At 33.3% G+C, this 72,089-nt stretch overlaps 5 protein-coding genes across 6 annotated transcripts; all 5 read left to right on the forward strand.

The window, feature by feature from the left end:
- The first annotated feature begins 6,262 nt into the window (after positions 1–6,262).
- On the forward strand, positions 6,263–8,028 carry LOC134246649 (uncharacterized). The gene is made up of 2 exons (XM_062729022.1): positions 6,263–6,515; positions 7,103–8,028. The coding sequence occupies exons 1-2, from the start codon at positions 6,304–6,306 to the stop codon at positions 7,752–7,754; spliced, it is 864 nt and encodes a 287-aa protein (XP_062585006.1). The 5' UTR covers positions 6,263–6,303; the 3' UTR covers positions 7,755–8,028.
- A 7,383-nt stretch (positions 8,029–15,411) lies between these two features.
- Positions 15,412–18,311, forward strand: LOC134246650 (uncharacterized). 2 transcript variants are annotated; one of them, XM_062729023.1, is made up of 7 exons: positions 15,412–15,706; positions 15,810–15,868; positions 16,079–16,207; positions 16,315–16,458; positions 16,620–16,874; positions 16,996–17,045; positions 17,256–18,311. In XM_062729023.1, exons 1-6 carry the CDS (start codon positions 15,624–15,626, stop codon positions 17,043–17,045), a joined length of 720 nt encoding a protein of 239 aa, XP_062585007.1. In that variant the 5' UTR covers positions 15,412–15,623; the 3' UTR covers positions 17,256–18,311. The 2 variants fall into 2 exon arrangements, 1 of the variants encoding a protein (XP_062585007.1); XR_009987672.1 differs by lacking the exon at positions 15,810–15,868.
- A 3,898-nt stretch (positions 18,312–22,209) lies between these two features.
- On the forward strand, positions 22,210–22,920 carry LOC134246647 (protein FAM133-like). The gene has a single exon (XM_062729021.1). The coding sequence runs from the start codon at positions 22,210–22,212 to the stop codon at positions 22,918–22,920; it is 711 nt and encodes a 236-aa protein (XP_062585005.1).
- Positions 22,921–42,541: 19,621 nt separating this feature from the next.
- LOC134246651 (uncharacterized) lies at positions 42,542–45,665 on the forward strand. The gene is made up of 7 exons (XM_062729025.1): positions 42,542–42,648; positions 42,726–42,784; positions 42,944–43,087; positions 43,256–43,405; positions 43,849–44,128; positions 44,245–44,294; positions 44,640–45,665. Exons 1-7 carry the CDS (start codon positions 42,545–42,547, stop codon positions 45,329–45,331), a joined length of 1,479 nt encoding a protein of 492 aa, XP_062585009.1. The 5' UTR covers positions 42,542–42,544; the 3' UTR covers positions 45,332–45,665.
- A 3,314-nt stretch (positions 45,666–48,979) lies between these two features.
- Positions 48,980–56,650, forward strand: LOC134246652 (uncharacterized). The gene is made up of 4 exons (XM_062729026.1): positions 48,980–49,151; positions 52,292–52,350; positions 52,610–52,735; positions 56,154–56,650. Exons 1-4 carry the CDS (start codon positions 49,027–49,029, stop codon positions 56,345–56,347), a joined length of 504 nt encoding a protein of 167 aa, XP_062585010.1. The 5' UTR covers positions 48,980–49,026; the 3' UTR covers positions 56,348–56,650.
- Positions 56,651–72,089: the final 15,439 nt, after the last annotated feature.

Genomic DNA, 72,089 nt, shown 5'->3' on the forward strand with positions numbered 1-72,089 from the left:
TCTGCATTAAATTCCTAAAAAAAAGACCACATCCATATATGTAAGACGTTGAAGTGCGATGTTGACACCAAAATGCAATGGTGACGACGAAATGCTATATTCATGGTCTGCACCAAACCCCGATGGTTCGCTGTCTTTACGGAATCTAGCGACAGAGGCGGTCACACCTTAGTCCGATGGCTTGTTTCCAATGAGACGCGAAGCGCTACAGATTCATGATTTGACAAGCCGAAGTCTGATGGTTTGTAGGAAGAATGAACGTTGATTACGTCAAAATTTTACAGAAATGAAAAGGTTAGAATAATAATCCATCTCATATATTAAGCATAACAAAACAGAAAAAAGACGATCCTAAGATGCATAGAAATGAACATTTCCTGTTTATTAATTACCTGCCACGCCTGTTGTCACAACATTGCGGTCTATATCAGGTAAGTGAAGTTTTATCTAATGAAAGAAGTTTGCAATCTTTCTTTAAAAAAAATCGATTATCCTCTCAAGACCCACTGGCCAAAAATTACCTAATTCAAAACTTTTAGACACTTATTTTTACACACTCTTGAAAATATATTTTGAAAAATATAATTTAAATGTTGAAAATCTTATGTGAAAAGTATCCTTAATATGACATTTTACATAATTTGAATGATAGTCAGGGAGACATGAAAATTTCTTCGCCCATGAAAAATCCTCGGGAAACGTTTATTATGCATGTACTAAATCAAAGACACTGTGGAAACTAAAAAGAAAGATCTAATGAATAGAGCAAACATTTGATAAGAACAATATGAAAGCTCTAATTTATATCACTAGCCGCGCTTCATAAAAAATCATTCGTGACAAGTCATTGTCGTTTACATACCAGCAGTATTCATAACACAACCATGAGGACACTATTCTGAATATTTATATTTGATACGTTTGAATCGACACAATCAATAAACGATATAAACCATCTGAATCAGTCGAAACCATACCAATACCTGCATTGTGACGTCACAACATCGTAAAACATGACTTTTTGTTGCAGGGCAAACGCAACGGTCACGGCGACTGACTCGACCAATCAGATTCTGTTTTTCTTGTGATTATTACATGGGCCATAATAATAGACTTTGCTGAATCTAAAAAAAATGGACAAAAGAATCCATCAATATTGCAAAATTACAAATTGATCTCATTTTTTGTAGAAAGTGCTCTTGTTTATCTTTACTCGTTCTTTATTCATAAATTTGAAATATTTTTTGTAAGCTGACCATGCTTCGTTGATATGTATTTAAATGCCCAACTGAAGGCCACATCAAGTGTTTAATTTATTTGTGTGTACTAGGTATTGAATAAAATCGACTTCATATGAATACGAAAATAGATCTACTAGTAACTGGGCACAAGCGGTACCCATGGTAGTTGCAATAGGTTGTTGCACATGCGCTGTTCTTAAGAACCGTTTTTAAAACTGAATGCCATTGGCAAAAATAGTACATTGAAAAAACAGAAGTAATATATCTGTTTCCTTATGGAAAAAAACTGTATAATGTTTGAATACAATGAAACATCGAGATAACGAGCAGTGTTCAAGCTCAAAAGTTTATAAAACAATACAAAATCGAAGCGAGCAAACACAAACCTCCAAAACATCAGAGCTGACATTGAAAGTCAGGAAGGAGTGAGTATCCTTTACGACCGTTCACACCTGCCGTGTGCTCCTTGTCATGATCAGATCATAACGTGAAAAGGAAAACATCAGTCAGCATTTGACTCAATGATAAATGATATTTGCTGACAAGGTCATTGTATCAACCATGCAACTTACGATATTATGACTTCAAACGAGACTGTTGATATTCGTGTTTCATCAACTTTGTTTGTCAGCACTTTACCTCGTTTTAGAAATTGTTTATACCTAAAGCATGCTCTTTCATATTGGATAAATTGCGATATTATCTTGTACTTTTAAACTCTGTATGCAGCTTACGAAAGTATATTGCTGCATAATTAAGGGAAGTTGATGATAAAAATATTAATATCACGTTATCATAGAATTTGGTTGTTACATTTATGTCCTTTTCAAGTAAAATATCCAAATATGAAACAGATGTGTCAGACTCTGCGGCATCTTTTATTTCAAGCTCACCAGGATATATCGTATTAACATAAGAATTGAAATTACCATTGTTAATTGACAATACGTCGTCAATATATCTAAATGTCAAATTGAAGGTCACAGCAAATGTATCTTCTTTTCACGCTTAAGATTTTGAACAAATTATGCTCCATATGAAATTGGTTTGCTGATAACGGGGCGCAATTGGTACAGTGCCGATTCCAATGGATTGTTGGAAGATCTGAACTCCAAAATCATAAATCGTAATTTTGCAAATGACCAATGACAAGGTAAGTAAATTTATGAGTTCCATTTTTATTGAAAAAGCAGCTGCCAATGTTATCAAAAAGACTGGGGAATGGTTGTGTATAAACTTGAAAAGTTATAAGTTTTTAAGCATGTTTTACAACGGCAGTGCAGGACCTTTGGCTAGCTAGGATGCCCTATCTTATGTACACGAATTTATATACATCGTTTGATCACACTGAAAATTAAAGAAAGCTATCTACCATGCATGGTACATTTATTTTTTATTTTTGAAATTTGCCTACGGTTTTGTTGTGAAATTCTTTAAAATGCAAAAATGATATATTTTTTGCGGCCGACTTGATGCTCTGCCTCAATTCAAACTTGTAAATTTTGTATCACTCTAAAAGGGGTCATTTTTCAATAGGGGTCAATTTTTATAGGACTCACGCATAAAAAAAATGACTCCTGGGGTCTTTTTTTCAAAAAATGTTTTTTTTTTTCATTTTTTGTCGTTGAAAAAATGACCCCGGTCATTAAACCGAACAATTATTAATAGCATCACCACATACTTCAATTGACACAAATTAAAAGAAAACAGAAGAATCAGCAGTATCTGTGGCAATTACATAGAGAACAGAAATTTCACAAAAAAGTAAGGCTATCAAAATCAATATACATCTCATATTTCTTTCTTATCAATAATGTTTTAAACAATGATTCATTTCATTTAAGAGTAAAATTGAATATGAATGAAAAATATAAGTGAAGGATATGGAGATAACGAATATTATTCAAGTTAAAAAGTCAATTAAAAAAAACAAAATAGGAACAGAGCAAACACGGGCCTCCAAAAAATCAGGTGGGATCAGGTGCCATGAAGTAGTGAGCAATCCCTCTTCAGATTGGTCACACCCGCCGTATGGAGCGCTCCTTGTCATGATCGGAAAATAATGGAAAAATCTGCCGTCCATTCAGTACATGTATGTAAATAATGGACAAACAATTTGTATTATAAACGTCAGTCAACATTTGAATCGATTATAAATTGTATTTGCCGACAAGGTCGTTGTATCGACCATAGATCTTACTAAATGTTGAGTGCTGATATTATTGTTTCATTAACTTGTTTGTAATAATTTACCTTGTTTTATAAATTTTACATACATAGAGCATGTTCTTGCGTATCTAATCAACTGAGAGATATATAATCCGTATGTATGTGAATCAAGTGAGTGGCATGCTAACGGTTTGTAAATGATTTTGTCGAACACTGTTTTTGTAATCTTATTCCTGACCGGTGTAGTCTTCAAATCAATTGAATGCACTTGCGCTGTAGATTTTGGTATAAATACACAGGTTCGATTAGAATAACTTATCCCGCCAGTCAGTTTCAAGGTCACAAAACCTCGTGGTTGTGCTGTCCATATAGTTATCTGCTTTTGTAAGCCTTTTATAAAACTTTTTTTTTTATTTTCAGTCTATTTGACGAAAATTTTTTATTGCATAAATATCTTATGTATATTTTTAGACAATAACTTTATTGCTTTTTTTCTTTTTTTTTTTTTTTTTTGCTGTTCCTTGCCAGGCGATTAGACACACACTGATTTGTCCACGGGGTTTTCCGTTTTTCTCCGAACATGACAAAGGATACACGATGGTTGTGACCGGTCAGCAGGGGAAGCTCACTCCTCCTTGGTACCTGATTCCACCCCTGATGATTTGGAGGTTCATGTTTGCACCTCTCCTATTTTATAATGCTTGATGGGCTTTTGAGCTCGTGATTTCCACATGTTTCAATAAAATACTATTTAGTTTTCTATATTTCAGCAAAAATGACCGCCCATCTCCCTACTGGTACGTACCACCATGTTAAGGCTGCTTAATTGTTCCCGAATGCATTCGGCTTGCAAAAATATTATTACCAAAATAGTTTTGGCATCAAAATATGACACGGGACATTTTACAACAATCCAAATGGAGTACAATAACCCCAATGCCATACTTTGTACAAAATGTGGGTCATTTTCCTATATAAAAGATTAACCAAGGAGTCAAGTTTCTATGTATAAAAATGACCCCTTGTCAATTTCCTACGGGGATTACTTTTCGTCGTTTCACAGGGACGAAAAAAAACCATCATTGGTATGTAACGTGACCCGATCTTGGGTGTTACAAAAATTATGTTAGTCCTCTTATTCCTGTGATTTACCTTAATTAATCAACAAGATTTGTTTATCTATAAAAATGAATTTATTCAAACAATAACAATAATGATTTATGATTAATTAAATACAAACAGAGTATACTTATGGATAATGGGACAGGATATATAATAGTCAGCTGATTGGTTTCCTCAATATCAACAATGGGATAGTACGTTCAGCTGATTCAAGTTGGGTCAGGATGTATAACAATTAGGTAGACTGGGTTACCCAATATTGGTAAATCTACCCAATGTGAGGGCCTCAGTTTTTACCCAATGATGGGGAGTTGGGACTCTGAGTTGGTCAGATGTTAAAGGGGCTGACCAACCTCCCAGACTGAAGAAAAAGTCTAAAGTGCCTTCTTTATATACCTTTTGGTATTCCGGTGCGAATTAGTTCACGCGCGAATAACAAGCTGTAACAAGACCTTTCATTGAATGCCAAGAACTTTGATACTTTGACCTTGAACTTCGAGTAAGACCTACTTTTCAAAAACTTTTACCTTGGCCATAACTATTGAACGGTTAGGGTTACAGTTTTCATCTTTCACATATGTACTACTTGTGACCTTTCTTAAGACTTTAACAACTCAGACCCTTTCACCTTGGAGTTTGACATATCTTTCAAAAATTTATCCTTGACTATAATTTTTGAACAGGTGGTGCTAGGGATTATGTATTTCAGTATCGTATTTTTGTGGAAAAACCCTACCTTGGGTAATAATTTATTTCATTTGCATTTAAGAAAAGTTTAATCTTCGTTATGTTGCCTTAAGGGGTCATCAGTGTTACAAAAACACATCTTGCTCCTTATATTGAGAAGAGATATAGGGCTTTTATTTTTGACATGTGCATTACCCGTGACAAGATATTTCCAAGCATGCTATGATTTCTTACCCCTTGACCTTGACCTTCACGATTGGTCTTATTTTTAGAAAAATCAACTTCAGTGATAATTTCGAAACAAATAACATATGATAGTGTGTTCATATTAAACAAAATATGTCATAAAAAACTGAAATCTCACCAACAAAAACACCGAAAGCGTGGGACCACAATTCTTTGAATTTGCTTGTTGCCATTTAAGCAGAAGTTTTAGAAAAGATTCAAGCATATTTGCAAGATGTTGAGATCTCAATTTCATATTGCTTACAACTTAGAGGTTACCTTTCTCTTACTATATATCATAAAATCACTCAAATTAATTCACGTTGAAATTAAATACTGACTCGCTAAATTTTCGTCTCGCTATAAATTCCATTTTTTTTACGGTATTTCATATCTTAACTAATGTGTTATTTACTGTGAAAAGAACAAATGTGCGACAAAACACTCTCATTTTTCAAAAATGTTTAGAAAGAATATCATACGAACAACAAGGTTTAATTGACCTTCATGAAATTAAAACTATCATTTTGAAAGTTCTTTTTTTTATCTTAATCAATGCTTTAGATGCATGTTTGCACGTATAATTTCTTTAAAAGGTTTGCAAATGAGCAGACGAATGTGTAAAGAATTCGCTACTGCAAAGAGGAAAAAAACACAGAAAATGTCAAAAAAAAAAAAAAAACCACACACACACACACACAAAATCATTTTTTCTTTTATTGATTTTGTAAGGGCTACCTTTTATTCACTTGATGAATACATGTATACACTTACAACGTTAATTTTTTTAATTCATAATTTTTTCTGTTATTTAGAATGTCCCAGAGGAAGCTTCGGAATAAATTGTAAATTACAATGCATGCCAGGTTACTACGGAGATCTTTGCAGGCTTCCCTGTGAATGTTATGCTCACCAGTGTGACCCAGAGTCTGGATGTAAAGGGACTATCTCTCCAACACAGGAAGAACACAATAATACTAGCACATGGACGTTGGTTATCGTTTTCATCATTGGTTCAGTAGCAACACTCCTCATCAGCTGCATATGCCCGTACTTGTGGATCTCAAAACGGTACAAATTAGTTCTTATGCTTATGTAAACTTTGTCTTCATGCTATCTACCTTAGATATTAAGACAGTGAGGTAAGCTGAATTAGACCACAGGACAAATGGATGGTGTACCCAAATTCCAGCTTCTGAGATATCTGAGTTACTAAAACTTACCAGTGTGCATTATTTTCTGATCTGTCATTTTCTATATTATCTTTCGATATCTGATATCATTTTCCGCTTTTGTTGAGATTATGAGATTAGCTCCACACGGTACATGTACCGTCTAATAAAAATTCTCATCCGTCAGCTGCCTGTGATCAGACAAGAAATTAAAGTAAAAGTAAAAATTCTGTTCTAAAGATTTGAAAAAGTTTAAAATCTTAGGGCAAAAATCATCCGCTAGAATCTTTCCCAAAATATAAAGACAAAAGTTCATCATTCACTGAAATAAGTTAATATGAAGAAAGAGTAATTTAAAACTGGTGATTCTTTTCCTCGGTATATATAGTTATATTGATAATGTAGATAAAAGAATAATCATATCCCTGGGAAACTATCATTTCAGTTCAGTTTGAATATTTTTATTATTGCAAAACTCCTTAACAGGTGTACACCACGTTTGCGATATCCCAATACCAACCCAACAGATTTGGATGACACACTTACGGTCCAAGTCGTAAATACATGTAAGCAGTCTCCCGACCATGCCGAAATCTGCGACACTTTAAACAGTTCTCTCAGTCAGTCCAAGGATGGTGAATTCACTACAACCGAAAGTGATGTAATGTGCAAACATGAAATAGAATATGTAGAAAAAGAGGAGAAGTATGGTGGATTACCTGAAGATGGCGAGTATAACAGATTGCAGTTGAAAACGAATATAAGTCTCAAAAGACAATATATACGGAGGAAAGATAAAGACAGTGAAAAATTTTTGGCACTGAAGAGGGTAGAATTCAGTGGGGTTAACACAGAGGATCAATTCTATTCCATACCTCAGATGTCACAAAATGAAAACAAATGGGCAAATCCATCTCAAATTGATTCTCTGTGTACTTCAGAATATGACGTTTTGAGTATTGATAATATTTCTCCAAAAACTTTTCCAAATTTTAAGGAGATGCCGTCTATTTCTGTTGAGAATGAATTAAAAGGCACCCCGGTAATTGTCGGTGAACCGCAATATAGTCTCGTTAAGTTATGTAATATTGAAGATGACAGAAACAAGAGTGCAGAGTCACAAACTACACATTTGTGAGATTATCTAACAGTTTGTTCATTATTTTTATTCAGACATGTAATAAGAATATGATGTGGTTTCAATGCAAATATGGTTCTGTATTTCTTTTATTTATTATTTATGAAATTGGTGTTATTAATTAAAAACTAATCTTCCTCAGCTGTTTAAACTCTGTGTAGTGATCGAAGCCATGCAAATCAGTTTACGTATAAGGCTACAACGTACGTCGTATTTCTACAATGGTCCTCCTTTATGCCAACATATTCACGACTATATCATTCACATTTTCATTTAATATATCTTATTTTAAGGTCATTATAAAGAAAACTCGTCCTTTCTTCCTTTTTCTTGGCTTACGGAGAACGGAAAAGCACTTCATTCGTATTTTTGTTTTAGCTTTCGAATTTGATCAGAGATTTTTGCAACTTTTCTGCAACATTATGTCTGAGAAAGTTTGTCCTTATGAAAGATTCATTGTAGTTTGTTAAGGTTTTTAATCTGGACACTCTTCCATATTGCGCCATATTAAATTGCGTCAACAGAGAAATATAATCTCCATATGTAGTTGATAAGTTATTACTGCATAAGTACAACAATCTTGAAAAATTAAATCTTTGTTGTTAGATTACAATTCATATCCTTCTCCAGTAAAATATCAATATGAAATAAATGCGTAAGCCTCTGTTGTATTTTTTTTTATTTCATGCTCACTGGGATGGGATTCATAAGGATGACATATAAAAGGAATTCAGTATTGTTTAGTGGTAATAAGTCGTCGATATATCTAAATTTCATGTTAAAGGCCATGGCAGGTGTTTTCTATGACTCGCTCGGTTCTCCATTTGAAAGCAGATAGTTTTCTACAAGTCAAGCGGAATAAGGCTAAATTACATTAATCTTGTAAAAGATTTAGATACAGTGATAGGGAATCATTTTAGAGAACATCTTTTTACCTCAGTATGTGATTGTTACATGGAAAATAGATTTTTATTCATACCTAATATAAAATCGATGAAAGATGTAATATTTTGATACTTTATTTCCATATCAATTTTTTGTTTACGTAAAATTGCTTTTGTTCACATACAGTTTTGTATGGGTTTAATTTGAGATATGATTAATACATATTTAATTGTTTCCTTACTCTACACCTAAGAATTAGCCTGATTGTTGACATATTTTCTGCCATTTCCTAATCACACGGGTGGGACCTGTCGGCAGGGGATGCTCACCCCTCCATGGCATATGATCTCACCTCCTATAATATTTAGGCGGTCCCTGTTTGTCTGCTTTTTGTACTTCTGAATGGACTTTTGAGCTTGTATTCCGTTTGTTATCTCCATATATTTTTAAAAATCGGAAAAGAGAAAAAGATATTGTTGCAACCTTTAATGTAATATTCAGATATAACTACATATACGCTGTACGAAGCTAATGAACCATGTATCTGCGTTCATATTTCAACACTATATAAAGTCAGCATTTTATGAAATCTTTGGGCATTACAATTTCCTTGTTAAGGTCTTCCGCTCAGGCGGAAAACCTTCTACTGATTCTGATGGTTAAGATTATTCCTATTATTCTTTTTTTTTCCTAGACGCCAACTTTGAGACCTCGTAACTCGCTCATTTCTTAACGGATTTCGCTCAAATTTTCAGAGTTTTTGGACGCTACAAAACTCAATTTAAATGTTTTCATACATTTCAAAAATTCCCTTCCGCTTTTGAGTTATTTCCCTTTAATTGAAAATTTGGTGCTGTTTGTTTCCAGACAAAGGCTCAGAAACGACAAAAGCTGGAGCAGAATGTCTACTGCATTTAAATACTAGAAGAATTGAAGTTGTGCACATTGGTTTTTCTTTTTCGATTTCTGCTCTCAAAACGGTGCTAGATAGGGGTCAAAAATAAGAATGCCTAAAAGCGCAAAAATTTACATCTATTTCCTTATGTATCTTTTAAACTAAAAATAATTTGTTAAGACATGTTTCACAAATATTGTGCATAATTTTAAGATCTATCATTTGACATCATTAAAAAGGGGCTGGCCCCTCAAATTAGGGGCCAAGGGCGCTCGAAAGTTTTTGCTTTATAACTTAAAAACGGTAAATATTTCGATATGATTATCGATTTGAAATGGGTTCTTTAGCATCTTATTGATCTCATGAAAACGTTATTTTGTTCTAGTCATGTTTTATTAGATGAGCAGAAAACTTTATAGTCCATGTACAGGTAAGTGATTTTATACGGCAAGTGAAGAAGAATTCTATATGCGTACGCGTATAACACGTATAACTGAAATTAACTGGATAAGAATGATATACCTAGCTAAATTGAATGTTAAACTTTGTTGAAATAAGATTTTTAACGTATTCTCTAGCTGGATGTCATACAGATTATTCAGAGACAACTTTCTCCCTGTGTTTAGTGTGAAGAACACGACGGGAGAGAGGAAAAATACTTTTAAGTATTACTATTCAATGTAGCATTATTTATTTTTAAAAAAATTCAAGCTTAAGATAATTCACTGTCATTCAATTCATGCATCGTGAATTTTCCTCGGACCCTGAAAGTTTTGTGTGTACAGTGTGCGTGTTTTGTGTGTACAGTTATCACATGGTTATGAAACCCGTTTATCGATCGCGCATTGAACTGTATACATTCGTGAGGTCAACATTACCGCTCTTTGATTTTTACTAGAGTCCTAGATTTAAGATCAAGAAAACATGTCATTTGCGCTAATCGTAAGAATATTTCTATACACAAATTTTAAGGTTTTCTTGAACATGATTTAAAAGTGTTGAATGTCGGATTCTATTCTTTGACGAATGAATAAAAGGTGCTGCGTTTACGCGCGCTTTTCTCATCTGCTGAGGTATCTATGGACGAGTTCATCGGTTACACTGAAGGGTGACACAGGATGACCTATCGATAACTCTGCCAATTTTGATAGTGATTTTAATTGCACATGTACCATTAACATGATAAATTAATGTTCAATTCTACCCTGTGAAGTCCATTATAGTCTCATTATTTAAAAAAAATGGGGATATTAATACTGCAACTTGTTTTTGATTTGTGCGTATCATGCGCGGATCTAGAGGGGGGGTCGGGGGGGTCAGGACCCCCCTGGAATTTACCAGGTTAAAAAATATATACACTAAAACAAGAAAAAAGTTACCATGGACCCCCCCCCCTGGTAAACGCGAATATGTGTGAAATGGGTATGAAAAGTGAAAATTTGAGGCAATAGAAGTGACCACTAACCCCCCCACCCCCACCCCCACCCCCCACCCCACCCCACCCCACGAAATAGGTTTTTGACGTTTGGGTGAGTTTAGTTTTTTTTTTTTTTTTTTTTTTTTTTTTTGCTTGTCAAGAAATTTCTGGGATTGGATTTTTTTTGACTGGGGTGGACCCCCCCTGGAAAAAATTTCTGGATCCGCGCCTGCGTATGATTCTATTATTGGAAAGGCACACACGTAGTACGACGATTTTTTAGGCCCCGTCTCCCCCTCCTCTTTGAAGTAATTGCAATCGTAACATGTATACGGGCCTATATCAAGTTATTCTAATTGCTTTATATCAGAAAAATTTGCGATGTTGTTTAAATTAGCAAATACCTATAAACATTGCACAGTAAATTGTAAGTGGAAGTGACGTTTCCAATTCTCATGAAAATCGTAAATGAAGCAACTTGGAGATTTGCATGAATTGATACATAACTTATAATTGCATTGTACCGAATGTATTCCTTTTATTTCCTCGAATAAAAAGAATATCACTATGATACGATTCTACGGGTACATGATGGTAACTAAATACATGCCAAGGCCGTAACTAGGCCCAAATTTTTAGTGAGGCAAGGGTGCTGGGCATTCCTAGTTCCGGACGGGGCAAGGGTAGTACCTGATGGCCAGTGATGGGGGTTTCCTTCACGGGGAGGGGATTCTGAAACCTTGGTGTTAGAAAATAAAAGTTTTAATCTTAGAAAGTTTTACGTTTTGAATTGTTGCACGCATGGCACAGTGGTTAGAGCATATACAAACATGCTCTTAAGGATTTCCATCCCTAATGTGACAAAATTCTCTATCCTTAAATGTCTGTCAAGTACATAATACTCTGATATTATATTAAAGCATTTTATAATGGAAAAGGATTGTCCGTGAGAAAGTTTAAAAAATGTCATTAATTAAGCAGTAGTTAATTAACAAAGATTGCATTGAAGTCTATGGGGAAAAGCGTTTTTTTTCAAAATAAAAATTTAGATAATTTGAATATCAATAAATCCTGCGGTGGAAAGATGCATTGAAACATTAAAAATAGAATGACAATTAAAAACAATTTTTTTACCGGCTAATTTTTTTTTAGTTAATTTTTTTTATTAATTAAAAAAGGGGAAATAACTCTTATCAAAGTTCAAGGTCATAAATTAGGACACATCCCACTATACATACTAATGGTAATAAATGGGAAGTATGTCTAAATAAACTGAGTATTCAATGCCTACATATCTGTTATGTATTCAATTTCATTGAATTTCATCCCATTAGGGATTGAATACAGTCGCGAAGTAAGGATTCAATCATTCAGGTCGCGGGTTCGAATCCCACTGCAGGATATAGAGACCGGTCCTTCAGATGAGACGGTAGAAACTGCAGTTTCAAACAATTTGAATTATATTTTACGTGCATTCTTAACGAAAATGTGGCACCTAGTGAGATGAAACATTGACAGAAATTGATACTTGAAATATAAAATATTCATTTAGCATGAAGACACTCATAATTCATAAATTCATCGTAAAACGTTTTCACTTTTCAGAAAACTCTAAAAATTTAGTGAGGCATTTGCCTCACTTGCCTCAATGGTAGTTACGGCCTTGCATGCTGTTTTATACGGAAGAGCCCCCAAAATATATACATTCCGAGCTTTCAGAATACGAGAGAAAAAAATGAATAATAAGAATTTTTTTTAACAAATTCAAGATTGTTTCAGAGAAAGCCATGTAGTTGCATACAAATATTCCAAGCCATTCTTTCGTGTTTATTGGACTAAAAGAGATAATTAAATTTCCTCTCATCGCGATACGTAACCCCCCTTCCCTCAAATGATACGTTTTCATTCAGAGTCGAGAATGTCAGTTGGTTAGTTTGTTCAGGTACGTACAGGTCAGGACTGGTGTTGAAATCCATGATTAATCCATAACCTATTATAATGTTAACCAACAATCATACGCGACTTTTTTTTTATTCACAGGTCGTCAAATAAATGAAAAAAAGATTAGTATGCGTCACTAAACTTTCCTATATATAAACGTTTTAATTTCTAAAATTTGTGCCGATTAGAGTGTTCATTCGAGCATCGAAGTGTATACATGTATTAGTTTCTTTGGGTAAGGGGGGGGGGGTACAGTTTTTACTGCGTTTGATTTCCGGAATTTTGCAATGCTTTTCCGACACTTTTAATAATTTCATTTCTAACATTCATTTTTTTTATTCATTCTGGATTTTTACACTATATTTCAAGCAATTTAAAGTTAACAAAGAAGATGGAATCATTATTTTAATAGAATATATTTGGTTAAATTAACACAAGTGAACTTGTGATGAAAATTTATTAAACGAAAGTCAAGCAATAAAAAGTTAAAGTTTGTTTTTTGAAAAATAAATCAAATCAAGTCACAGAAAACAAAGACAGGTTGTAAAGCTCACACACCGACACACACACAAACGTTTTGGTAACTCGGAATAGTCCAGAGTAAAACTATATTTTCTTGATGACGGAATGTCCTGTACATCTAATGTTCACGTCCGGGATAGTCCACGGCGGATCTAAAAACTCTCTCATACAACATACGGGATTCACTCAAATTTCAATTAACACATTTACGCAATTTATATCATATACATACAAGTCAGACGCTCTTTGATGTAGAGGATTGACACTAATTTTACTATTTACACTCAATTTGATAGGTTAATAACTTAAGCATATGTCAAAAATAAGCATTAAAAATAATTCTTTTCATAAAATTAAATTTTGTTTAAACAATATAAATCACTAGCAGCGCAAAGACAGACTTTTAAAAAAAAAAATCAGAGGTGGAATCAGGCGAATTAAATCCTTTTATGGCACCACCAACCCCGTAACGAGACATCTCATCGAAATGACCGGTCTCCGCGTCTTGAACCTCCAAGAACATGTATTGCATGTTCTTGAATAATATGTATTAATAAGTCTTTAAGGAAATCTCATGTAGGAAACCTGATTTATATTCTAATACCGTAAAATCACAAATTTTCGTGGGGTCAAATTTTCGTGGTTTGAGGAAAAATATTGGTTCGTGGGTATTTGATTTCGTGGATAAAAGACTTTTTAGTAGTTGTGCATATAAAAATTTACATTTCGTGGTGGACATAAATTCGTGGGTCTCTTCATACCACGAAAACAACGAAAATTAAACCACAACGAAAATTAGTGATTTCACAGTATATTCTATTGTGTAATTTTTTTTTATTATTCGTACTTCTCAGTCTATCATGTTCAAATTACATGTATTTATTTTTTAGGGAACATTAAACCTTATTCGTCAGCCAGTCTGTCCATCTGTCACGAGAACTTTAAACTTGATAATAACTATTGAATGAGTTGAAATAGGACTTTGATATTTCACATGAGCATTATTTGTGACATCTGATTTTCAAATATACTGTGATTTTTGACCCTGTGACCTTGATCTTGGAGCTTGACCTACTTAAAAAAATAACATTACTTTAAATTGACCATAACTTTTGAAAGCTTCCATTTTATAAAAATGTATTAATTGTGACAACACCTTTTAAAATTCACTAATTTTTTACCCTTTGACCCTGAAGTTTGACCTGCTTTTCAAAAACATTAACAATACTCATACCTTTTGACTGAGAAGAGATAGGGCTTTTATTTTATCCCTGTGAATTACCTAAGACAACTCTTTTCTAAATACACTGATTTTTGACAACTTGACCTTGAGGCTTGATCATAACTTTTTTAATGAGGAGAGATAGGGCTTTCATATTACACAAACATCACAATGTCATGTACGTAACCTGTGATAAAATCATATCAAATACTAGTATATCATGAACTTTGACCTTGACGTTTATCCGGCTTTTCCAAAATTTAAACATTGCTTAAAATTGACCATAACTCTTTACACATGTATATTAGCTGTGACAAGGCCTGTCTAAAAAAAGGTATGGCTTAAATCATGGAGAGTGTGTTACGGCATTGAATCAAGGTCATTTAGGATAAGATATTTTGACTGGATGCATTGTTTGAAAAAAACATGTGTGAATTTGTCAATACAGTAGCACACAAATGGGGTATGCTCATCACCATCTTGTGTCATGGTGTGACCCAAGGTCATTTTGACAAGGTCAAGGTCGCAAACATTCCTTTACTATCACTTTTTTAATAGTAAAACATAATAAGATGATATCTACCCTTAAAAGATTGCTTTATCATTAGAACGTGACATGACCTTGACTCAAGGTCATTTCTCTCTTTCCGTAGCTCCGACGGAAGACCTACTCGTTGCTTTGCAACGAGCTCGGCTCTAGTTAGTAACTATTATTCATCATTTTTTTGTGTTACTTGTTTCAAAGCGATTGTTGGATCTATAGAACAATCTGTATGACACGCAGCTCAGTCTATATACATTCCCAACATCCCAGTGTTTATTTACATTTCCTCTCCATGTGGTTTAACGGATATATGTGGACACCAACCATATAGGAAATGGTGTCTGTTTTAACAATTCCCTTGATGTAATGAATTGATTTCCTCTTAATAAAGCTGTTTTAAATAAGGTATAAAAAGGATTGCTTCCTTGTGGATAAAATGAACGATGGAAGATACAAGCATTATAAAATGGTGCTTATTTGTTCTGATTTTAAGCAAAAATAGTGATGTATTGGATACATTAGAGAGGTAAGATTGATGTACATTTCACTTTCATTTAATATTGCCTTCATTTTGTATTCCAATCAATTACAAAGTGTAGCTTCAAGAGAAAGCAAACAATTCATTCTAGGAATCATGAGGAGTGTGATTATAATTACTACTTTGATGAGTACAATGCCAGCTGCTTAGGTAAGCATTTGAAATTAATTTTATCTTATTTTGATACTTGGTATGTTATCCTGTGAATAGCACAAAAATAGTTGAATATGTGTTGGAACATTAAAAATAAATATAAATATTAACAATATTTCTAAACAATAGTTCAAATACTGAATCTAGAAATATATTCCTTTTACAATTCCTTATTTTATTTTATGAAATTATTTTAATTTTATATAGAGTGCCCTTTTGGAAGTTTTGGACAAAATTGTATGGAACAATGCATATCAGGTTTCTACGGTCGACTGTGCGGGAATGCATGCAGTTGTGAAGCTCATAAATGTAATCGTGTGGATGGATGCCCAAAAGGTATTACAAGCATTTTTTTAAAGAAGAAAATCTAAAGCTCATATTTTCGTTTTTCATTTATGATGAACTTTGTACATTGGCTTTTGGTGAATATTCATCAAATTCAGTGTTGACAACTAGCGTGCTGGGAAGTGCTGGAATAACCTTAACATCGCCACAAACCTCTGATACAAATCAGGAGATGGTAAAAGAATTCCCACTATCCTGGATATCTACTCAGGGATCAGAAGAATATCTATCATCACAAAACAGTAAACCTTTTAAAATATACACTTCATATTTTTTCTTTTTAACAGCACTTTTAACAACCATGCATCATGCATACATATATTCATGTGAAGAAATTTGCTCTCTCTTCACAATCAATGCAAAACAAAGCAATATTCAACATAGGATTTTTTCTTTCATTTAGAATTTACAAAATCTTATAGTCATTCTGACACCTTTACCGAAAAACATTTCAAGGGGACAACCAAACACAAAAGGAGAGAGGGAAAAACATCAGTCTACTCGAAGAAACCTATGCTTCCTTACCAAGTGACATCCACAACTAAACAACCATCAAATATCTCTAATGAAGAAGATCATTGGATGTTGACTAGCGTACTTCTAATCATTCTTATATCAGGATTGGTGGAACCTCAATTTATCTACGTTCATCAAACCAGTATGTTTTTTTTTATTTCGACAAAATTGAAACTATGTGTTATTATGATATTCTGTCAATATTACATGTAACTTAAGTTCTTTTCGACTTAATCTCTCTTCTACCTAAAATTCTTTTCCAGATGCCCGAATAAAATACTCAATCGATTTCATTCCCGAAATCCAAGATTAGGTAAAGGAACTATGTTTACTTTTAAATGTATATGACAACCAAAACAGAGAGTTACACTATCATAAGTAAAAAATGTAAAGTAATATATGACATAAATATAACAAAATACTCCTTTAATATTTAACTGTATGCATAAACATATCATGAAGGAAAACTTAAATTCTTCTTCTTAAAAGCGTTTTCTTTTTGCAATTTTCTATTCATAAAAAGATGAGACATGTGTCAATATCCAACGAACCAACGACGATATACAGGACACAGACACAGTTGATTCAGAAAGACTCGGAGACTATGATGAAATTCGTCAATCGAAGTTTAATCAAAGTAATACATGTAGCACTAGCATAAGGTCAAGTCCCTCTGTGAATATCAGGAAAACGAATAGTGCTCCTGGTACTGATCATCTGCCTACACACAGCTTGTATGAAAAGATTTCTTTTCATATTGATTATCATGTTTTACAATTCAGAGGGAAACAAGACTTTGCCAGTCCAGATTATCTTTTTGAAGGAAGTAAATCGTCTGGCAATAGAGAGGATGAGTATGTTTTTCTAAGGTCGAGCAGATCTTTAGATTTCCCAACAATGACAGAAGATTTGAAGTTCCATAACGATTCACCTCTTTTGGACAAATGTAAAAGAGAAGAGGAGAAAACAGTAGACCAATCAAACAATCTGCTCCGTTCTTTTTCGGAAGGAAAACTAGAAAGTTTGAAAAATGCACCAACAACAAGGGAGAGCAATCTTACTTTGACTGAAGAAGATTGTCTGCTTGATGAATATCTTGAAGAGACAGAAAGACCCTATAGTGTTGTACATATTAAAAAGTCGAGGCAGGAGAATCTGTTCCGAGAATTTTATCCAGGAGAGCAACGTTAGAAGTTACAAATGTAACAGAAATAACTATATCTAGGCTGTGAATTTATGAGGATGAATAATTCAATTCTGACCAGCTAGAAGGAAACTAAATGATTTTTTTAAAAAAACATTTCAGTATATCTCAGGAATTTCCTTTCAGTGTGAAACATTAACCTGTGAAATACCTGGACATATGACACCTTTGACGATAAGATATAATGGTTATGCATATTTTATTTCCTTATGCTGATACTGTGTACTCTGTAAAAAAATAGGTTTGAAAATACAATGCCCCTACAGAATGTTCTCACTGTTACAGCACTGAAAACTATTTTGTGAATACAATTTCATCTTATCACAGCTTTGCCCGTCTGACAAGAAAAAAGTTATACATTAAACACTCTTACTGAAAAAGTAATGATCATGATGATTGTGACGAAGTTGAGGACCTTCGAAAACTTATTAGTCCCCTACCGGTGAAACCGGGGGGGGGGGGACTATAGGTTTCCTCTGCGTCCGTCCGTCCGTCCGTCCGTCTGTCTGTCTGTCTGTCTGTCCGTCTGTCTGTCCCCGTCAGTCTGTCCCACATGGTTTTCCGCACTTTTTTTTCTAAACGCTTGCAGATATTGAGCTGAATTTTGGTATGTGAGTGTATCTTAATGAGTTACAGATCAAGTTTGAATTTCGCTTCGCTTCATTGATTTTTGACAGAAATATGGCATTTTGAATATATTTCATAATCGCTAAATTAAGATCGGGTTCGAACTGCGCTAACTTCCGATTGTCGACAAAAGGAAAATATGAAGCGAGGAAAAGACGGTGGAGAAATGGGTTGAATTTTCGTCTTAATGTGGATTATTTTATTAGTTTTAAGGCATTTACAACTTGAAAATCTTTCAGTTTTACCTTGGACATGACGTTTGCTTATTATTAAATGACATCCTGAAGAAAAAGGGGAACCCGGTAGGGGACATGTATTGCTTATGCAATACTCTCAGAATGCTTGTTTTAAAATGTTTTGAATAAAGTGAATACCGATCCTTAAAGTAACATCAGGATTTCATCAATATTATGGATTCTGTCGAAGATTACGCCAGATGATGGGCCAGATATGAAGAAAAAAGACGTTAATACTGTCAGAACGGATTAAATGCATCAAATCTATGTTAAAATCGCGTATCAAAAGATTGAGAAGCAATATGAAAATAAACATTTATTCTTTTGTACTCAACAATCCAGCAGTGAAAAACGAATTAGATAGATTACATGATCAGTACCTGCTGACAAGGCAGGTAACAACATTATCTTCGTTTGTGATGCTCATGGTTCGAATCCCATAATGGGACGTTGGGACCGTATAAATCGAGGCACTAACACGAAAAAATCTATTCCTGCTCAATGGCCCGGGGTGCCTAGTATATATCAAAATTTGCAGCTCTCCACCAGCAAGTGGTGGCGTCTGCATATGAGAGAAAAATTCTTGACAGAGATGTTAGACAATATGCATGTACAATCAATCAATCAATCAATCAAAATCATATGTCAGTTTTGAATAATCTTAATATCCCAAAGAACAAAAATTAATTTGAATTTTGCATTCCAAAATGTCATGTAAAATCCTTACAAACAAGGATATATAGCGGGTTCGAGTAAATATTCAACCATGCTCCTTTCTTTATTCCTCATTAAGATTGTAGGAGTAGTAAAGGAGAAAAGTGGTGCATATCATATGTGGATGCACAAAAAATTCCAAGAGACTCAAAATTTTGAAATCACACGATTTTACTAAAGGCAACAGCTTAACAACGGTTTTCAGCTTTATACAAACCTATTCCCCACGGTGCAGACTTATCTTTTATCATCTACAGCTGCTTTTTCAATAAAAATGGAACTCGTAAATTATCTTACCTTGTAATTTGTCATTTGCAGAAATACTCTGTTAAAAACATTCTTATTCCACACACAAGAAATCTGAAGTGGATACCAAAAAGATGCTTGAGTTTTTGATTTTCTGGTTTTTTGGAGACCAGGTCTTCCAGCAATCTTTTGGAATTCAAATGGGTACCAATTGCACCCATTATTAGCAGATCTGCTTCTGTATTCACACGAAATAGAGTTTGTTAAAAAAAATTACTTAATTCCTGATAAAAAAAACATTACATACGAGGGTCATTCAAAAAATACGTAGACAGTATTTCTCATTATTAAATAATTTTTACAAAATATAAGATCAACACAGTTTTATACGTAAAAACATATATTTAATCGATGTGCAAAGTTTCATTTCATTTCATTAAATGGAACTCATGTCAGCCAGTTTTAAGAGCAACATGTTTTATTGCCACGGAGCATGGTTAATAACATTGTAACGTCAAAAACAACATCGAGAAAGTTTTTCAAACTTACGCTGTTTTTATTCCATTTATACACGGCTTGGAGCGTCTTCCCCATTAATTAAAACGTTTCCGTAGCTCTTGACACCTAATTTGCTGTCAATTATTTGAGTAACTTTAGTTAGATTGTCATTGTTTTCAAATTCTTTAACTTTTTTGACAAGATTTTGAACTATAAACTGTTTCTGTGCAGACCGTCCATCGCCCAAGTCAAAGTCTCCATTACTCAACGACTGTATTTTCCATTAAAACCAATGCAGGGCTCATATTATGTATATTTCATGGTTCCTTCAGCATTTTGAGAGTTTGTTTTAAAGGTTTCCCGAAAACAAAACACATTTTTTAATGCTTCTCGCTGCTCCGTGACGTCCTTCGACGTCATGGTTTTTTGCTGTTTTTAATCAAGTCTATCTGTCTTTAGAAATTGATATCTTTTAAACTAAGAAAGGTATTTCATTACCTTTTAGCTTATGACGTAATAAAACAAAATTAAGTTTCAGTATTTAAATTTTGTTTCCATAAAGTGCTATTTATAAGACTAATGGCTATAAACATTTGAAGTGTATTGTCATTAAATAACTCAATTTTGACCCTGCTCCGTGAACCCGTTTTTGCCGTCTTAAATCTTCAATAATTGTGATAAATATCAAAATATATTCTAATTTTTTTGCTCAAAATATTTGAATCTGTTGTTCAAATATGTGTACCAAGTTTGGTTGTAACATGACTTTAATTAAAAAAGTTATTTAAAAAGTCTACGAACTTTTTGAATGACCCTCATAAAACTAAATTCTAAATCATTGGATAATTAAAATTGGAAACGAGACCGTAAATGATTAAATGATTAAAACAATACTTTTTTTTAGAGTTATCGTCGCTAGTTTATAAAACATTTGAGCTAAAATACTAAATTATTCGATAGATATGAACATAGATTAGGAAGAATAGAAAACAAAAATAGACGTCATTTAGATGGAAAGCGTTATAATTTTTTTCAGATATCCAATGACAAAGGTTAATGGCTATCGTCGCATTCTTTATTTGCTTTAACAAACTTGACGTTTTTCGCAAGAATGATCGTATTTTTGATAATTGATGTAATCAATTCATGTTGTTGTATAAATACGTTAATTTACATCGGGTTCGAGGTTAGTCTATATGATTACAGGCCACCTACTTTTAGCGCCTTTCTTCTACCCGACACTGACGAGCATAGACGTACCTCCGTCCCTCTCCGGTGTTCTCGGGTTTGAGGCCAGTCTTACCCTTGGTAAGCTTGATTATATTTAGTATATAGAAATATACAACATTGGCGACGAGGATAATTCGGTTATATATATATTTTTTCTGGCCAGGTGAAATTTACATTGTTTACCGTAGTCACTCAGCCATTGGCGCCAAATTCAAAACAAAACACAATTCGATTTTTCGTTGTTTTCTGATTCTTTTCGTTTTCACAATTTATTTCATATTACAATCACTGGTTGTTTACACAACTAGTATTTTTTTTGTTTGCTTGGTAGTATTTTTTTTCTCACAATGGGTTCAATCAATTTGCAAACAGCTTCTGAATTTGAAATCTCAAAGATCTTAGATCATCGTACCATAACTGATGTTATAGGAATTAGAAAACGTTACGAGTTAAATGCAAATATCCTGGGTAAATGTACAGATGTATCAGAGAAACAATGGAAAAAATGGGAAGACAATGGAGTAGTGTCTTTTGGGCGTGCTACTAGTTTCGAGTCCGATGTATTCTATGGCATGAGAGATCATGATACAAGTATGAAAGAGTTGATTGTTAAATTAGAGAGACAGGAAGAGCAGTTGTAATTAGAGAGAGAGAGAGAGAGAAGAAAGAAAACATAGTTTGCTTTAGAACAAGAAACACAACAGAAAAAATGGTTAAGTGCTATGCCACCAGATAATATTTACACAAGAAAACACTCTGACAATAAACAATCAGACACAAAACAAAACAGAAAAAGCAAAAATCAAGAAACCAAAGACACACATATTCATTCAAGATCATGCATGTTTGACAGCACACATGATGACAACACAAGAGGTAGGAAGCATCTCAGAAAACCAAGATATCAGTCCTCTTCTTCCTCCTCATCTTCACGATCCTCCTCTTCTTCTTCCTCCAGTAGTGACTCTGACTATGACAGACGCCATCACAGACACAGACAAAAAAGCCGCAGTCCAACATCAAAATTACACACATTTAGTGGTGACGGAAAGATCAGCTGGGACACATTCATCACACAATTTGAAAAGGTAGCCGACAGACATGATTGGGGAAAAAAGAAACGTACTGACAAATTGTTTACTAGTTTAGAGGGGGAAGCCTTAGAATATGTATGTAAACTGGATCTAGACAGCTACAAAAAGATTAAAAAGGAAATGAGTAGGAGGTTCAATACTAAAGAAAACCCAATCTCAGCTAGACGCAAGCTGCAGTACATGAAACAACATGAGGAGGAATCACTTCAACAATTTGCACAAAGAGTTCATTTCATTACCATCGATGGCTACAAAGAACGGGCAAAAGAGCAGTCAATCAAATATCAACAGAAAACTTCCTTAGAGGATGCAGGGATAAAGAAGCTGCCAGGACAGTGATGGAAAAGAATCCCAAGGACATCCATGAAGCTCTAGATCTCATGAGGACATCAATCGCAAATCAACAAGCAGTTTATGGATCAAGCAAGCCCTATTATCACAGACAAGTTTCATTTGAACCATCACCAATACAACAAACAAAAAAGTTGGAACAAATGGAAGACAAAATTTTAAAGCTTACAGACATGGTCTTCAGTATTAAAGAAACACTGCATGGCAAATTATCCAATACTGGGTTTTCAAGAAATTCACCAAGGTTTGAATCTAGGTCAAGGTCAACCAGTCCTATAAATTATGGTCATCCCTTCAGATCTAACAGTCCCTTCAAAAGCACTCAAAATTCAATTAGATATAGAACACCAAGTCCATTTAGGTCTACTCCAACAAAACCACTGTCCTCAATCAATTTCCCTAATTCTTCAGAAAATTTAAACTCCAGAACAACTGACAATAGCCTGGTTAATGATGAACAATAAGGTCAGAATTTTCGAGTAAACATAAATCAAATTTCAAATGGTTTGACTCTGGAGATTCCTTTTGTTGTCCATGGCTTCAAACTACAGCAGTTATTGACACAACAGCTATGGTGACTCTGGTCAATTAAGGTATTTTCCCGGGTGAAAGCAATTCCACTCTTACTTCTAAAAACATGACACTCAAAGGTTTAGGTGGAAATGAAATAACAGGGCAACTGTACAAAAATGTCTTGTGTCAGATAGGATCTCAATCATATTCTATCGATATGTGTGCAGTTGACATGAAAGATACAGTAATTTTGGGGTTAGACTTTTTAGAGGCCAACCAATGTGTTATTGATCTCAGGAAAAAAAATATCTTAGAAATTGGCAATCAAGCAATCACAACAAATATAAGAAACATACAAGGTGAACAAATCTTGGTTGCAAGGGTAACTGTTAAAAGTAGAACTATCATACAAGCAAATTCAGTGGGGTTTGTCAGTTGTGCTCTACATAGGCCCTTAGACTCCAATTTCATAGATTCTTCAGAATTTCGGTGTTCTTCAGTTCTGGGTGAAGGTGAGACTCTGAAAGTGAAGGTTGTCAATGACTCAAACAAAACTGTAAAATTTAAAGTAGGTCAACACATTGGAAATGCAGAGCCAGTTGAAGACGTGACAAATAAAATAGATCCTCAACTTTTCATTAACAGAACTTCCATTGACAATAGCACACCCACAAATCTAGCCCAACCTATCCATAATCAAGATCTTTTTGATAAGTCAGGTGAAGGGGTAGATAAAGAGCAGCTTGAAATGCTAGGATCTTTGTTACAAGAAAATTCAGACATATTTTCCTGGGGGGAATTAGATCAAGGGTATTGGAATGGTTAAAAACACAGTGTGGATACAGGAAACACCCCTCCTGATTCCAAGATTCCACTAAGTAATAGATCAGACAATTTCTCTTCACCAAATATACGTTGTAAAGATGAACATGAGCAGGGTGATGTCACTAGTAATTCCACTGAGACTCAGGTAACTGATTTGTCTGGTGAAGAAACTGGTGGCATCACTCCATCAGAGGTTTCACCAGCTTTTGAACCTCCGCAAGATGTTGCTTCATCCTCTAAGTCCTACAAAACACAAAATACTAGCACTACAAGGACAAGAGGGGGGAGAATAGTCACGACTTCCAAATACCTGAAAGATTATTGTAAATAACTGATGACAACTATTTTTATGCTTGATAAATGTACATTTTCAGATAGATCTTTTAAAACTTTTCAATTTCTTGTAAAAAGTTGACTGTTGAAAGAAGTTCACACTTTATCAGCAAATTATTTTTACACAAGCATCACGATACCTCAACATTCTCGCACTTATTCTTGTTCTTATCTGCAATTAAAATGCCAAAAAATTCTGTTAAATTGTACTGTGTATATATTATTTCTTTTACGCCGCCATTTCGTTTACATGGATGCACTCATTTAGATGTTTACACATCTCGAGTGTAACATGTATCAGATTTCATTTTTATCTTTAAAAAAAAAAATAATGAACTATTTTGGATGTTTACACATCTTTTCTGGTTGATTGAAAAAAAAAATGTGTCTACAAATTTGTAATTTAAATGTATAAAATACTTTACCTTGCCGTTTTGTGTAAACGTTGTATTTTTCTGTCCTTTAGCTTTGTAGAAGAGTTGTACCATTTTAAATTTAAACCAGATGTACTAAATTTACGCATGTAATTTGATATGTAAATACTTTTCCTATATGAACGGGGGGAATGTAGTATAAATACGTTAATTTACATCGGGTTCGAGGTAAGTCTATATGATTACAGGCCACCTACTTTTAGCGCCTTTCTTCTACCCGACACTGACGAGCAGAGACACACCTCCGTCCCTCTCCGGTGTTTTCGGGTTTGAGGCCAGTCTTACCCTTGTTAAGCTTGATTATATTTAGTATATAGAAATATACAACAATGTGTAATTAAAATTCAATTAGAGGTAAGTGACATCTTAGAGGTGTGACAGACAATGTTTCATGCTTAAATGGATTGCTTTGTATTTTTTAAAAACACAATACATCTTGTTCCAATATTTTTAAGATCATTATATACCAGCTTTCTTCCTGGATAAAATATCCTTACACACTATTTGTGTGAATTGTAATTGATGACAATGAGTACATAAATGTTTTCTTTTTGCAGTAAATTTAATACTTTTAATTAAATTTTTAATGATTCTTTAGGATTGGTTAGTCGCGTTGCATCAATCAATATATTAACCCTAAAGATAATACTGCACTGGTGTGTATAATTAGAATAAGGAAGTTTTTGCTATTTTTTTTTATTTTGCTAAGCCATAAATTTTTTTTAAAAAATGATTTGATGGTGCTTCCGTCGTCTGAATGCTCTTCTCCATACTTCAAATTTATTACAAAGTACAATCAGAGCAGAATATTTCCTGGTATTTGTTAAATATGAAATTATCTATGTTGAAAAGGTTCAAGTATCGAACTATTAATTATAGAGCTATGAGAATTCCCCTCTAATGACAGAACAAGTTAAAGGACAATTAAAAGTGGAAGCCTCTTGACTGCTATTAAAAACACGAATGATCTACAATAATTATCAATATTGTCCAAAGTTCTTAATTTATTTTAGGTTATCTCTTGTTCTTTTTCACGTTCATTGAAACTGCCAATTAATTGAAAGGCAAAGAGCAGTTAATTATAACTTTTTAAGATGATTTCATTAAGACTTTTAAATAAGAAAAAGAAATTAAATGTCTGAAGAGACCCACACTAGAATCTCCATTGAAGAAAAGCAAAATACATCTTCATTCAATGATAGAACAACTTAATTTTTAGTAACATACTACATTTATTTTATCCTGCAACTACCCCTTGCATTGAACTAATAAAGGTAATTCTTAAACAAAAGCTTTATTCGTTCTAAAAAAGCTTTGTGCACACATTTCCAAAATCTAAAAGGATTTTTACGTCGTTTGTATTGCAAAGTTTACGCAATGGTGTTTTATTGTAGAGATATAAGTAAATCAGTTGAAAATACCCGGTTGCTCGTTTAGAAAATCTCATGTAAAATTATAATATTGCATTAAAAAAAAACAAAATGCATGGATAGTGTCTTGAAATATTAACAATTTAGTCTCAAGTCGAAAACATCATAAAGGCTTGACAAATCTCGCCCTTAATCACTTTTCTTATCCTCGCCAAAATATTTAAAGACAGCAACACTGTCTTTTATTTTATATATTGTATTTTATATGATGTGTTTATTTTAGCTTAAGCACACAATGATAAAGTGTTTTGTGATACCTTTTAATTTTTTGACACATTTTCCATTGGCTTTCTTATAATCAATAATTTATGAGAATAGCTCGTTCCGCCAACAAGGTGACGTAAAAACACCAAAGGCGCCCAATATCTCTGAGACAAGCGAAAGTGATTAAATTGAGGTGGTTACCGCCATGACATGGCTGCTCCCGCTCAGACGATTTTGACTATTTTCTAAGTGTTTGGGGCCCCCAATTGTACTGAAAATTTCAGAAGACTCTATTCTTGTCACCAGGAATATACTCCTTGGACCAAGTCTTTGGAAAATTTGTGTATTTGTGCGTTCAAATTCATCTATTTCTAGGACATGGTAACTAATCAACCATGAAATTCCTTAACAGTGTACTGCGCTGTTCATTCAAGCAGATAGTGAACACTTACTCTAATCGTAACGGTATTGTCTTGGGTAGACAGAAATTGAGGCGCGGATCTAAGGCTGGTAGATGTTTCAGGAGGAAAATAACTGTCATAACTGGGGTATGTGACAATTTCTATCACCAACGACAATCATTTGCTAACTTGAATAATTTAGCAGCATGTCATGACAATTCTATAATGACATTAATTCAATAGTTTCGGCATGTCGTCCTGTTAAGGCTGAATCATATAGATCGGTGAACTATTCCAATCTTATTTCAATTCAGCTGGAAAGGCCTATAACATCTGTGAAAAAGTTCAATCTATATACTTTGAACGCTCGATCAGTGAAAAACAAATCATTGATACTATGCGATCACATTGTATCTAACGGTATTGACGCCCTAGCCCTAACCGAAACATGGTTATGACATACTTCACGTCCCCAGAAAGAACCGTAGCGGTGGTGGTGTTGCTTTCATATACAATAAAAATCTTCGTACTACTCAATTACAGTTAGACAATTCGTTCAATTGTTTTGAGCACATGGAATGTACGGTATTTACACAGAACTTGAAAATTCGTATATGTATTGTCTATCGTCCACCGTCGCAAAAACACTCTGAATTCTTTGAAGAATGGTCGCAATATTTGAGTCGTCATGTTGTATCATCCGACGAACTCATTATTACCGGCGATATGAATTTCCATCTTGACAAGGCTACGGATCCAAACTCTAAAATGTTCATGAACTCGCTTCGAGAGCACGGGTTAACACAACATGTAATGGATCCTACTCACGTGCGTGGACACGTACTTGATGTTTTCATTACCAGAGACGAAAGCACAATTCTAGATTCCACCCCAATCGTTGATAATCAGCTCAAATGTGACTCAAAGGGAATTACTTTTTGTGATCACAAGGGGGTTCATGCGACCCTTCTAGCACAAAAACCACAAAAACAACGGAAGTCGTTCTCTTTTCGCAAATTACGCGAAATTGATCATGATAAATTTTGCCTTGATATTGAATCTCGTCTATCGATGTTCCAATCGATAACATGGTAGACCTGTACAACGAGCGTATTCGCGAGGTGTTAAACGATCATGCACCGTTGCAAGAGAAAACTGCAGTAATTCGACAGAACGCACACTGGTTTGCAGAAGATCTGCATACACTCAAACGAAATAAACGAAAAGCAGAGCGTACTTGGCGACGGACAAAGTTGACTTATATACCAAGAATCATCTAGATCATGCAGCAACTCCTTAACACAAAGCAAGAAGGAATTCTATTCAAATAAAATTACCGAGTGTGGTCGAGACTCCAAAAAGCTTTACTGTTTGACGAACCAGCTTATGGGAATCAAGCCCGACCCGGTTTTACCATCATCTGCAAGCGGAAAGGAATTATCGGAAAATTTTGCTGAATATTTTCAAGGAAAAATACGCAATATCCGAGTATCACTGTGTAAGTCAAACACCTCGAATATTGATGTAACTGATCCCTTTCACGCTGACATTTCATTTGATGGTCAGCAGCTTTCTAACTTCGCGTTTGCAACTGCAGAAGAGATTCGGAAACTCTTAATGAAAGCATCAGTAAAATCATGTGAACTTGATCCCTTACCTACAAATCTACTGAAGCAGTGCATCGGGAGTTTCTTGCCGACTATCACGTCAATCATAAACAAGTCGCTGTCGGACTCTATCGTCCCTGGTGTCTTTAAACATGCAATTGTTCGACCGTTGCTTAAAAAGCCAGGTTTAGATAAAGATAATTTCAAAAATAACCGCCCTGTGTCTAATCTCTCCTTTATTTCAAAATTACTTGAAAAGGTTGTAGCAAAACAAATCGACGCTTATCTGGAGATGTATCAACTGCATGATACTTTTCAGTCTGCGTACAGAACAGGACATTCCACAGAAACTGCGCTTATGAAGGTTCACCATGACATCGTATGCGCTCTTGACAAAAATTGCTGCGCTGTTCTTGTCATGCTCGACCTCTCCGCGGCTTTCGACGTTATAGACCACGACATTCTATTTCAACGTATGGACAATATGTTTGGTATTACCGGATCCGCGTTGAAATGGATCAAATCCTACCTCAGTGACAGACAACAACGTGTCGCGGTTGGTTCATCGTTGTCTGATGCCAGTTCTCTAAAATTCGGTGTACCCCAAGGCTCGGTTTTGGGTCCGAGACTCTATTGTCTGTTCTCTAAACCCCTCAGCGAAATCTGCAGACGTCATAAAATGACGTATCATATATACGCCGACGACACCCAGATATACATCATCGTTGAACCAAGCGATAATTGGACCGATATGTCCCAAAGACTCTCGTGTTGTTTATCGGACATACGTAAATGGATGAGTGCCAACATCCTCAAATTAAACGAAGACAAAACCGAACTTATCGTTTTCGCACCAAAACAAAGACTTACAAACATGAAGAGTTTTGAGTTAGAATTTGGTGATTGTGTTGTTAGTGATGCATCTTTTGTAAAAAATTTAGGTGTATTCTTCGACAAAACCCTATCCACGGAAAAGCAATGCATCTCAATTTCACGCTCGGCATATATGAACATTCGCAGAATTGGTCGCATCCGTTCCTATATTAGTGACGAAGCGTGTAAAGCTCTAGTTAACTCCTTAGTAACATCTAAACTAGATTACGGCAATGCATTGCTATACGGCGTTCCTTCTCACCACATCGCCAAACTTCAGAGAGTACAAAATACTGCGGCAAGACTGATCACACGCTCAAAAAGATTCGATCGAATAACTCCAACTCTTATCCAATTCCATTGGCTCCCAGTTGAATATAGAATCCAATATAAAATCCTTCTGTTCACTTTCAAATCCCTTCACAGCCAATCTCCAGTCTACATGAGAGATATCATAACTGTTTACAACCCGCCACGATCACTGCGTTCAGAATCCGCACATCTACTCCAGGTCCCTCGGACACGCACTAAAACATACGGAGACCGTCGTTTAGACAAGGCCGCCTCGAGTCTCTGGAACTCACTGCCTTTTAACCTTAGAGGATGTGCTTCACTGCCTTGTTTTAAAAAGGATCTTAAAACTCACCTTTTTAAGCTTGCCTTTAATCTGTGATTCTCTTTTTTTAAAAAATATAAATATCGTTTTTATAATTGGACAGTGACATCATGATAAATTTTATTTACATGTGTGTATATATGTATATCTTAATTTTATTTTATTCTTTTTTTAATCACTATCTATTGATATATTATAATTTTTAATTGTAAAGCGCTTTAGAGGATTCAAATCGATAGAGCGCTATATAAATTTTATATTACAAATACAATTACAAGCACAGCATCTCAGTGGTCAATTGTCGATTTATGCATATGAACACTCAGACACTGGAAAATACCAGAAGATCTAAACTTTTTAGAATATATTTGTAAATAGGAAACATCTAAGCTATGTTAAGGACCGAAATAGAAAAAAATTCTCTTAGCACTGTTGAAATATGCACAACTCTATTTTGAAAATTGTCACAAAGTTATTTAATAGATATAGAAAATGTTATATACCTATCTTATATATTTTACGATATGGTATAATTGACTTTTGAAAACGTTGTGGATATCAGTTTCTGTTGAAAGGAAAAGGGATGGAGGCTTGATGGAGTGTTTGTTTGAAAGTAATATCTCGTTTTTCTCGTGTAGAAGAAATCTTTATGCAGAAACATTGTTAGCATGAATGCATTTTTAAGATGAAGATGTCCTTAAGATTTATACATTGAGTATTGTTTGTTTTGTAGAGAAATTGATCCTTGGTTGTTCTTTTAAATACAATTGAATTCTACTTGTAACGCCCCTTGTTTTTGGTTAGAAATATTACTTTTTATCGTATAAAATGTGTTGCCAACGTCACAATGACCTGTCCAAAACTGTCAGTCCATCTGACGTTACATTTAAATATTGCTTTTTATCCCATGTCACCCCTTTATCGCGTGGATATAGTTCATGTGATATCGTTTTCGTATCATACAGTTGTGACTTTACAATGGGTTTTGCGTTAGCGTAATGAAGTATGATAAAGTGGAGTCGTATATAAAACAGTGTAGGCCCTAAAACATTGATTGTGGTGCATAAAACAAATTGTTAAACAATCCAACTAGTTGTGTGTTTCTATCCCCTCGACAACGCTCGGGGATATAAAACACACAACTCTTTGGTTAAAAATCATATCCAACTGCAAATCATGTGAGATCCTATATGTATCGTATAAACTGTGTTGTCAACGATACAATGACCTGTCAAAAACTATCAACCCATCTAACGTTACATTTCTTATACAAAATGAACAGAAATTATTTAAGCTCATAAGGAATGGTTTTAATAGAAATTTTAGATTTTATTTATATAAACATCTTTGCTTCGCCAGTTTATACACTTTAATAAGGAAAGTAACACACTACATTACAAAAATAGAAATTACTCAGATTAAACACACCAATCTTCACTATTTTATTATTTCAAATATCTTATTACCGAAGTTTATAGTATTATTCATTTTCTCTTAATACATTGACAAAAATGAAGTTTTATGCCGAAACGATCGTGTTGTTGATGATTGTTTGCAAAAAATTGACATTTAATTTCACAGGAGCCGCATGTAGTGGTAAGTAAACTTTAAAAGGTGTAATAAACAATGATACTTAGTTTGATTGTGCTCTTGTGTCTTTTTTTCCGTTCATTTTTTTAAAGTATTTTAAAAGGTGTATGTTTTTGCTTGAAAAAAATGGTGAAAATATTGAAAGTATTTTAACAGTAAAAACAAACTCATGAATCATTTTAAAAAAGACAAACGTGAGATCCTGCAGATGCCTAGGAGAAGATACCATTCCCTGCTGACCAGCCAGACAAGACTTGGTTTAAAAATTGTGAAATTTATTTACATTTTTCATTAAAATATTTGAACTATTTTTTTTTTTGAAAATTGGTTTTCTTTCATTGGCGTCCCTTTCTAGAATGTTCACTCGTAATTTCAGAAGCCACTTTTTATGGTTATAAGACTTCAACTTTAAATTAACTCATGGCCTTTAAGCAGTGAGAGATTTTTTTTCGTGTCTGTCCAACTTAAAAGGGGACTAAGGTTTATAAAGTCTCAATAGAAGGACTGGTCGTTCTACAGTGAATTCTTACAAATGACCTAATGATTTCCACCTTACGCCTCGACCCCTAGATCGACGCTTTCACAACTGCAAAACGTGGGTTGAACGATTATCACAGATACTGCACCTTTATACTCTGTAGATATTGAAATTCAGTTCAACCCCTTGAAATTACAACAAACGAATTGATAAGAAATGAATGCAGGAGTAAGCGTTCTAATTTGACATATATGTTTTTCTGGGTCACTTACTATTCTGGGATATGTACATGTAGTCTCAGGAATTCAAAACAGTCAAATTTCATTGAAAAAATAACAGCTTAAGAGTAAGAAATATAGGCAACATTATCTATTCCATCTTCAATAATTCATGTAGTAATATTCTACTGGGTCATGTTCTGAAGTACATGTATATTATTTTAACCATGACACGACAGGCGTTTGGACGATAAGGACCCTTCAATGCTCAATGTCCCTAGGTGCCGAGTACAAGTCAAAATGTATAGCCCCTTAACGGTATATTGGGACGTCTCTATGTGAGTGAAATATTTTCGAATCTGGAGTAAAATAACATACAATCAATCATTTTTCCTGCCTGTTCTATGAATATCTTGATGAAATTTAATCAATAAGAAACGAAAAAAAAATGTGTCAATAAATCCATACCAAAAAGGTACACCCTAACCTTTCATTTGCATTATCATCAGACCATGTGCTTTCTTTACTTTATTATGCACATTTTGAAATTTCAATAATTCAAAGAACAAGCAACATTTTCTATAAAAATACCGCCTCCTATTTTTTAATGTTGAATGGACTTTTAATCTCGAATACTGATCGAGAGATATTGCTGATTTCTGAAAAAAAGTTTGATTGTGTTATTCATCCTTAATAAATTGATAATTCTAAATTTATCCGTTTTCTCGATATCTGATTAGAAAATATTGAAACTTTCTTACTGAAAAATCAAAATTGGATCTAAACGTTGAATTTCCTACTAACCAAATATGATATAATTCAAGTTATCAATTTCATTTCCTGCAGATATTATATTATGAACTTTGGCTTTAAAAACTTTCAAGCGAAGGGAATAGCTTTGTCCTTGAATATAACAAAATCGAATTAATGGGTAAGATTTATTATAACTCTCGCCCCTTTATTTAACCTAATTTTTATTCCTGAGAAAATGATGTGTAGGCTCCAACCTTTCACCTATATAAATATAGAATATACGCCACTGTGTATCTTTAAGTGTTTGCATTATGTTTTTTGTGGTAGAAAGTTTGCTTTTTCAATTGAAGCGTTTATAATTTTTGTAGATATGGTAACGGCTGCTGCTACAATCAGTATGTAATCACTACGAATGATACTTGCATAGGTACATATTACTAACGAAAGAATGTTTTTAATGTTTGCTATTTTGTATTCTGTCTTGCCAAAGAATAGAAAATAATATGTAAATTTAAAAAAAAAATTAAACATAAGATTACAAGATAAATACTAATAGAATAGGATAAAGTTTTATCTTGTCACAAGAACTCTCATTTATACATGTACCTTTTTTTCCTCATTATGCATTAACATTCCAATCAAATACTTCAGAATGTCCACCTGGAACTTTTGGGTGGAACTGTAATCAGACGTGTCCGCCAGGGTGGTACGGACGGTTGTGTAAATCTACCTGTGAGTGCCCAACCAATGTCTGCCATCATGTCACAGGATGTATTACAGGTAACACTGTTATTCAGAATCACAACGTAGAATATTATCCGGTTGTTGATAAATATACAATAATTTGAGGCGACCAGATTAAAGATATCATATCAATACAGCTAATGAACTATTACATAATTCTCCTTAAATGACAACTAGCACACTTACTTGACTCCTTTGATCAACAAGTATTAAGTAATAATTAATCATTAGCGGTGTCTAAGCATTAAATATTTTCATTACGTTATATCTTTTCCCCTCCATTTATATTGACTAAGAATCTTTTTAAAGGCAAAGAGCAGGAAACTATAGAGATGTCTTCCTCACAACTGATAACTGAGTTAACAACACAACCTAGAGAGAAAGGTTAGGGCATTAACACATCAAATGAACTGAACGAAGGTACAACATCAGAATCCCTAGAGATGAAAGTTTCAATACACCATCAATCTAATTAAAATAAGATCTTTTTTACTCTCCAAAATTCTGATGTAGATGTACATCGGAATTTTGGAGGGCTTAAAAGACCTTATTTTAATCATATTAGATTTACATGGGAAAAAAAGAGGCACGGGGGTCTGACGAATCACTTTTGTATGATATACTGCTGTTAAAATACGTAGAATTATAAATACAAATGCCCATATATATCAGATAGAGTAAGAGCCATTTGACTTTACTTTGACAATAACATAAACAACAGTCTTTTAGGGTGAAACAACTGTTTAAAACAAATGTGTGAAATTTCATGTATAAAGATAAAAATACAAATTCCCTTCTCCCCTGTTGCCATGTTCCTAATTAGTAACCTATTACTAGTTCTACTGAATGACAAGCTTCAGTTTATATAAATGCCTACAATCTATGAAGTTTCGATAGCGTCTTCTATAGCAGCTTTTTTTCTGCATTGAATTCCTAAAATTAAACTACATGCAAATGTGTTAGACGCTGTTCAAAGTGCGATATTGACGCCGAAGCATGATGCGCTAAACCTGATGGTTCACTGTCATAACGAATGCCAGAGGCATAGATGGTAACACCTAAGTAAGCCGTGATTCGCTTAAGTGTAATGGATTGACACGCCGACGTCTGATGGTTCGTAGAAAGAATTAATGTTGATGACAACACAATTATTTAAGCCATTGCCTTCCACTCAGAAACCTTTGTTTCCTTTCAGACAATTTAAAAGATTTTTGCACCCACCAGAGATATTAAGATTAGTCTATGCACATCTTTTGAGTGATTAGAGAAACGTGACTTTCTATGCTATTTCTGTTCGTATAAATTATAACAAATAATCATATTTTATGAAAAAATCGACATTCTATCGCCTTTCAATAAATATTGAACAAACTTTCTATTTCTTGCAAAAGATTGATGACACCGCCTTAAATGCTTATAAATTTCTGAAGTTCAATTAATGTGAAATGTATAAAAGAAATTTAAAAGCCATAAAAGAAAAAAAAAACTACATACCAAAAACTAAAAAGACTTAACTAAAGTACAGGACAAACAAGTACCCTAATGAACCTAAAATTGGAATCAGCTAAGTGCACAGAGGAATATGCAGTACGTGCTTTTCACCCATTCTCTAAATAAGGGCTCAAATAATGTCGCCTCATTTTCATTTAGAAGAAATACCACTGATGTAATTTTTAAATCAACATTATAAATAGTTATATAAGAATGAATACGAATTCATATAATTATTGATCTGAAAGGGTATTTAAGGAGTTCCAAATTCAAATATAGTAGCCTATTTGAAATGTACGTTACTGTCGCCGAGGCAAATATTATGCTGAATCCCCTCTGTGTAATACATAATTTTGATTCTCAAGTAAAAATTTTCTGATAAGTTAAACCTTGTATCATATATATTTCTTTTCATAACAATAAATACATTTTCTTTGTGATAATAAATAATTTTTATTGTGCAATGTCCCTGTCGCTTAATTCTATTTCAACCACATTACAAGCAAACACAAAGATTATACACCTGATAGTTTTGTTCTCCTTTATTTATTGATGGGCTAAATTTGAAATTTCAAAGGATTAATTACTCCTACTTAGATAATGTAACATGAAATTGAACAATTTGAGCAACTTTTATAAATATGTTTACGGAATGAAAGACATTTCCAATCGTAGAGATAAGAAAGAAATGTACGTTACCTATATTCTTCCATTAAGAATATATATTAAGTAGAAAATATGAGACGACTCTGAAAAAGCAACCCCTTGTATCCTGTAAACTGGCAAAGACGTTTTGCTGAACACAATTAAAAATTATTTTTTACATGAAAAGTAATCATTTGAAATGTACGTTACTGAAATGTACGTTACCATGAACTTCGAATTAAGTGAATCTCGCACGAATTTTCATGTATTCTCATACTTTAACACACTCGAATGTGTACACAAAGGAAAGTTTCAAAGGTTGGAGGTCGGCTAAATCCCAAAATTAATGAACAGACACGTCTCTGCTGTGGAACAAAATATATTAAGGTCAATTATATGTAATATAATTTTGATACCTGGTATATATTTCTGAATACGAAACCTGTATGATGCATTTCTTATGATATGCAAGTTCAAATAGTATCAATATACTGCGTGTCTAACGTACGCTTGTGGAAGAGAATTGATTTTTATATTTGAAATGTACGTTACGTGTGGTAACATACATTTTGTGTATTTCTAACTGACATTTTTTTATTTAGTCAATGAATTGCGTTTACACACAAAATTATCGTTACAAATCCATTAGACAACTGACCACATGCACCCCCAATCCTCGTAAATGTGGTAGACTGTTACCACATGCTAGAAAATTTATTTTTAAGTGTCTCAAATTCATCTTTGGCAATCTTTTTGCATTTTGTTTACTTTTAATATGCGACTTTTCGTCAATATTAATTTATTTGCTGTTGATAATTTAAAACAAGGTATGCATAGGCTTATAATTGGTAAAAAAAAAAAAAAAACAAAGAAACCCAGAACATAAGACGGTCACATACATTTCAAATACTGATAGGCACACAATACTAGTACTCAGTTTTGTTTGAATCATTGCATTTTGGGTTATATTTTTCCAGATCTGCTGAAAAGCACGTATGTTTGTGTTTTGACAAACGATGTTGCAACATACTAAATGAAATTGTTAACAAGACTGTCGATGGATATATTCGGAATAGATTTACGTTAAGTTTCAATGGCCAAACACGAGCATTTGTTAGATCATAGCAAAATACGTCTGACTCTTTTTTTTGTCTGTACCCTTGCACACAGGTAAAAGTAACTAGGCTACGACCGGTGTCAATTTCAGCGAAACAGCACAAAAGAATGGTAGTGAACTGAGGTGGAGGGGACTCCCCAATAATATGTGAAATGAACGTTACCGAAGTGACGTGACATTCATGTAGTTGATGACAAATAACCTCGTTTGTTACATTATGATTTCCTATATTACTGCGTTAAAACGCTTCATTGAAATGATTTTTATTTCAATAATTGCTTTTTTCAATATTTTCTTATTACTAATTTACATATTATTACAAGCTTGAAATGTACGTTACCTACTCATATTCTGAGGCAATCGTGTCTTTATAGTGGTGATTGTGACATATAACACAATGTGATTACACAGAGAAGCTTTTTTGGAATAAACTGAAACAAAACGATGAATTTTTAGTTGAATTTTAAGCTTTTTATTAAACAGAAATATATCTTGAAATGTACGTTACATTTACGTAGTTTTCTAAATCGGCATGGATATATGTTAAAAAAGACAGTAACTACAAAATAGAATTTTACTACATGTACATGTTAAATTCCAGTATCTATAGAACATGACAAGATTCCAAACTGATCGCTCTAAACAAAACAGAGAGAAGAATTTAAAGCATATATTTAAAAAATGTTTTTATACATCTGGAAAGTAACCTTTGTTTTTTGAAAGGAAAAATCAAAAGCACGTTCGTATGCCGAGAAAATATGTTGCTGACAGAGTTGGTAGGATGTGCTGGTGTTAAGATGAGATATTCCAATTGTGATTTTAATGACTACATTTTTTTGACATATCTTTTTGGACATTGAAGAAAGAGTAACGTACATTCCAAGCTACATTTCTGAATAAAATCACCCTCTAGTTTACCGTCTTGTCATTATTCCATTTATTAAAATTTGATGAAAAAAATCTGGAAACAAAATCTTCACATACTTTCTTTCAAAGGTAATTGATAGAAAAATTGTTATCTTGAACTTCATTTTTTATTAAAAAATCAGAGAGGCATTTGTGCCGATATATTGAGAATGGGTGTTTTATAGATCATAATTACGGCAATCAAATGTTTGAAACGATCCCCATGAAGGAAAAAGATGGCACTCTTGTTTAAAAAAATATTTTCCCTATCTGTTTCAGATTAGAAATTTGAACAATAAAATGAATACATACAATTGTAATTTAAATTCAGGGCACATTGTCCCATTTGATTAAATTTAAAGTTGAAGGAGTTTAAGTAATAAGTATTTCCTACCACAAGAACATTTGAAATAAAAATTTAGCATTTCGTGGATAGAATCTTAAACACACTATAGGAAAATATGCAGAAATGAAAAGGTGAAAATAATGAAATAACAATCGATCACATAAATTAAACAAAACAAAACCAACGAGGGAAAAGAAAAACCTCAGATGCATAGATGTGAATATTCCCTGCTCACCTGTCACGCCTGTTGTCACATCATTGCGGTCTATATCAGGTAAGTGATGTTTTATCAACTGAGCGAAATAAGAAATCTTTTTTTTTTAAATGTTTGGTTATTCTCTTCAGACCCAATGACAAAATATCAACAAATTCAAAACTTTTTAACGCTTATTTTTACTCACTATGGAACATAAATTTTGAAAATATTCTGTGACAAAAAAAAATCTTTAATATGACATTATATTTTGCTGAATCGTAAATCAAAGGTACAAAGTAGTCCACCAATATTGCAAAATTTCAAATAATCGTTTTTGTACACGTAGAACGTGCTCTTGTTTATCTTAACTCGTTTTTTTATTCAGAATGGTCTACATTGGAAGAAAATAATCAGTTGCCTTCATATATTGAATGTATTGAAATAACGTATTTATTGTAAGATGATAATGCTTCGATGATTTATCTTATTGCCTAACTGAAGACCGCAGCAAGTGTTTTATTTATTTCTGTAAACAGGGTTTTGAATAAATTCGGCTTCATATGAATACAAAAATAGATCAGCTAGTAACATGGCACAACTTGTACTCATGGGAATTATAATAGTTTGTTGGACCTGCCGTTAATTAAAAGTGAATGCCATAGTCAATATAATGTATATAAAGGATTTTCTTTATTAATTCTGTTAAAGTAATACATTGAAACATAGTGGTTTATCTGTTTCCTGCTCGAATAGAATATAACATATGGAGATAACGAAAAGTATTCAAAATCAAAAGTCTGTCGATAAAACAATACAAAATCGGAGCAGAGCAAACACGGACCTCCAAAACATCAGAGGTGAGATCAGGAGACATGAAGGAGTAAGCATCCCCTGCCAACCAGTCACACGCGCCATGTGCTCCTAGTCATGTTCAGGAAATAACGGGAAAATCTGTCATCAATTCAGTGTATGAATAATAAATTAACAATAAGTATAGAAAACTGACAAGATCATTGTATCGACCATAGAACTTTCTAAATGATGACTTTAAAAGACACAGCTGAAATTTTTGTTTTGTCAACTTCTTTGTCAATAATTTGCCTCGTTTTGACATTGTTCATACGTAGAGCATGCTCTTGCGTATCGAATCAATTGAGCTATATACACTCTGTATGCAGGTTATGAAGGTTGGTTGTTAGATTACCATTAACGTCTTCTTCAAGTAAAATATCCAGAAGGAGTGAGGATCCCCTGCTGACCGATCACACCCGCAGTGTGCTCCATGTCATGATCGCAAAATAACGGAAAATCTGTCGTCGATTCAGTATTTAAATATTGGACTAACAATAAGTATAATAAACGTCAGCATTTAAATGGACGATAAATTATTTGCTTACAAGGTCATATTATCGACCATACAATTAACGAAATGATTATTTTAAACGAGACTGCTGATATTCTTGTTTCATCAATTGTAACTTTTTTGTCAATAATTTACCTCGTTTTATAAATTGTACATACGTAGAACATGTTTTTGTGTGTCGAATCAACTGATAGATATATAACTTCTTATGCCTTTCAATCAATTGAGTGGCGTACTAACACATTGTAGATGCTTTTGTCGAACATTCTATTGTAATCTTATTCCTGATTGGTGTAGTCAACTCAGCTTAATTCACTTGCGCTGTAGATCTTGGTATAAACACACAGGTTTGATTAGAATTACTTTTCCCGCCAGTCATTTTAAAGTTACAAGGTTACAACATTAACAACAACCTGGTGGTTCTGCTGTCCATATACGGTAAATCAACTTTTATTCACGTGCGAGAAATTTTCGCGACGTTCGCGAAAGCCTCGAAATTGCGAATATTTCTCGCCGCGAACCGGTCCTTAAAGAATTTATGTCTATTAAAAAACTTAATGGCGAAAATTAATCGTCACCAAGTAGTTTACTCCTTGTAAAGCGCGAAATACATAAAAGTCGTCGCGAATAATAGTTGGTTTACGGTAGTTATTCGCTTTCCTAAGATTTTTTTCAAAACATATTTTTTTTCATGATTCTAATGTGTAAAATACTTTATGTATATTTTAGACAATAATTTTATTGCTATTTGTTTGCTATTAAATAAAAATATAAACGTGAACCCGATGTTGTTCTTCTGTACACTAGTTTTCCTATTTTCTTAAGTCGAATTCGCGGGGTTATAAGTGGAAGACTCATTACAGTACGCCACTAAGAAATGGTATACAAAGATTATGTTATACTGGTAATCACTTGTCTCCCAGTTGGTATCGAAAAGCAGAGACAATTTTATGAGGTATTAATTGTTGCGCGAATTAAATCATTCCTGTCTTTTTATGATAAGTTTGACACTTCATTCATAGAAGATCGAAGAGTTTTTCTTTGAGATCAAATGCTTTAACAAGAGTCTTTTTCGTGCCATTTTTTAGTAAAGCACTATAACATGAAACGTCTGCAAAAAAAAAAATTGACTTGAATTTGAGTTTTTGCGAATAATATACCAAGTGCACGTAAAATCAAGGAGATTTACAATTTTAAACCTTTTTAAAACCAGGTTTCTTTTTCTGCCAACAGCAAAGAAAATGGTCTTTATTTTTTAAAACAAAAATGACAACAGTGGAAACTTAATGTATTGAATACGATAAACTAAAATTAAAAATGTGCATATTTTTGCTCTAAAAGCCTTAGAACATTAATACGAAACATTTTCTTTTAATGGGGATGAAACAATTTGTATTATTGATGTCAGGTATAGTACATTACTTTTAATTTATTTTTTTTATTTCAACTTAAAAGCTTCCAGAAATGAATACTTCACATACAGAATCGTAGGAAGATATTTTAGAGGGGGGGGGGGGACATACATAAATTTCTTTGGGCACACTTTCACCTATCAAAAATTTCTTTGAAAGCCAAAATAAGAAAAAAAAGATCATCAGACGTTTTTCTTGACTTGGCACAAGCAAATAGAAGCTTTGTTTTCTTTATGTTGACTGAATTTTTTCATATGGATTGTCAGGCCATTATTTACACACCAAGTTGTCCACGGGGTTTTCAGTTTTCCCCCGAACATGACAAGGAGCACACGGCGGCTGTGACCGGTCGGCAGGGGAATCTCACCTCTCCTTGGTACTTGATTCCATCTCTGATGTTATGAAGGTCCGTGTTTGCTTCTATCCTATTTTGTATTGTTCTATGGACTTTTGAGCTCGTGATCTCCACATATTTCAATAAAGTATTATTTACTTTTCTATATATCGGCAAAAATGACCGCCCATCCCGCTACTGGGACGTACGACTATGTTAAGGCTGCTTAATTTTTCCCGAATGCATCGGGTTACAAAAATATTATTACCAAAAATAGTTTTTACATCAAATATGACAAGAGACATTTTCCAACTATCCCAAAGAAAGAAATGAACCCAAGGCCATAATTTGTACAAAAAATGGGTCATTTTTTCTACATATGGTATTGACCAGGGAGTCAAATTCTACGTAGAAAGATGAAGATATTCTAAACTTGTTTTAAGGTGTCCCTTTTCATTAGTCAGCATTGTGCAGTCATTCATTGGACTCAATAATGTTTGTTAACATTAGTTACAATTTTTTTAATATAACAACACATTCCGATCAATTTTAAATCTTTTTTTTCAAAATAGTACCGGATGTTTATATATTTTACAAAGGATGTAACGGGAAAATTGAATAAATCTACATTCTATATATGGCTGTTAAAAGTATAATTCAATTTAATTTGAGTGAAAGTCAGATTATAGGACAGTTTTAATTAAACATCTATTTTTCCTGGTATTTTTGTTAATTGGTGGTTTCGTAGAATTAACTTCCCTAATCGAAATGTACAACTAATGCATGTATAAACAAATAATGGAAGTAAATTTTAAAACGAAATGGTATTTGTCAACAATAATATTGATCCAAACCGCTGGAGTGCTGAATACTCTGGACTTCAAAAGGTACGAAATTTTAACATTGAACATATAATTTGCTGAATTAATGTAATGGAGAAAATAAATGTATCTCTCAATTTTAGGGGCAGTTCTACATGTAAATATAACTTCTATTTCGACAACCAATCAATGGACTGTATGGGTAAGTTATTTTACATGTATACACTACATGTATATCAGTGCAATTTACAAATTTAAACATTATTTTAAATTTAATGATATCAAAAAAATATTTCCAACAATTTTTTTTTCAAATATTTTTTTTTGTTTTCTTGTTTTGAACATGATTTTTTTTATGCAGAGTGTCCATGGGGAAGTTTTGGGTTGAATTGTTCACAAGAATGCATTTTGGGTTTCTATGGCCGTCTTTGTCAGGTTGCTTGCGAATGCAAATCACAACATTGTAATCCTGTAAATGGATGCCAGATAAATGTTACTCAAAAAGGTATTTCTCTGTTCATAATTTGAATTTTAAATATTATTTAACTGAATATATATGAAAAATACGAAAGAGATTTAAAGGTTTTGGCTATTTTATCCATGCGTTTTTATTGGTATTTTTAGTTTTGTTTATGAATAGCAACTTTAAAAACTAAATTTATAATTCCAAAAGTGTCCACAGAAGTTATAAAGTCGAGACAACACACTGAACTAATGTCAAGACGGTTAGAGACCTCCATGGATATTTCAACACTGAACACGGCAACACAATCAGAGACATATCTGGATAAGTCAACGCTAGAAATGGAGACTACAACATCCAGTAGATTAAAACAATGTTACCTCATTATTTAATATCATAAATCTGCTATGAATCTGTTATGTAATGTAGATAAAGGTACTGAATTGATTTTTGGTTAAAAAATGGTTTCAATTATGGTGTTATGGGCACGTCTAAGATTTAACATTATCAATGCAAGGATAAGTGTGATCAAGATTAAAGTATTTGATTTCCCCTTTCACCCACATTATTTGAAGAAATCAAAGGGAAGAAAAAGCATTTTCCTAGGATTTTGCCACGATGGAAAGATAAGGGTTGGGGATAGGTGTCACTCCCTGCCTAGATAGCTTACATGTTATGTGTGCCTGAAATGACCGATTTGTATGCTAAATATCTGCATGGCTAAATAATGACTGCATTTGAGAATAATAAAATTGTAGTTAATCCTATAAAATCACATCTTATTTTATTCCCTTACATTTCAGAACTTTCATCATCATCATCATTTATGAGTAATATTACTACAGTTCGGGATCACGGACGTTTACCTCAATCAAAAGCATCAACCAGTATATTCGAATTTTCTTCATCGGAGAAGCCTAAGGAAATAACAGAATTTCCTACATCTGTAAAACCCTCAACATCATCATCAACATCATCATCAACAGATAAAACAAAACAGAACAATCATTGGATGTTGGTTGCCTTAATTCTGATTGCTTTGATAGCAGCAGCATTTGTTGGTGGAGTTTTTAATGCACTCAAGTAAAAAACATTATGCCCAATCACTTATTTTGGCAAATACAAAGACAACGCCTTTTTTCAATTTATAATTATTTTTTATAATAATGAAAAATACTGGTCATCTAATATCTTTTCAGACCTAAATGTAGAATGCCTGTTGTTTGTAATGCAAGAAGTTCTAGTCAAGGTAAAATAGACATGTATTTACCCGTTATAATGAAAAAAGTAAGAAAAAAATAAAAATGATCGGTTCCATGAATCTTTAAAACAATACTTTTCTGTGAATAAGACATAGCAAGGATCCATTGAAATTCAAGAGGTAGGACCAGCTAAAGTGTCTAGAAGTAATAATTTTTAAGCGTATCCTTTAATGATGATAAAATAAAAGGAAGGATTAATTGTTCGGTGGATTGATAAGTTTCGAAACTAAACATTATTACCGTGTCTAAAAATTTAAATCAAGAATCAAATTATTTAAATCCATTTATTAAAAAATTGATATTTATATATTTTGCTCTTTTTTTACAAATAGATCACGCAAATGTCAACGCTCAAAAGATGAACAAAAATATTCAACAAAGAGATACCCCAAGGACTTATGATGAAGAGACCCAAGACTATGATGAAATTCAGAAATCCCAACTAAATGAACAATTAAATCCCGCTCAGTGTACCTCTATCGAGTTCAGAAGCGAGAATGCTGAATCCGAACTTAGATCTAGTAACTCACAAAAACAAAGCATGTATAAAAGGATCTCGTTCAACTGTGATTACAACATCTTATTGTTAAAACAAAGACAGAGTTGTGCTATCTATGATCATGACTGGCGTAGCACTGGGGCTATTCTTGGTACTGATGAAGAGTTTGTTACACTTACAGGAGGCGAAAGTTTGAATCTACCCGGTACAGCTGAAGATAATATTTTCCAAACTTTGACTCGTAACTTTGATTTTAGCCGAATCAAAGGAGAAGAAAGGCTTGATTGTTCACTTGGATTGATCCGATCTACTTCTGAATCTCAACTCTCTGAATTTAAATTTGCTCCCAATTTAAGAGAAAATGGCTTTGACAATTTATCGAATGAAGTAGGGCTTTATTGTGAAAAAGAATCTATCGAAGTAGCAGAGAGACCATATAGCATCTCACAAGAAAATATTCAGAGAGAAGTTCAAATGAATGAAGTAGAAGAATTTAAACCAGAGATGGAGATAACACGATTTTAGTTGTGTAGGATGATTTTCAATAATGTGTGTCTCAATACTTTCAAAGTCATCTGGGAAATGTTTTAGAATAAAATTTGTTAATCGCTGGAATCGAATCCTTGAATTTGTTTCCCTTAACAGAAAGTAAACTAAAAAAAAAAAAAGAAAACAATTTTAATACACACTGTACAATCACATAAATTATTGAAAATTTATTTCATTACAAATAAATTTTATGGAGAGTATACTTTTGTGCATCGATTCAAATGGAAGTCATACTCCGGAAAATGATTTAAACATTACTCAAAATAGTACAAGGAACACTCGATATTTGTTGTATTTGAACTTTGTTCTACATTGGAGTAGTGCTTCAAATATATTTTATTGTAAAACGTTTTTAACAATACCTTGTCTGACAATATATAAAATTACAGTCAATTCTCGAATTATCGCCATTCGATTCATCGCCATTTTCGCAATACCGCCATGATTTCCCAAGAACGGTTTTCCTGCTATATAAAATTCTCTTTATAACGCCAAATTCTCATACCGTCATCCGCCACCCTGTTTTCACAACAAACGTCCATTTTTAAGTGTCAATTATCTCGATATACCGCCACAGGTGCGTGCGGTCAGTGAAGCGCGGCTAATTGGTTGACACTATCCCTGTTGTAAAGCATGCAAACACAGACAAGGTACATGCAATTAAGTAATTAAACAAGAACTAAATGAACAATAATTTTAACATGAACTGTTATAATAATTTTGTTTTGTGTTAAAAAAAAATTCATTTAGTCACGGCTTTGCCACGAAAACGGTCGTTGTTAAAGTACGCCGATAACTATATTATTTAGATGATCTCTGCTTTAAACAATGCAAAGGTTGCTGAAAAAATAATTATACTGTATAAATTGTGAATGTTAAATTACCAATGATGCCATAAAGAATGAATTTATTCAAGAATTCATTTTACGTACTTTCGGCAATATATCACGACAATTGACCCAGTATGTTTTTTTTTTTTCAATAGCAGACGTGCAGATTTACATGCACACCCATGTACTTGTCTTTATTTCAAAGCTGCACATTTTGTTTTTGCGAATTTGTACATAAAAAAATTACTTGAAGTATTTTCAATCAGAAATATGTTTTTATATACATATACATGTAATAATAAGAATCGAAACGCTAAATGGTATTTCTAAGAACGGTAACTCTACTTCTTGTTTTCCAGAAGATGGGAAATTCAATTCATCGCCAAATTCGTTATACCGCCAAGATTTCTAAATTACAAAAGGTGGCGGTTTTTTGAGAATTAACTGTAAATATATATAGAACGGGATTTTTTGCTTAAGTGATGCATTGAAGATTAACTGCCGCCTGATTAACAACTGCAAGTATTTATGTTATAGCAAATATCGGAGCCCTGAAACTTTGAAATCGTATGTCTTAAGTTGATTAGTTGGTTATTATCTGAAATAGAAATCTGCTCTGTTTAACGAATTTTTCAACATAATTAAATGCGGGAGTGTCAGAATACAGTATCTAAAGTATGAATTGTTAGATTTTGCTAATGAAGCACTAAAACAAAATTGAATTTCAATAATTAAGACCTGCTGATCTATTGCATCGTCGAACATACAATGACTTAACGTAACATGGGATAATTAATTCGTAAAGAAATGACAATAACAATATTAATATTTGTAATGGAAGAAAAATAAATGGCAATTTATATTTAAAAATTAAAAAAAAACAACATTAAAGATTTAATTATGGTATACTATCCTTTTGCGTCAACAGTGGCGGGGTAGTTTATAGCTTGTCCGGAAAAGGGATGTTAAACATTATTAAACCTGCATAATCTATAGCACTTAAAGGACTTGATCATGTCGACTGCATACTGTCTTTAAGTCTCAAAATTGATTCGCTACACAATAGAGTTCTCTTTAAGTAAAACCAATTATTTACTTGAGACAGACTACTCACATATACATTGATGCAATAAATATTTAGACAACCAAATTGAAAGTCATCATTTTGCAATTGCTTTGTATATTATATTGACATTGTCAAATGAATATATAACCAATGTTTGACTACCCTATCTCTGTTTAAAAATTGATTGTACAAAGAAAACACCCTTTAGTAGGACAAACGTTGGGAAAGTTATATGTAGGTGATAGCAAAGCATTCATAAATAAGTAAAGTTGACAATTGAAAAGCTGAAGTCATTGTTTTTGTCATATAATTTAATCGTTAGTTAGCCTTTGTAGTTTATAGTCAGTAAACATTTAGATATGAAAGAAATGTCGCAAACTGTCTGGTGTCTTTTTATCTTTTATTTAAATTATATTTTATAGTGACTGCTTGTATTTGTAATCTGTGTGATTGAAAAGAAAAAACAGACATATGAGAAATATTTCTATATTACGAGAGCATGCATGATTTCTAGAATCTGTATACAGGAAAAATTTCAACCCCGTTTTTTTCGCCCCTTACACCCTACCCTGATGTGGGCGAATTAAAAATAGAACAAACGCAAAGAATACAGTATAATTTCTTTAGCAAAAACTATGACTGGGCGAAGTTAAAACGGGTTAAATCGTTTGCAAGTGTAAAAGGGCGAAAGTAACACGAGTCGAAATTATCCATGTTTAATTGTTCAATTACCTCACCTTTGCATAAAATTTTCTGTTTTGTTGTTCTAAATGTTGAGATGTGAAAATTACTTGTAATATGAGTTTCTGATAACCAAGTTAATGCTATATTAAAACACTTGCCAAATTTATGCCAATTTAAATTGTGGTATTTTTGTTTCAAATCAATTTTTGAAAAGTGCTGAAAATGGAATATGGTGATAAAGAACAGTATTCAATCTCAAAGTCCATTCAAACAATACAAATCAGTAGAAGAGCAAGCACGGACTTAAAAAATATCAGAGGTAGGATCAGGTGTCATGGAGGAGTGAGTTACCCCTTCCGACCGGTCACATCCGCTGGGAGCTCCTTGTCTTGACTGGGAAAAATCCGTAGACAATTCATTGTGAAATATAGCTGCCTAATAATTAGTATGCTAAAGTTTTGTATTTTTCTAAATGGTTGTTGCTGACAAGATCTTGTATAGACCACAGAACATGCAAAATGTTGACTTTAAACGAGACTGTAGATATTCCTGTTTCCTCAATTACAAGTATTCTACTCTTGGACTTTGATGCAGTTCTCCACCACAAGTGGAGGCATCTCCATATGAGTGGACAATCTCGAGAGGGACGTTAAAGAACAATTAATCAATCTGACGTCAGAACATCTAACATATTCAATTTTTTATGAATTTGCTATCTTATTATTTTGCGTAAAGTGAAGATACACAGACACAATGTTGCATGTAGTATGTATTTCTTGGCGTTTCTGGCGTTGAAATATATATTAAATATATTTAAATGAGTATTGTTAGTTTTTTTGCAGTATTTGATAAGTTTTGATATTTTTTTCAGTCCCAACTCATTGTATTGTTTGGTTATTTAAATTATGTTTTATATTATATATTGCTTGGAGCTTAGTCATCAATGAAACACACATTTTTTTTTTATTATGAAATGCTAGTGAATGAATTTTTAGATGAGAAAATTATTAAGGAAGTAACTTTTCAAAGTGCAAAATCAAATCAAACTCAGATTTAAAGCCTCATTTAATATTTAAGTTAACAGATCCTGAATGTTTATAGTAATCATCAATTCACGATATGCTTTAACAAAAATGAAGTTTATCTCCAAAGTTATCTTATTTGAGATAATTGTTAGTACACAATCAGTCTTATACATCCAAGAAAATTGTTCAAGGTAAGTTATTTCTTGTCTTCAGGTTTCCCCGTGTATCTTTAAAACCGTTGCATTACATTAAAGAAAAATATTCAGGTTTTTTAAGATAAAATACAACAGTGTTCAAATTCATAACTCAAAAGATAAATCGTTCAAAGGGCAGTCACAACCGATGTGGTAAAAAAAACTTGTTCTTTGTTTACATTTTTCTATTAAATATTTGTTTAATTATTAATAATTAGACAATTATCTCAAATGAATTTTAATGCAGAATTAAGGTATGTCAATCGTGAAATTTGTTAAATCAAGGATTTTTTGAGAAGTATATTTTTGATAGGTACACATATAGTGTAACTCAAAATCGCAGAGAAAATAGGGGGTCAGTGTGCATCTTACTGATCTACGGTACAAATAAGTTGACCTTTTTGCACATAAATCTTAACTCTTTGGTTTAATACTTTAACCTTTGTTATATTTTATCAGATGTAACCATGGCAATAAATATAATCTTATTTTACGTGAAATGTTTGAGTAATATTTATGATTGAAAAAATCTTGCAATTAATGCGCGTAAATTTTTTCATAAACTTTTTTGCACTAAAATGTAACATGTTTGGGGTATTTTAAAAAACTAAATAAGCAATAAAACATTTTCTTATTTCAAACTTTTTACGACTTAAGTGCTGATCAGTCACAAGTACTGAGTAGTTCAAAATAATGAAAGAAAAGGTTGGGGCCAGTGATGTGAAGTTTGAAATATTGGTCAAAATCTGTGTGATTTTCAGGCAAAAAATGGTGTAAATTTATCGTGACTTCTTTAACACATCTTCATATTTTTGGCAAAGTTTGTTAATAGAGGGTGTAAAACTTCTTGTAAAAATTATAAATAAAGACCTATATTAAATATATCTAGCAACATCCTAACGGAAAATATACTCCCAGTAAAAGTATTTTAGGCTAAAGTTTCACGATGTTGAATTCAATAAATTTGCTGATTTGCAGAATTTTCTGCCAAATATCCTTCCATCACAAAAAAAAGTCCCACATAAATCTAGCTTCTTTGTAGATTTTTGAGCAGTTTTTTCGTTGAATACAAAAAAATTACATTATTGAATTTTAATATGTCATGAAAATTGAATTTTAATAAATAGTTTTGAAGTAATTAAGAGGTTCTGCGAGAAAAACAGTTGACGAGTGACATACCTTAATAACTTAATATTATGGCCAAATACAGAAAGAAACGTTTTTACAATTTATTTCACAAACTTTGGGACTAAGTTAACACACTTAGAAAGATCGATACTTTTTTTCAAAATGCGTTTAATTGAGCTTTAATAAAAAAAAAATGTGCTCGACTTGATCACTATTCTCGGAAATTTCAGGTATGCATTGCAAATTTACGAGTTCCATTTTTATTGAAAAAGCAGATGTCAATGATATCAAAAAGCCTGAATTTAAATTTATCGTGTGGATTTTTTTAGTATAAAATTGAAACGTTTTTAAGCTGTTGCTTTTGGTAATTTCTTGTAATTCAAAAATTTTCAGAAATTTCCTACAAATATTTTAAGAATCCACATCTTATTTAAGAAGAAGGATATGGAGATAACGAACAGTATTCAACCTCAAAGTCCATAAAACAATATAAAATAAGAGCAGAGCAAACAACTTCTCGAATGTAAAGTTGAACAGCACTCTTGGAGTTTTCCTTTCACTACTGTTATATCTTAATGAGTAGAAGAGAAAGAGGTTGATTGAACATTTACTGGAAACCACTATTTATCTTTGTAAGGAGTTTTATGACGTTTCGGAATCCAATATAGATATGGTACCTCAAATTCATTTTGTTGGTTTGGAATTTTAAAAAAAATGTTCAATTGTAGAATTAAAGTCCATTTGATTTAATGAGCCTTTCAAACAAAAACAAATTGTTTCCTGCTTTAAGAGCAGGGACCAGTATTGATCATTTAATTTTATTCTTAGATAGATGCAATATAACATTTTGCTTTTCCTGTAAATTTTTAAGCATGCAAATATTTTTTAATTAAATGCACCTCTGTAATAATTATTCTAAATATCACAACTGTATTGATTTCCAAAATTACCACACGTGTATTTAAATATATGTAACACGACTGATCAAGGTCGTTAACACGGTCGAAATATTCCAAAAAAGTGTTTGAAAGTTTTTTTTTATTTTGTTATTTAAATATAAATAATATAAATAATCAAGCAACATTAGGGAAATCGGATCAATTACGATTTTCCATACAATGAATTCAAAACTCTCTCTCTCTCTCTGTAATATATCTATCTATCACATTCATCAATCTATCTTTCGTGAACATAATATAATATTTTAAAAAATTGTTAAAATATTAGAAAGTAAGAAAAATAGTTCTTTTCTTACTTTACTGAAATTTATTTATTATATGCATTCGATCTCATTTGAGGTCTGGAAAAACATTTCTGAATTTTATATAAGTTTCTTTTCATTTGCATCTCATTTTAAAAGTTACTTTGGTCAAAGTAGAGTTAGTTGCTTATTATCGCTAAGATCAGCAATATGGTTCCTGAGCACTTTTTTTATTTTGATATAACAGGATGCCTTAATTGTTTTGGTTTTTTTTTTTAGGAAAGCTTATATTAATTATTTAGATCTCTTCATACGATAACTAAACTTCAGAGAAAGTATATCATTGTCATACACGTTATATAAATATATATGTATTTGTATAGAAAAATTAAGAGTTGGGTTGAAGGAATTTTTTTATAACCCTTAACGTTTGGTGGAGTATATTTTAAACGCTTTACACTAGAAAATACAACGTGCAGGTAAAAGAACACAAGTCATCTTTTTACTTTCCATGCATTCTAAAAAATGATTTATTTTTTCCTTTTTAGCTTTTGCTCATTTTCAGTACCTAAATCAATTACACATATTTATTCATGCATACAGAATGTACAAGGATATGTCACTGTTATATCATATTTTTATTATCTAAGTTATATTAGTTATCCATTTACTTATCTATTAGAGGTACATGTGTTTTTGAAATTATTGCTGACAGATCTCTTTTTGAAGAAGAATAAGATATCAGATTTTAGATCAAAAGGATTAATAATTAAATACCAATTTCTTTGCTGTTCTGGATTTTTTAAAGAAAGGGATATCAGTGCTGCTATAACCAGTATCTAAACGATAGGACTAAAGAATGTACTGGTACGTATATTTTTGATTTTCCTTTCAGCTCGGAATTAAAATACAATGAAAATAAAATACTGGAAATAAAATACGCGACACAAACAGTTTGGTATACAAATCTCTATACAACGGTTTCTTTTTTATGTTTGTAACCAGAACAACATATGAACAATGGAACCTAAAGTGTATTTAAATATAGAAGTTTGTACATAGTTTTCATATGTACAAAATAGTAGATAAAAGACTTTTGATCTTATCCATTTTTTTTCATAACCAGAATGTCCAGCTGGATCTATTGGATGGAACTGTGAGCTGAGCTGTCCATCAGGATATTACGGACGCTTGTGTCAATCTCAATGCAAGTGTCCAGTTTCCAACTGCCATAATGCTACAGGATGTACAGGTAACATTATTATTCAGACAAGTAACGGACGATTTTGTTTATCACTCTGCGAGTCTCCAGTCTGCTATCTTGTTACAAGATGTAATACAGGTAACACAGTTATTCAGACAAGCAAGGATTCTAAAGACTTTGATAAGACAAAAAATCAATTAAACATGACCCGTAAATAGGCATACGCCATTTTCATACGCCATATCATTATCCACAATAAGGGCTTGAAAAAAAATGGATTTATCGGTATATTGCAATTTAATAAGTAAAAAACTAACATAGTATTTCATACGTTTTTGTACTATCAATATATCAGCAAAATGTTTAGAATAAGGAATTTTATAAATATATATAATTATAAATGTAACAAATGTTTGTTATTAGGCCAAACAGTAAGACAAATGTTGTTTTATGGATGAATTTAAGAGCACATTTTTTTATGAAATGAACAAGATTGTTTTTTGTTTCGGTTACTTTTCAAAGTTATGTACATTCTGTATATGAAAATAACGAACATTATTCAATATCAAAGTCCATAATACAATACAAAAAAGTCAGAAGTGGGATCAGGTGATATGGAGGATTGAACATCTCCTGCCGTCCGGTCACCCCCGCCGTGTACTCCTTGTTATGATAGGAAAATAACGGAAAAATTCAGTCGTCAATTCAGTGTATAAATAATGGACTAACAATCAGTGTTTAAAAAAGTCAGTCAGCATTTGACTCAAATTGAATGATAAACTGTATTTGCTGACAACGTCATTGTATAGTTCTAATATATATGTAGTCTTGTTCCATCAATTTTGTCAATGATTTACCTCGTTTTTGAAATTTCCACTTGATAAAAAATACAGTTTCCGCATGGCTGAAACTCTACTGAAACTCTACGGAAACTTAAGCTTACTAATAGTCTCTGCAAATTTCAGTGCGGAAACTTTAAGTTTCATTAAGTTTCCGCAGTGCATGTTCATACGTAAATCATGCTCGTGCGCATCGAAGCAATTGAGATATACATACACCCCGTATACAGATGATAAAGGTCTATAGCTGCATAAGTAAGGGAATTTGAGGATAGAAAAGTTAGTCATCACGTTTATTATAGAGCTTGGAGATTACCATTATCGTCTTTTTCAAGTAAAATATCCAGGTATGATGTCAGATGTGTAAGACCCCTTGGTATCTTATAACTCAAGCTCACCAGGATATATCGTATTGACAAAGGAATGGAAACGACCATTGTTAATTGAAACACGTCTTCGATATATCTAAAGACGAGTTGAAGGCCACAACAAGTGTTTTCTTCTTTTCATAAAAAAATTGCAGAAATTCTGCTTCCTATGAATACAGAAAAAAGGTCTGACAAGAGCGCAATTGGTACCCATGGAAATGTGTGACCGGTCAGCAGGGAATGCTCACTCCTCCATGACACCTGATCCCACCTCTGATGTTTCGGAGGTCCGTGTTTGCTCTACCCATATTTTGTATTGTTTTATGGACTTTGATATTGAATATTATACAGTTATTGACTGGGTATGAGGGCAACATATGATTTGTTGGACCTGAAGGTAAAAATGTTGCCCGAATCCCAGTCTATAGCTGTTTTGTTGTATCCTTCAGTGCTCACTTAAGATTTAATCAATACACACTATATCATTAATTACTTAATATGGAATATTATGGCTTAATCAGTAAATAAACAATAGCTGAGAAAGAACAAAATTAATTATTACTTTTATTTTATTACAAAAACTGTTTATCACAAAACAATCTCTTCCCGTCTTCCTTACCTTGCTGGTAGCACAACTCTTACAGCTATTTCCGTGTTGCCGATATTGAACGATGATTAATTGCTTGTTACGTAGCAGTGACGTTGCCGTCTAACAATTCTTATGTTAGACCGGCAGGCCGGTCAACAGTGAAATTGTTAGACCGATGTAATAAACATTTCTTTTGTTGGACTTTTAATTAGTAATAAGTATATAGAAAGCTATTTATAAGGGTATAACAATGTTTGTTATCTCCATATCCTTCTTGTAAGACCTGGTCTCCTAAAACCACATGCATGTAAATTAAAGTGTATATTTATACATGTAATACGGTAATGTCATGATTGTAATTTTCATTGAAAATATTTCAATACATAACTCAGTACATGTAAAAGTATCGCTATACAAAATCTCTGAAATACCCTGTCCTATCCTCAATACATCAAAATCAAGGTATAACCTTTGCATTCTTTACACCCGAGTGTTTTATTGTTACGGATATTGTTTATCTCGCATTACCATTGTTCACATATTATTGCAATTACATGTATCTGTGTTTGTATCTGTGTTTGTTTGTATACTGCACTGAACTGTTCAATTACAATTTATGTATTTTATTTCCCTGCATTTGACGAAGTATCAGTTATTTTTCTCGCTACCGAGTGCTGTATAGCATATGATCGGTGTCAACTGATTGCAATGAACAGTGTTTAAGTGAAGTCCTATATACTGTACAGCAGGAAATTAACTCGCGGAGTTAATATTTGCTATATTCGCGGAAAAAGAAATTCCGCGAATTCATAATACAGTGAATAATTCTCAAAAAGTTTCTGTGATTAGATGTAGACTGTCTTTATAATTATGCGAGTGTCTGGATCAATTATAAACAAGTCGTTGTTGCTGTTTTTAAAGCGTTTTAATTGTTTAATTTATTTCTATATCTAACGATTAATTTTGGCATCTAGTAGACGTGCGATGTTATTAGTAAATAAAACATGCTTGTTTAATTTCACCCGTGCATATCACTCAGTCATTACCTATAATCAAGGTATTTACTTAGTAAACAGGGTATAACGACAATTAATTAATTTCAATTATATGATTAAGAGATCAACATTTTTACTACTGTATTATTTTTTCTGATTTTGACCCAAAATAAAAAAAAATACAATGCGTAGCATTATTTTGACTTCAAATCGGGATCAGTCCGGTGTTTCGTTATTATTCAATCGGGATCAAAATCGACACAATATATAGACTTTACTTTTCTTTCTTTTATGCGCGATATACAATTATACTACAGGAAATAGCAGTTCACACAAAATATACCTACAGAAAATGCTTGCAAGTACTGTCTAAGAAATGTATGGTTTTTCCTTTTCCGCGAATTCAAACCACCGCGATTTGCTGAAAATTGAACAAATCGCGATCTCTTCCAACCGCGTTTCTAACCTGCTATACAGTATAGGGGGCCTTCAGATAAGACAGGAAGCCGAACAAAAATGGCAAAAAAACCCTTGATTTGATTTTGAAAATAATAATGGTCTACGGTAATTATTAGAAGTGTCTGAAGTTCTCAACATATTTAAAAAGTTGATCTTTTTTCCTTTTTATTTCTTATTCTTTTTTCACATTCGTTGCAACTTTTTATCATTTGAAAGGAAAAGAGCATGGCAATATAAAGATGTCTTCCTTACAACTGCCAAATGAGTTTACAACAAGATCTAGAGAGAAAGGCCAGGACATCATAACACCAAAAGAGCCAAATGGAGGTACAACACCAGAATCCATAGATATGACAGACTCAATACAACGTAATTTCAATAAAAGAAAAACTCAATTTTCAGTAACATAATACACTTAATTATTGACTGGGTTCAAGGGTAGTGTGTGTTTTATATTGCCCAATATCCAAACTGTTACTGTCAATTATTGCTCGAGAACACGGTCAACGAGTGCTTTTAAATACCTTTTAATTTTGATATGTCATGCATGGAAACGCCTGCTTCCATTACGATTTTTGACAAGATATAGCTGACTCCGCCTACAACGTCACGTTAAATACGTCATATCTGTCCGATATCTCATTTGTGAGTGTGATATCTCACTCAACGGTCCATTGGTAATCTTTTTAATTGCTCAAAAACGAAAAAAATTAAAAACGTTATACTATTATAGAATTTTTTTAAAAATTACAACGTAAACCAGAAGCCCTTATAATTTAAAATCACATATCAACATTCAGTTCAAAATCTGCAAATGATAAGGGGAAAATTGCGGAAAACGGAGTGGGACAGACTGACAGACAGACAGAGGGAAGGAAGGATATAGACCCACCGGTAGGGGACAAATAATTCAATTCAATTTGTTGATTCACTAAACGTGTTGGCAAACAGCCATTGTTCATACAAAATGAAAAGTACATTCAATGTGTTTTTATATTACTTAATCAGTGTAAACATGTTTACAACTTTCAAAGTCCATTCATAATAATTTGCAAACGTTATAAAAGACATATGACTTTTCTATGACAATTAGAATAACAAACATCTTCTACGGTGAAGCAACTGTTTGATTAAAACAAATATAGTGGAATCATCATTGTTCGGGGGTAGGGCTGCTAAGGTATTTCGTTGGTCACCCTTTTACTCACGAACGATTACTTGGTAAACATATTGCAATTGATTCATTGAATCTACCGTTTAAATAAGCAACCCATTAAATCATGTCACTACAAACACATAGAGTGTTGCTTACCTCAAACATGGACCCTCACAAATTATTTAAGGAATGTTTTTAAGTTTTGTGTGAGTTATTGGTGTGTGAATGACACAGACATGTTACGTAGGCAAATTTCATGAAGCGTGCTAGCGCTTCATTAAAAATATGCCTACGTGCAAGTCTGTGTGATTCACACACCAATAATTCACACTTAACTTAAAAACATTCCTACTATTTACATTTTACATGTATGAATGCACCAAAAATATACTCAATATTTGACTTTCTCGCTGCCATATATCGTTATAATTTTACTATCGTCGCTGTTGCCTTATTGTGACGTCATGCTAACGCACGTTCCTACGTGTATATTTCTACGCGTGAGTATACACGAAAATAGTTTTCAAATCAATTTTACTGTTGGCTTAGTAGAAAAACACAGCGAATGTAAATATAATGATTTAAAAGTACGTAATATTCAACGTGTATAAACGTACAAATAGATTCTGATCCATGACATTAGGCTCACCTCCTTACTTCTGGACTCTAGTGCAGACGTTCGAACTACTGCATCAAGCAGGTGCGATGTAAAGATTTGATGTGAATTAGAGAATAGCATTCTGTGCAGTAGTAAATATTCTGCAATGAAACAAAAAATGTCATAGATGCAGTTATTCAATGTAGGGGAAAAAACTGATCAATAAAACTTCAAAATTTTGCTATGTATTGCAAATAATCTACTGATTCTACAAAAGTATGTACAACCACATGTATACCTTCAAAAGTATTTTACATAGAATAGGGGAATGTATAATGGTTTTTCTAGGTTTACGAACACTGCAACAAGACTCCAGCGGATGTTGGATTTCTAAATTAAAGTAATTTACATTCCGTTAATTCCTGATATCCTACATTTAAGTTATTGATCAGCAATTTATTTCCAAACAGTTTACAACACTGCTTCTCTAAATGTTATCAAATGAAGTAAAAATATTACTGAAGAGCTATTATAACGTGTTCATGCGTTTTTAGACTTTGTGTGCTTCTAGTGTTTATTCAATGCTAAATAAGAAAAAGAAAACAGATTTTGATCAACCGGAGATACAACTAAATGAAAGATAAAATTATATTAACAAGCATCTGTGATTAACAAAGATGGAATTAGAAGCCGTAGATGAGTAAGCAGTCCTAGCTGTCCGGTAGCAGTAAAACCTCTATCTACGTATATTAGTGGAGTGACAAGACCATCAAAAATTTGATTTTAATGTACCACCCTACCCTACGGCTGATTTGTACTTTTTTGGTCAGATATATCATCAGGCAATAATTTTTGCCCGGTCGTAGAAAATTCTATGGTCAAAATTTAAAAATAAAAGGAGATCAAAGATCAACGAAGGAAATCTGACCATAATATTGTACATATGAAGAAAAGTTCAAGGAATTCATGAAAATAATGTATATCTGCATAGGAATTCTATTTATTCGGTGAATATTTCATGGAAAAGGAACGGAAAATTGAATAAGTATGCCCATTTGTCTGTCTGTCATATGAAAGGTTTGTCTTATAGTATTTTATTTAAACTTAAAAGGTTTAATGCCAATGTACGTTATTCTTTACGTACAATCACGTAATATTTAGTACACAAGGTAAAGAAAATAAAAACAAGAACAACAACACCCATCACCCCTACCCCCCACCCCCATCCACCCATCCACTCCTAAAAAATCGAAATATGACCATAAATTTCGCACTTTTTTAAAATGTCATGTTTTTATTAAGCCCTTTTCATCTGATTCATTATTTTTTAAAGAAATTGTTCGACGCTGTTTAAAAAGCTTTTTAGCTCACCTGAGCCGAAGGCTCAAGTGAGCTTTTCTGATCACATTTTGTCCGTCGTCCGTCTGGCCGTCTGTCCCTCCGTCTGTCTGTCCGTCTATAAAAACTTTTCACATTTTCGACTTCTTCTCAAGAACTACTGGGCCAATTTTGACCAAACTTGGCACAAAGCATCCTTGGGTAAGGGGGGATTTAAATTATTAAAATAAAGGGCCAAGTCCCCTTACAAGGGGAGATAATCAAGAAAAGACAAAAATAGGGTTTTTTCCTACATATTTCTATGTAAAACTTTGATTCCCCATTGTGGCTCTCAATTTAAGATCTAGCCCTCAATTTACAAGTGAAACTTTTTTGCAATAAAGTTCTACGGTCGATACAATGACCTTGTCAGCAAATACAATTTATCATTGAGTCAAAAACTGATTGACACTTTTCATACTAATTGTTAGTCAATTAAAAAATCTTCTTTTCAAGAGCCACTGGGCCAGAAAAGCTGAAACTTATGTGAAAGCATTCTGGGGTAGTGTAGATTTTAAATTGTTCAAATCATGACCCCCGGGGGTAGGGCGGGGCCACAATGGGGAATCAAAGTTTTACATAGAAATATGTTGGAAAAATCTTTTAAAATCTTCTTCTGAAGAACCACTGGTCCATAAAAGCTGAAACTTATGTGGAATGATTCTGCGGTAGTGTAGATTCTAAATTGTTCAAATCATGACCCCTGGGGGTAGGGCGGGGCCACAATGCGGAATCAAAGTTTTACATAGAAATGTATAGGAAAAATCTTTGAAAATCTTCTTCTGAACAACCACTGGGCCAGAAAAGCTGAAACTTATGTGCACATGGAAGCATCCTGGGGTAGTGTAGATTTCAAAATGTCTAAATTATGATCAGTGGGGTAGGGTGAGGTCGCAATATGTATTAAAAGGGGGAAATCTGGTAAAGAACAGAATGGTCAAAGCTTCACAGGTGAGCGATGTGGCCCATGGGCCTCTTGTTTATTAAAAATTCTTTTACAGGCCATCCTTGCTTTCACTCTGAATTTTGGTACTCCGGTCTCATCCAAAGGACAGACAACAGAATATTTAAAGTCTTAATTCTTAAGTCTTAAATTCATTTCTCTGTCTAAACAGGTCATTTTTTTATCAATGAATGTTGTCTATGATTTGAAAATTTACGTTTAATTTCGTGAACTTTTGAATAAGCGTTTACTCACAAATTAAGCAGGTTATATTGTGGAGATTTTGCGGTTTTGAAAGATTTTAAACACGTATTGATGTTAAAGATGCAATTCTGTGAAAAGGGGTGATGAGTTAAATTAATGACGTAATACGTTTGCTAGAGCTGTAATTTCTATTCATTGGTTCTCATGTACACGTACATGTATATCTTTATTGTTAACTTTTCAAGTATATGTTTCAACTAGAGCCGAACTCGTTGCAAAGCAACGAGTAGGTCTTCCGTTGGAGCTGTGGACAGGAAGTACAGACCTTGGGTCAAGGTCACTGCACTTTCTTATGTCAACAACCTTTCTTCCCAGCATGAGCCTCCAGTAAATTTTAATTATAAAGTTATGCCTAAACATTTTTTTCTTTTTCAGTGACCTTGATTTGCCAGAAAGACATTTGATCAAGGTCATGACAAAACCTCCAATAATAAGTAATCTATGTTTCAAGTAAGAGCCTCCAATGATTTTCATTTACTTATTCATAGCGTAGTTAAGAAAATATTTCTTCTGTCAGTGTTATAGATAAGTTTAACTTGATAAAGTCTAAACTTTTAATGTAACATCAAGACAAACACCTTTTAGTGATTAGAAGTTCATAACCCTAACAGGAATTTTACAACTTTTCTGTCATTGGCCGATGAAGATGTTTGAAATTTGCATTATCTTGCACCATTTTGTCACAGGTCAGAAAAACAACATTGAGGTATTTTAAAACATCACCGGATATTAATATTCAAACAACATGGAGTTTCTATTTATGACAGATAGACGGGGTTGAAAGTCCTTTCCATAATACGTATTTTAGGTAATAGCTTTACTTTCAATAAAATTAAACTCAAAAGTCCACAAATAAAATATCTTTCCTCATTTATTTCAAAGTTTGGGTAAAGGGGGTGAGGAGCATGGGGATGTCATGATGTATACGTAATACATTCGAGGTTATTATTCTGTTAGAGAGGAAGACCCGAGGAGTTGTGATTTGCTGATCATGATCTAAAACACGTTGACAAACCGAAACCACATGGTTTTATACACGTTATTCAATCAATTCATTCATAATTATTTTCCTTGAAGGAGGAATGCATGGATAAAGGATTAAAGAAAATTCCCGATGTACAATAGCATCCGTGCATGGACTTCATTTTAGTACTACATAATGATATTGTGTTTGAAGTTGAATAAAATCATCAAATAAATTGAATTTAAACAGGAAAGGGAGATTATGTTTAATAGAATAAAAATTAGACAATACTTGATACAGGGACTCGCTGGTAAAAACTTGAATGTACTTGAATAAAATGCCTCTCACTGATCTCTTTCTCTCGTACGCGTATTTCTTAAACCAAGGAAAGTAATTTGCGCTAGATATTTATAAGTTCATCATTTTAACAAGAGGCCCACGGGCCTTATAGGTCACCTGAGTATCATGTAACAACTTTCTAGCGATTGTAATTGGTTCATGTCTTAATCCAAAAGCCATGAAATCACAAATTTTGAAGGAGGCATCATTGCTTATCAAAGGGCAGATTTCAAAGCATTAATTTATTTTTAGTTAAAGTACCCCCCCTGGTACCCCTGAAATTATCTATTTGAAAGAGGTCCCTTTCTTCATTATAAGGCCAGCATTTTTTTTTATGTTTAGGTTTAGTTATGAACATGAGAATAAAAAAGTCCCGAAGGAGAAGGAAATAATTTTTTTTTTTTTGATAAATCAATTATTAACATTTGTACATTCTTCTTTTATGCTATTCTAACATGTCTAATAGGCTCCTTACTACTGGACACATAATGCTTACAAATAGGAAAGTAGAACATTTAATTGTTTATTTCATCATCGGCCAGTTTGGGCCAGTTATATAAATTTTGTGATGTTGGTCAAAATATATTTTAAAAAATCAATTCTTTAAAAGTCTTTCAATATATTTTCATTTTTTTAAATGTGTGTTAGGTGAATGTGTAGACATTGTTCTAAAATTTACTTGATGCCTAAAATTATAATTCCTATATATCATAAAACAGACCGGGATTATTTCTTCAGGTTATTGTCTATTTCTTCCTCAAATGGACTTAACTTCTCCCATAGTTTTATTCATTACATCTGATGCATAAGCAACCCTTTTCTGAAGAATGATGCTTAGACTGTAAGCTATAACAGAGACCTAAACAATGTCGCTGGCAATATGCAATAGCTACATGTACCACGGGCAGTTTAAAACCTGGGGGAGGAAAATATTTACAGACAGATATTTTTGAAACGAATACATAATTATCTCACCAGCATGTCAATGTGCAACAAAGTCGTCAGCATTTTATTTGTCCTTTGAACGGGTGAAACGTTTTGAATGGCACTCGTATCGATGAATTTTACACTAAACCAAGTTATCTTCTCAGATCTAGCTTTATTTACCCGCCGTTTCATCTTAAAACCGGAAGTGCGAGTTCGTAAATTTGAAATCTCGATCCCGACTCAAATTTGACATCGGAAAGAAAAAAAACAAGAGGCCCATGGGCCACATCGCTCACCTGAGTAACTTGGGTGATGCAGATCTTTACCAGATTCCCCCTCTTGCTATACCTATCATGCCCAACAACCCCCTTCCCTTTTTCATTTTAAAACTTTAGAATCTACACTACCCAAGGATGCTTTCACATAAATTTCAGCTTTCCTGGCCCAGTGGTTCTTGAGAAGAAGACTTTTAAAGATTTGTTCTATCTATTTCTATGTAAAACTTGGATTCCTTCTGTGGCCCCGCCCTACCCCCTGGGGTCATGATTTTAACAATTTAATATCTACACTATCTAAGAATGCTTTCACATAAGTTTCAGCTTTCCTGGCCCAGTGGTTCTTGAGAAGAAGATTTTTAAAGATTTGTTCTATATATTTCTATGTAAAAATTGGATTCCCTATTGTGGCCCCGCCCTACCCTCGCAGGTCATGATTTTAACAATTTAATATCTACACTACCCAAGGATGCTTTCACATAAGTTTTAGCTTTCCTGGCCCAGTGGTTCTTGAGAAGAAGACTTTTAAAGATTTAATCTATATATTTCTATGTAAAACTTGGATTCCCTATTGTGGCCCCGCCCTACCCCCAGGGGTCATGATTTTAACAATTTAATATCTACACTACCCAAGGATGCTTCCACATAAGTTTCAGCTTTCCTGGCCCAGTGGTTCTTGAGAAGAAGATTTTTAAAGATTTGTTCTATATATTTCTATGTAAAACTTGGATTTCCTATTGTGGCCCCGCCCTACCCCCGGGGGTCATGATTTTAAGAATTTAATATCTACTCTACTCCAGGATGCTTCCACAAAAGTTTTAGCTTTCCTGGCCGAGTAGTTCTTGAGAAGAAGATTTTTAAAGATTTGTTCTATATATATTTCTATGTAAAACTTGGATTCCCTATTGTGGCCCCGCCCTACCCCCGGGGGTCATGATTTTAACAATTTAATATCTACACTACCCAAGGATGCTTCCACATAAGTTTCAGTTTTCCTGGCCCAGTGGTTCTTGAGAAGAAGATTTTTAAAGACTTGTTCTATATATATTTCTATGTAAAACTTGGATTCCCTATTGTGGCCCCGCCCTACCCCCGGGGGTTACTATTTTAACAATTTAATATCTACACTACCCAAGGATGCTTCCACATAAGTTTCAGCTTTCCTGGCCTAGTGGTTCTTGAGAAGAAGACATTTAAAGATTTGTTCTATATATCTCTAAATAAAACTTGGATTCCCTATTGTGGCCCCGCCCTACCCCCGGGGGTCATGATTTTAACAATTTAATATCTACACTACCCAAGGATGCTTCCACACAAGTTTCAGCTTTCCTGGCCTAGTGGTTCTTGAGAAGATGATTTTTAAAGATTTGTTCTATATATTTCTCTGTAAAAATTGGATTCCCTATTGTGGCCCCGCCCTACCCCCGGGGGTCATGATTTTAACAATTTAATATCTACACTACCCAAGGATGCTTCCATATAAGTTTCAGTTTTCCTGGCCCAGTGGTTCTTGAGAAGAAGATTTTTTAGTGACCCCACTCTATTTTTGTTTTTTCTTGATTATCTCCCCTTGTAAGGGGACTCGGCCCTTCATTTTTATAATTTAAACTCCCCTTTACCGAAGGATGCTTTGTACCAAGTTTGGTTAAAATTGGCACATTGGTTCTTGAGAAGAAGTCGAAAATGTGAAAAGTTTACAGACGGACGGACGTATATTAACCAGAAGCAAAGGATAAGATGTTCAAAGAATTCATGCATTTCACTATATAATCATTAGAGCCCCACCCTAAAACAAGAACCCCTGACCCTGGGGCCATAAAATTCACAATTTTGGTAGAGGCACTCTTGCTCATCATAACTATGTACTTAGTTAGTTTACTTAATACCCAGGAGCAGAGAAGAAGATTTTCAAAGAATTCATGTATTTTCACTATATAATCAATAGAGCCCCGCTCTACCACCAGAACCCCTGACCCTGGGGCCATAAAATTCACAATTTTGGTAGAGGCACTCTTGCTCATCATAACTATGTACTTAGTTTGTTTATTTGATACCCAGGAGCAGAGAAGAAGATTTTCAAAGAAATAATGCATTTTCACTACCTACTTATTTAGCCCCACCCTAGCACTAGAACCACTGACCCCAGGGCTATGAATTTCACAATTTTGGTAGAGGACTCATTGCTGATTACAATCATACAAACAGTTTGACTGCTTGATGTCCAGGCGTAAAGAAGAATATTTTTAAAGATTGTATTAATTTTAGTGGTTTTGGCCCCACCCCTCAGGCCCCAGGGGGGCAGGGATAATGAAATTCACAATTTTTGTTCCCCTTCACCCATAGATGCTTTGTGCCAAATTTGGTTGAAATTGGTTTAGCGGTTTCAGAGAAGAAGCTGAAAATGTTCAAATGTTAACACACGACGAACGACGGACGCCGATAGGACAAACACGGATGGCAATAGGTCACCTGAGTGACTCAGGTGACCTAAAAAAAAAATACTGAGTTATATACGGTACACGATACAAATGGTTTGACTTTGGTTATGATTTTAACAGTTTAATTTAGGTTGTAAAAGCGTTTAATTACATGATAATTCTGTAATATTCAGATAACATTGTTACCCCGGTATATAAGTTCTTAATTTTCGATTCTGGACATATGCGGGTTTATTACTACTTGAATGTACATTGTATAACCTGCTACTGATATTTAATCACGGAACAAAATTACAATGTTAGCACACTATACTAATCATTTATACGGGTTTTGGATAAATTATAAAACAAATTAAGTTCACTGCTTTAAAATCATTATTTCTTGAACTTTACTATAAAACCTGTAATATAAATTAATAGACAGTGTGCAGCACAGAAGTCACTTATGAATTTTAAGTTTACACGTGCCGGTGTTACTTATCGACGTTTAGTCCATTTCATTGATAATAATTCAATCCTTACGATTCAGAAGATTCTCTTTAAAAGTTAAAAATTGGTATAGCCATGGTAAATATCTGTGATGAAAAAAAAATGTGTTTCGGAAAACTTGTGTTGAAAACGGATTTATTTGTGTGTGAAAAGAGCAAAGCTTGTGCATTTTAATAAAAATTGCGCTATGAATCGTCAATTACACAGAATTGAAGACTGATTAATGTATATGTAAAATAAATGCCCCAGCGTTTTGTACTAAAGTCTAACCTAAAACATTTTAAGATATTTTTGAAAGATTTAATTTACTTAGAGAAAATAATATTTTCTTACTGTTGTAGAATGGTTTGTATATACCAATTATTTGCCTATGACTGCGGGGTCATTGGTTCACCGCGGTGTGTCTCTTTAGAAATTCTCGGCCGCGTGTAATCGAAAGATAGATTACGTAATGGTAAACAATCTGGGTTCCAGGTGAATATGAGAATCGCGCAGTAAATAATTGTGTATTATTTGACTCTTAAAAGTTTTTTATGAGATCCGGGCGAATATTGTTTCCGTTCAAATTGTTGGTGTTCATATTTAAACGAATAAAAGATATTCGTGCTTTTTTAATTTCTATTACTCTTTCTCTTGGAATCAAAGATCTTTATTAATAAAAAGAAAATGATACCATCGAATACTCTGAACGGGAAACAAAGAACACGTTTAAAACCTAATTTAAAAAAGAGATACGATACAGCGTGGTAAAATATTTATTACTTACGGCAAGTTTATTTCAATTATATGCATAAAGAGTTCTTCAAAATCAAAATGAGAACGGAGCCTTGTTTATGGTGAAAACGGATGTAGCTTTCTTTCCTACCATACGTAAGACTCGAACAAAATAATATTTTCATGGGACAGAGATAGTATAAGAATTTACGGAACAATATTATCAAGAATTAATTTAACCATTTTTGTGTGACTGTAGGTCACTGGATCACACGCCGATTGATTCACGGTGACCGACTTTGCCCCGCCGCTATCGAGGGAGGCGCGTTATATAATTGTAAACAAACAAGCTGAATGTTCAAGCCGTGCACTTAATGGCTGTGAATAGTATATGTGCTTTTTAGTTATATTTTATTTTCTCACTATATTGTTTGTTTTTATGTGAGAAGAAGAAAAGATTATATTTTCTTCCCTTTTTAGTAGACTTGGTTCATACAATTTAAAAAAATGAAATAAAGAGAAAGTTGTCAGTGAATAAACATGATAATTTGAAAGAAAAAAAGCACAAACACTTCGAGAACTTTATTCTGAAGAATGTTAGCATCCAATGTAGCCATGTTTATTATTTATAGTAAGCTTGCTTTGGTTACACGCATGAGAAGCTCTCGTTTACGTGCTGTGTGAAAAGAATTACCTATGCATATATAGGTCATGCACCAGCTCATTTAAAACAAGACTCGAACACAATAACAATTTCACGAGATCAGTAAGATGTTAAAGCACAACTTTATAATTGATAGTCATTTCGAAATATTTACCGTTTTTGAGTTATAAAGCAAAGACTTTCAATGTCCCTTGATCCCTAATTATAGGGGCCAGCCCCTTTTAAATATTACTGTATGAAAGCCCTTGCAATTATGCACAACTTTTGTTCATTATGTCTTAACAAAATATTTGTAGTTTTCAAGATAAAAGAAAAATATGTGTAAATTTTCGCTCTTTTAGGCGTTCTAATTTTTGACCCCTATATAGCGCCATTGTGAATACAGAAATCGAAAAACAAAAACCGATGTGCACAACTTCAATCCTTCTGTTACCTAAAATCAGTAAAAATTCTGCTCCAGCTTTTGTGGTCTCTGAGCCTTTATCCGGAAACGAAAGCCTATAAGTTTTTGTTTCAAGGGGAATAACTCAAAAGCGGAAGTGAATTTTTGAAATGTTAGATACCACTCTGATAGAGTTTATTATCGTCTATAATGTCTGAAAAATTGAGCGAAATCCGTTGATAAATGAGTGAGATATGAGGCCTCATAGTTGGCGTCTAGGAAGTAAAAGAAAAAAAAAAGAATAACTAGAGCAAAGCTCGTTGCAAAGCAACGAGTAGGTCTTCCGTCCTATTTGACCGGAAGTAGATTTTATTTATAACAAAAATGCGAAATAACGCCCAAAAATAGCTTGAATCCTCTAAAAGTATGTTAATTAATGCAAAAATAAGCCATTTTTAGCTACTTCCGGTCTGACCGGAAGTGACGACGACGGACAGAAAATTAATTTTTATGCCCCCAGAGACATTTGTTACCCCAAAACTTGTCATAAACGGCAAAAATACGTATTTTCAGACTACTTCCGGTTTGGCCGGAAGTGACGTCGCCGGACGAATTTTGACGATGCCAATAGATTGAGCTTGATCTTTTAAACAAATTTGCTTCTTTGACGTATTACAAATTCTTTATAATTTTTGAGATATAAAGAAAAAAGTTTCGGCCCCTCTAGGCCCCTTATTTTAGGGGCCAGTCCTTTTTTTGAAATATCATTTGAAAGATCTTAAAATACTGCACTTCTTTTGCTCGATATGTCTTAACAAAATATTTCTAGGTAAAAAGATATCTTCGAAAAAGTACAAATCCTTCTGTTACCTACAAATCCTTACAAATTACAAATTTTGAAATTCGTGATACGTCTATTTTCGGGCCATAGCGAGCGCCGACGTGCGGCCCTCCTGATTAAAATGAAATACGTTATACATATCTACAGACTTTGGTCTATCATACCTGAAAGTTTCATGTTTCTATCTTGAGCCATTATTGAGAAAGTCTGCGGACAAACTGACCCTTCAAAAATCATAAAATCGGCAATATCTCCAAACCGGAAGTGACGTCATCAAATCGGAAAAAAATGCGTAAGGTTCAAGTAATGTAACATAAGTCCTGAAAGTTTCATGGAAATCCATCGAGCCATTTTTGAGAAATCGCGTGCACAAAATCGGTAAGAAAAAAAAAGAATAACTAGAGCAAAGCTCGTTGCAAAGCAACGAGTAGGTCTTCCGTCCTGTTTGATCGGAAGTAGCTTTCATTTTTAACAAAAATTAGAAATAACGCCCAAAAATGCTTTGAGTCCTCTAAAACTATGTTAATTAATGCAAAAATAAGCCATTTTAGCTACTTCCGGTTGTACCGGAAGTGACGACGACTGACGGAAAATTAATTATTATGCTCCCGAAGACATATGTTATTCAAAAACTTGTCAAGAACGGCAAAAATACGCGTTTTTCGACTACTTCCGGTTTGGCCGGAAGTGACGACGACGGACGTATTTTGACGACTTCAATAGATTCAACTTGTCATTTTCAAAAATTTGTTTCTTTGACCTATTACAAATTCTCAATTCTTTTTGAGATATAAAGAAAACAATTTCGGCCCCTCTAGGCCCTTTAATGTAGGGGCCAGCCCTTTTTTCGACATATCATTTGAAAGATCTTGAAATTCTACACTTCTTTTGTTCTATATGTTTTTACAAAATATTTCCAGGTAAAAAGATATTGTAGAAAAGTTGTTAAAAATTGTGAAATTCTTGATAGGACTATTTTCGGGCCATAGCTAGCGCCGACATGCGGCACTTCCGATAAAATGAAATACCTTATACATATCTATAGACTTTGGTCTATCATACCTGAAAGTTTCATGTTTCTGTCTTGAGCCATTATTGAGAAAAATGCCGGACAAAATGACCCTTTAAAACTCACTAAATCGCAGAAAACTCGGAACCGGAAGTGACGTCATCAAATAAAAAAAACGCCTTAATTTCATATAATTTGTCATCAATGCTGAAAGTTTCATGAAAATCCATTGACGCATTTACGAGAAATCGCACAAAATCGGTAAGAATAATAATAAGAAAAGTTGAAAAGAAACAACAGAATAATAAGAAGGTCTTCCGTTGAAACGGAAGACCTTAATAAAAGTGGAAAAGAAACCTAAGAATAACAAGAAGGTCTTCCGCTGAAGTCGGAAGACCTTAATAATCTTTACCAACAGAATCAGTAGAAGGTCTTCCATTGGAAACGGAAGACCTTAATTAAAAACTATAAAAGTGGAAACTTTGTAAAAGAGCTACACTGTAAAAGTGATGATAGCCGATCCTTAAAAAGATACTTCAGGTGGGTAGATAATAATTAGAACAGTGCAAATTGTTGATCACGTGGCAATATTCCCATTAAATGCATGTCGTGCGTGGCTTTTTTATCTGCAGACTAGAAATATCTTGAATTTTGAAAAAAAGGCTGATTGCCTAAATACTCAGTAGTCTTTGTCATTTCATCAGAAGTCCTAAACAGAATGTAAGAAACCCCTTGTTGTTTCTGTGGTTGGTTAAAGATACCGTATATAGTACTTTGTCTTCTGTCTCCATTGCAACTTGTAAAATTAATATTAATTTTTGAAGCAAAACTGACAATTCTTTCTCAAAAGGAAAAATATCGAAAAAAGCTTTCTTATGACAGAACAAACCATGAGTTTTCCAAGCAAAACTTTTAGTGGATTGCTTTTACGGTTCCGTTTGATTAATATCTTCCTTTCTGGTACGTACTTCAAAAGAAAATTTAAGTACTGTAAGCAAAATATGATATCCCTGCTTATAAAGGATTATAGTAACAGAGTTCACTTTTTGGCAGTATGTATAAACAAAAGATGTATTTCTTAGTTTGAATAATGACAAAGTCCATGTTTTTGCTGTAGAAAACAATAAATAAATTTCCGAAGGAAACATGAAATAGTTTCTGTAAAGTGATGGACAGTCTTTAAGATAAAATACTAAAATCGTTTTTCTCTTTCTGTTTCATACTTGCGTTATCTGTATTGCTTATGAAGTAAAAAGGCAATATCCAATAATGCAAAATACCTTGTTCAAACAAGAATGTGAAGGAAACGTGACATGTTTGTCCTTTACGCATTTTTTAAATTGAAAAAAAAAAGGAAAACCACTTTCAAATGCTCATCAATTTAAATTCAAACTGAATATTAGCGTTATCTTTTTAATAATAGAAGCCATTTTAATATATTTAACAATAATTTGATCGATGGAGTCACTGTCATAGACATGATGGGATTCTATAATCCGTTTCCAGTTACACAAAACATTTTAGATCAAGTAGAATACAAGACTTAGTGTGAGGATGTCTTTAAAAAAGTGAGGTTTATTTGATCAGAAGTCATTGTCTTATAAATCTTTCTAACGTTTAAGTAAGCATTCGTTATTAACATTGCATGAAAATATTGTATTGAATATATTTTGTTGAATTAACGCAAAACATAAGTTGTTTTTTTAAGGGGGGGGGGCAAATAATATTCCTGATTAATTTAATTTTGCATTGTAATTTTAGATACCTGTGGCTATCCTATCACACACAAATTAGTATTTTTCCAAATTAATAGTTAATCTTTGAAAAAGAATATTATCAGCAGGTAAAATAAACGACTTAAATACCCCCCCCTTCTTATCAACTCATCGCAAGTTAAAAAAATTTTTGACTTGAGAAAACTCTACGATCGGGCGAAAATGTATGAGGAGGGACGTTTCTTTTATAAAATATAACTTTCAGCCGTAGGGTATGCCGGTCCATTAAACTCGAAAACTAAGCATCTTTTTCTAGGATTGTCACTCCACAATTTTAAAAAATAACCCAACAAAGGACAAGTGCACTTAAGCAATACTTAATGGACCCTTTTTATGTGCAATTTTACTTTGCAATATATTACTAAATCGTTCTCTTTTTGATAACAGTTAGATACTAGTGGATATTTCTAATTAAAAAGCACGTTGAGCATCACCTAAATCAGCATGGATTTGAAACAATTGAATATTTTTAATGCCTATGGATACTCTAAATCCGGAACAGTCGTACCGAACCTACTTTCTGTTTTGTTTATATAAATCAATACATATATTTAAATCGACACTTGAACACTCTGATGGTGGCACGTTTGTGGAATGTAACTTTTTACGTCAAATATGTTTTTAAAAATTGAATGAAGTTGTGTAGTTGTCTGTAGCCATAATGATCAAACTAAGAAATTGGTTCTCTTGCATTTGAAAAAAATACAATAATAGTTTCATTGAATTTGAAATTAAAAAGGAGTGTTTAGGTGGTTTTCAATACATTATTCGTTGTCTTGCATGAATGTTAAAAATGTTTGACTCTAAACTCTCTTTACCCTCCCGTTTTCTTAAAAATAAATACATACAGATATTTCTTAGCGACCCGACTTTGCCTAAATGATACAAAACCTGCCGATTTTACAGTGAGCACCTTTGAGGAATGTTTACCTGGGTAGAACTCACGTGACTATAATTATCTTAAATAATTTATTCCACACATGGGATCAACATGGGT

The sequence above is a fragment of the Saccostrea cucullata genome, unplaced genomic scaffold (assembly GCF_032062105.1).
Source record: "Saccostrea cucullata isolate Sc308-1 unplaced genomic scaffold, CSIRO_AGI_Scuc_v1 ctg9041, whole genome shotgun sequence".
Classification (NCBI taxonomy): Eukaryota; Metazoa; Mollusca; class Bivalvia; order Ostreida; family Ostreidae; genus Saccostrea; species Saccostrea cuccullata.

Excerpts from the sequence above, each read along its gene's own strand:
- LOC134246650 (XM_062729023.1), top strand. The coding sequence starts at position 15,624 with ATGGAAGATACAAGCATTATAAAATGGTGCTTATTTGTTCTGATTTTA. Across the intron at positions 15,707-15,809 it reads GTATTGGATACATTAGAGAG|GAATCATGAGGAGTGTGATT; the intron begins GTAAGATTGATG and ends AATTCATTCTAG. Across the intron at positions 16,459-16,619 it reads ATATCTATCATCACAAAACA|AATTTACAAAATCTTATAGT; the intron begins GTAAACCTTTTA and ends TCTTTCATTTAG.
- LOC134246647 (XM_062729021.1), top strand. The coding sequence starts at position 22,210 with ATGCCACCAGATAATATTTACACAAGAAAACACTCTGACAATAAACAA.
- LOC134246652 (XM_062729026.1), top strand. The coding sequence starts at position 49,027 with ATGTTTATAGTAATCATCAATTCACGATATGCTTTAACAAAAATGAAG. Across the intron at positions 52,351-52,609 it reads TAGGACTAAAGAATGTACTG|AATGTCCAGCTGGATCTATT; the intron begins GTACGTATATTT and ends TTTCATAACCAG. Across the intron at positions 52,736-56,153 it reads TAATGCTACAGGATGTACAG|GAAAAGAGCATGGCAATATA; the intron begins GTAACATTATTA and ends ATCATTTGAAAG.
- LOC134246649 (XM_062729022.1), top strand. The coding sequence starts at position 6,304 with ATGCCAGGTTACTACGGAGATCTTTGCAGGCTTCCCTGTGAATGTTAT. Across the intron at positions 6,516-7,102 it reads TACTTGTGGATCTCAAAACG|GTGTACACCACGTTTGCGAT; the intron begins GTACAAATTAGT and ends ACTCCTTAACAG.
- LOC134246651 (XM_062729025.1), top strand. The coding sequence starts at position 42,545 with ATGTATAAACAAATAATGGAAGTAAATTTTAAAACGAAATGGTATTTG. Across the intron at positions 42,785-42,943 it reads CCAATCAATGGACTGTATGG|AGTGTCCATGGGGAAGTTTT; the intron begins GTAAGTTATTTT and ends TTTTTTATGCAG. Across the intron at positions 43,406-43,848 it reads AATGGAGACTACAACATCCA|AACTTTCATCATCATCATCA; the intron begins GTAGATTAAAAC and ends CTTACATTTCAG.